General features: G+C 38.9%; 1 protein-coding gene across 2 annotated transcripts; it reads left to right on the top strand.

Annotated features, from left to right (window-relative positions):
- The first annotated feature begins 34,909 nt into the window (after nt 1-34,909).
- Nucleotides 34,910-67,754, top strand: ASPN (asporin). Of its 2 annotated transcripts, none has more exons than XM_053721187.1 (8): nt 34,910-35,127; nt 47,858-48,142; nt 55,626-55,738; nt 60,006-60,219; nt 60,389-60,499; nt 63,993-64,086; nt 64,280-64,418; nt 65,624-67,754. In XM_053721187.1, exons 2-8 carry the CDS (start codon nt 47,881-47,883, stop codon nt 65,819-65,821), a joined length of 1,131 nt encoding a protein of 376 aa, XP_053577162.1. In that variant the 5' UTR covers nt 34,910-35,127; nt 47,858-47,880; the 3' UTR covers nt 65,822-67,754. The 2 variants fall into 2 exon arrangements, with proteins under 2 accessions (XP_053577162.1, XP_053577163.1); XM_053721188.1 differs by lacking the exon at nt 34,910-35,127 and adding an exon at nt 47,327-47,460.
- Nucleotides 67,755-72,089: the final 4,335 nt, after the last annotated feature.

Genomic DNA, 72,089 nt, shown 5'->3' with positions numbered 1-72,089 from the left:
TTCCCTCTTTTTTGGGAACCACAAACAGATTTGAGTAAAACCCCTGTCCCTGTTCCGATCGTGGAACTGGATGGATTACTCCCATTAACAAGAGCTCTTGTACGCAGCGTAGAAACGCCTCTTTCTTTGTCTGGATTGTTGACAATCTTGACAGATGAAATCTCTCTCTTGGAGGAGAGTATTTGAAGTCCAGAAGGTATCCCTGAGATATTATCTCTAGCGCCCAGGGATCCTGGACATCTCTTGCCCAAGCCTGGGCGAAGAGAGAAAGTCTGCCCCCCACTAGATCCGATCCCGGATCGGGGGCCCTCAATTCATGCTGTTTTAGGGGCAGCAGCAGGATTCCTGGCCTGCTTGCCCTTGTTCCAGGACTGGTTAGGTTTCCAGCCTTGTCTGTAGCGAGCAACAGCTCCTTCCTGTTTTGGTGCAGAGGAAGTTGATGCTGCTCCTGCTTTGAAATTACGAAAGGAACGAAAATTAGACTGTCTAGCCTTAACTTTGGCTTTGTCCTGAGGCAGGGCATGGCCTTTACCTCCTGTAATGTCAGCGATAATCTCTTTCAACCCGGGCCCGAATAAGGTCTGCCCTTTGAAAGGTATATTAAGCAATTTAGACTTAGAAGTAACATCAGCTGACCAGGATTTTAGCCACAGCGCCCTGCGTGCCTGAATGGCGAATCCTGAATTCTTCGCAGTAAGTTTAGTAAGATGTACTACGGCCTCCGAAATGAATGAATTAGCTAGTTTAAGGACTCTAAGCCTGTCCGTAATGTCGTCCAGAGTAGCTGAACCAATGTTCTCTTCCAGAGACTCAATCCAGAATGCCGCTGCAGCCGTGATCGGCGCAATGCATGCAAGGGGTTGCAATATAAAACCTTGTTGAACAAACATTTTCTTAAGGTAACCCTCTAACTTTTTATCCATTGGATCTGAAAAAGCACAGCTATCCTCCACCGGGATAGTGGTACGCTTAGCTAAGGTAGAAACTGCTCCCTCCACCTTAGGGACCGTTTGCCATAAGTCCCTTGTGGTGGCGTCTATTGGAAACATTTTTCTAAATATCGGAGGGGGTGAGAACGGCACACCGGGTCTATCCCACTCCTTAGTAACAATTTCAGTAAGTCTCTTAGGTATAGGAAAAACCTCAGTACTCGTCGGTACCGCAAAATATTTATCCAACCTACACATTTTCTCTGGTATTGCAACTGTGTTACAATCATTCAGAGCCGCTAACACCTCCCCTAGTAATACACGGAGGTTTTCCAGTTTAAATTTAAAATTTGAAATATCTGAATCCAGTCTGTTTGGATCAGAACCGTCACCCACAGAATGAAGTTCTCCGTCCTCATGTTCTGCCACCTGTGACGCAGTGTCTGACATGGCCCTAATATTATCAGCGCACTCTGTTCTCACCCCAGAGTGATCACGCTTACCTCTTAGTTCTGGTAATTTAGCCAAAACCTCAGTCATAACAGTAGCCGTATCCTGTAATGTGATTTGTAATGGCCGCCCAGATGTACTCGGCGCTACAATATCACGCACCTCCCTCTGAGCGGGAGATGTAGGTACTGACACGTGAGGCGAGTTAGTCGGCATAACTCTCCCCTCGTTGTTTGGTGAAATTTGTTCAATTTGTACAGATTGACTTTTATTTAAAGTAGCATCAATACAGTTAGTACATAAATTTCTATTGGGCTCCACTTTGGCATTGCAACAAATGACACAGGTATCATCCTCTGAATCAGACATGTTTAACACACTAGCAAATAAACTTGCAACTTGGAAATACAATTCAATTAGAATAATATTAAAACGTACTGTGCCTTTAAGAAGCACAGAAGATCTATGACAGTTGAAAATTAATAAATTGAAACAGTTATAGCCTCAATCCTTGTAAACAACACAACTTTAGCAAAGGTTTAATCCAATTAGCAAAGATAACAAATTCTGAAAGCAGGAAACAAATTACAGAATAAACGTTTTTTATCTCAGTCAAACTACAATTCTCACAGCTCTGCTGAGAGAAATTACCTCCCTCAAAAAGTTTTGAAGACCCCTGAGCTCTGTAGAGATGAACCGGATCATGCAGGGAATACAATGAGTTGCTGACTGAAATATTTGATGCGTAGTAAAAGCGCCAAAAAACGGCCCCTCCCCCTCACACACAGCAGTGAGGGAGAACAGAAACTGTCAGAAAACAGATTAAGCAACTGCCAAGTGGAAAAATAGTGCCCAAACATTTATTCACTCAGTACCTCAGTAAATGAAAACGATTTTACATTCCAGCAAAAACGTTAAACATAATCTCTAGTTATTAAACAGCTTTATGTATTTCTTACAGTGTAATTCTAGTGAAGTACCATTCCCCAGAATACTGAAGTGTAAAGTATACATACATGACATTATATCGGTATGGCAGGATTTTCTCATCAATTCCATTATCAGAAAATAAAAACTGCTACATACCTCTATGCAGATTCATCTGCCCGCTGTCCCCTGATCTGAAGTTTACCTCTCCTCAGATGGCCGAGAAACAGCAATATGATCTTAACTACTCCGGCTAAAATCATAACAAAAACTCTGGTAGATTCTTCTTCAAACTCTGCCAGAGAGATAATAACACACTCCGGTGCTATTTTAAAATAACAAACTCTTGATTGAAGATAAAAACTAAGTATAATCACCATAGTCCTCTCACACATCCTATCTAGTCGTTGGGTGCAAGAGAATGACTGGGAGTGACGTAGAGGGGAGGAGCTATATGCAGCTCTGCTGGGTGAATCCTCTTGCACTTCCTGTTGGGGAGGAGTAATATCCCAGAAGTAATGATGACCCGTGGACTGATCACACTTAACAGAAGAAAAAAGGAGGGGAGGTTAAATACGAGGAAACGTGAAGCCTCTGGAGTACAACATATTGAATGGTACAATTGTTATGTAAGAGTTATTTTGTTATTTTGTATATATGCATCTGTAATCAGCTAAACTCACGGACGTATGGAGTAAGATTTGCTTTAATGCAGAATGTCATGTTTAATTTGTTGTATATTTCCAATGTCTGTATTCATTTAACATTTTCAATAAACAAAAAAAAATTTTGTCCAGATAAGGCGCCACTGCTATACCCCACGGTCTGAGAACCGCTAGAAGGGACCTTAGAACCTTTGTGAAGATCCTGGGTGCTGTGGCCAACCCGAAGGGAAGAGCCACGAACTGAAAATGTTTGTCCAGGAAGGCAAACCTTAGGTACTGGTGATGATCCTTGTGGATAGGAATATGAAGGTATGCATCCTTCAAGTCCACGGTAGTCATATATTGACTTTCCTGGATCATTGGTAAAATTGTTCGGATAGTCTCCATTTTGAACGATGGGACTGAGAAACTTGTTTAGGCACTTGAGATCTAAAATGGGTCTGAAAGTTCCCTCTTTTTGGGTACCCCGAAAAGATTTGAGTAAAACCCCTGTCCCTGTTCCAGTTTTGGAACGGGACGAATTACTCCCAATTACTCCCAAGGTAGAGAGGTCTAAAAGACATTTTAGTGCCCCCAGGGTACTGCAAAATGACTCGACAATGATCCGGTGCACAGAACACCAGTGTAGGCCCCACCGGAGCTAATGCCTGCTGCCTTCTCAGTCAGAGTACACTTCGCGTCTGAGCGCACGAAAATAGGCCCCGCCCATCATGGACGTCGATCATAGCAGTCTGTGTAACCGCATGGGAATCGGTTTGCAAAGTAAGCCATGTGGTCCAATAATAACCTTACTGTAACACTGCAGCCATACTGATTATTTATATGATCAAATAAAAAAAAACGTCAAGCTGCCTCTCCTATTGATTATTGTTACCAGCCCAGCATTATGTCAAATACAACCATAAACACAGGATTTTCAGTAACACCCTTTATGTACAGGTCTACTGCTTACCCCTTTCCTTGCAGGGAAAAATGTCAGCCAATTCTGATCTACCAAGTCTCCTCAGAAGTAAAAGACTGAACATACCTCATTGCTGCTTGTAGCATGAAACTGTTCTCCACACTGAAGATTTCTCTTGCACTACCTTCAGAACTCTGTGGGAACCAACGTGGATCTTAGTTACAACTGCTAAGATCATCCACCTCAGGGCAGAAATCTTCATCTCCAAATCTCCCTGAGTAAAAGAATACTCACCGGTACCATTTAAACTAAAAAACTTCTTGATTGAAGAATCTAATACTAACACCTCACTTTACCTTTCTTCCTATTACTAACACAGGCAAAGAGAATGACTAGGGGCGGAGGGAAGGGAGGAGCTATATATACAGCTCTGCTGTGGTGCTCTGTGCCACTTCCTGTTAGCAGGAGGTTAATATCCCACAAGTAAGGATGAAATCCGTGGACTCGTCGTATCTTGTAGAAGAAATTTCTAGTTTACTCCTATTATCACATTTCTTTGTTCTCTTTGTATCTTTTTTTGAAAATCAGGAATGTAAGCTAAGGAGCCGGCCCATTTTTGGTTCAGCACATGGGTAGTGCTTGCTGATCGATGGCTAAATGTAGCCTTTAACTGTTTTGCGAAACAGAAAAATTGCACAAAACACATCAAAGATACATTACAAAGTATAGTTACACACATTATAACACTATCTAATAAAAATTGGTTAAAAAAATATTGCAAACAAAAGTTATAAGGGCTCAAAGGTATTAGGTGTCAGAAAGAAAGAACAAGGCAGGAAAATGGCTTCAACATTGAGATATATACATATACATGTCTAAATATGTATATGTATGTATATTTATATGTCTATATATGTATACATATTTATTTATGTATTTATTTGTGTATATACAGTGTCCTCTACCAATATTGGTACCCTTGTTAAATATGAGCAAAGAAGGATGTAAAATAAAAGTGTCTTTATTGTTTAAACTTTTGATCTTTTGCTCAAAAAATACACAAAAATACTCCACTCTCATGGATATCAAACAATTGCAAACACATTACAGGTTTATCCTCAAAAAAATTATTCATAAAATATGTGTTCAACCAAATATATTTGTTTTCTCTCCTCTTATCTGAATGCATTTGACAGCTTTTCACAGCTAGGTGGTGTTAGTTCATGTGTGCCATATTAGATAACATTGTGCTCCCGCCTGTGGAGTTATTTATGAGTCAGCACTGATTGGTTAAAATGCAAGTCTGTCAAAAGATTTGAGATAAGGGGGCAGTCTGCAAAAGCTTAGATACGAGGTAATCATAGAGGTAACAAATAACAGAATTTATGTTTACCTGATAAATTACTTTCTCCAACGGTGTGTCCGGTCCACGGCGTCATCCTTACTTGTGGGATATTCTCTTCCCCAACAGGAAATGGCAAAGAGCCCAGCAAAGCTGGTCACATGATCCCTCCTAGGCTCCGCCTACCCCAGTCATTCGACCGACGTTAAGGAGGAATATTTGCATAGGAGAAACCATATGTTACCGTGGTGACTGTAGTTAAAGAAAATAAATCATCAGACCTGATTAAAAAACCAGGGCGGGCCGTGGACCGGACACACCGTTGGAGAAAGTAATTTATCAGGTAAACATAAATTCTTTTTTCTCCAACATCGGTGTGTCCGGTCCACGGCGTCATCCTTACTTGTGGGAACCAATACCAAAGCTTTAGGACACGGATGAAGGGAGGGAGCAAATCAGGTCACCTAAATGGAAGGCACCACGGCTTGCAAAACCTTTCTCCCAAAAATAGCCTCAGAAGAAGCAAAAGTATCAAATTTGTAAAATTTAGAAAAAGTGTGCAGTGAAGACCAAGTCGCTGCCTTACATATCTGATCAACAGAAGCCTCGTTCTTGAAGGCCCATGTGGAAGCCACAGCCCTAGTGGAGTGAGCTGTGATTCTTTCAGGAGGCTGCCGTCCGGCAGTCTCATAAGCCAATCGGATAATGCTTTTAATCCAGAAGGAGAGAGAGGTAGAAGTTGCTTTTTGACCTCTCCGTTTACCAGAATAAACAACAAACAAAGACAAAGTTTGTCTGAAATCCTTAGTAGCTGCTAAGTAAAATTTGAGAGCACGAACTACATCCAAGTTGTGCAACAAACGTTCCTTCTTTGAAACTGGATTAGGACACAAAGAAGGCACAACTATCTCCTGGTTAATGTTTTTGTTAGAAACAACTTTTGGAAGAAAACCAGGTTTAGTACGCAAAACCACCTTATCTGCATGGAACACCAGATAAGGAGAAGAACACTGCAGAGCAGATAATTCTGAAACTCTTCTAGCAGAAGAAATTGCAACCAAAAACAAAACTTTCCAAGATAATAACTTAATATCAACGGAATGTAAGGGTTCAAACGGAACCCCCTGAAGAACTGAAAGAACTAGGTTGAGACTCCAAGGAGGAGTCAAAATTTTGTAAACAGGCTTGATTCTAACCAGAGCCTGAACAAAGGCTAGAACATCTGGCACAGCTGCCAGCTTTTTGTGAAGTAACACAGACAAGGCAGAAATCTGTCCCATCAAGGAACTTGCAGATAATCCTTTTTCCAATCCTTCTCGAAGGAAGGATAGACTCTTAGGAATCTTAACCTTGTCCCAAGGGAATCCTGCAGATTCATACCAACAGATATACCAAATTATGTGGTAATTTTTCTGGTTACAGGCTTTCAGGCCTGAACAAGAGTATTAATAACAGAATCTGAGAACCCTCGCTTTGATAAGAGCAAGCGTTCAATCTCCAAGCAGTCAGCTGGAGTGGGTCGAACGGACCTAGAACAAGAAGGTCTCGTCTCAAAGGTAGCTTCCATGGTGGAGCCGATGACATATTCACCAGATCTGCATACCAAGTCCTGCGTGGCCACGCAGGAGCTATCAAAATCACCGACGCCCTCTCCTGATTGATCCTGGCTACCAGCCTGGGGATGAGAGGAAACGGCGGGAACACATAAGCTAGTTTGAAGGTCCAAGGTGCTACTAGTGCATCCACTAGAGCCGCCTTGGGATCCCTGGATCTGTACCCGTAGTAAGGAACTCTGAAGTTCTGACGAGAGGCCATCAGATCCATGTCTGGAATGCCCCACGGTTGAGTGACTTGGGCAAAGATTTCCGGATGGAGTTCCCACTCCCCCGGATGCAATGTCTGACGACTCAGAAAATCCGCTTCCCAATTTTCCACTCCTGGGATGTGGATAGCAGACAGGTGGCAGGAGTGAGACTCCGCCCATAGAATGATTTTGGTCACTTCTTCCATCGCTAGGGAACTCCTTGTTCCCCCCTGATGGTTGATGTATGAACTTGGCCCTCGCTAGCTGAGGCCAAGCTTTGAGAGCATTGAATATCGCTCTCAGTTCCAGAATATTTATCGGTAGAAGAGATTCTACCCGAGACCAAAGACCCTGAGCTTTCAGGGATCCCCAGACCGCGCCCCAGCCCATCAGACTGGCGTCGGTCGTGACAATGACCCACTCTGGTCTGCGGAAGGTCATCCCTTGTGACAGGTTGTCCAGGGACAGCCACCAACGGAATGAGTCTCTGGTCCTCTGATTTACTTGTATCTTCGGAGACAAGTCTGAATAGTTCCCATTCCACTGACTGAGCATGAACAGTTGTAATGGTCTTAGATGAATGCGCACAAAAGGAACTATGTCCATTGCCGCTACCATCAAACCTATCACTTCCATGCACTGCGCTATGGAAGGAAGAGGAACGGAATGAAGTATCCGACAAGAGTCTAGAAGTTTTGTTTTTCTGGCTTCTGTCAGAAAAATCCTCATTTCTAAGGAGTCTATTATAGTTCCCAAGAAGGGAACCCTCGTTGACGGAGATAGAGAACTCTTTTCCACGTTCACTTTCCATCCGTGAGATCTGAGAAAGGCCAGGACAATGTCCGTGTGAGCCTTTACTTGAGGAAGGGACGACGCTCGAATCAGAATGTCGTCCAAGTAAGGTACTACAGCAATGCCCCTTGGTCTTAGCACCGCCAGAAGGGACCCTAGTACCTATGAGAAAATCCTAGGAGCAGTGGCTAATCCGAAAGAAAACGCCACGAACTGGAAATGCTTGTCCAGGAATGCAAACCTTAGGAACCGATGATGTTCCTTGTGGATAGGAATATGTAGATACGCATCCTTGAAATCCACCTTGGTCATGAATTGACCTTCCTGGATGGAAGGAAGAAGTGTTCGAATGGTTTCCATCTTGAACGATGGAACCTTGAGAAACTTGTTCAAGATCTTGAGATCTAAGATTGGTCTGAACGTTCCCTCTTTTTTGGGAACTATGAACAGATTGGAGTAGAACCCCATCCCTTGTTCTCCTAATGGAACAGGATGAATCACTCCCATTTTTAGCAGGTCTTCTACCCAATGTAAGAATGCCTGTCTTCTTATGTGGTCCGAAGACAACTGAGACCTGTGGAACCTCCCCCTTGGAGGAAGCCCCTTGAACTCCAGAGAATAACCTTGGGAGACTATTTCTAGCGCCCAAGGATCCAGAACATCTCTTGCCCAAGCCTGAGCGAAGAGAGAGAGTCTGCCCCCCACCAGATCCGGTCCCGGATCGGGGGCCCGCATTTCATGCTGTCTTGGTAGCAGTGGCAGGTTTCTATTACCTTCCTGCTTAGAGGACGTAGCCCTTGGGGCTGATCCGTTTCTGCGAAAGGGACGAAACTTAGGTTTATTTTTGGTCTTGAAAAGACCTATCCTGAGGAAGGGCGTGGCCCTTGCCCCCAGTGATATCAGAGATAATCTCTTTCAAGTCAGGGCCAAAGAGTGTTTTCCCCTTGAAAGGAATGTCAAGCAATTTGTTCTTGGAAGACGCATCCGCTGCCCAAGATTTTAACCAAAGCGCTCTGCGCCACAATAGCAAACCCAGAATTTTTTCGCCGCTAACCTAGCCAATTGCAAGGTGGCGTCTAGGGTGAAAGAATTAGCCAATTTAAGAGCACGAATTCTGTCCATAATCTCCTCATAAGAAGAAGAATTACTAATAATCGCCTTTCCTAGCTCATCAAACTAGAAACACGCGGCTGCAGTGACAGGGACAATGCATGCAATTGGTTGTAGAAGGGAACCTTGCTGAACAAACATCTTTTTTAGCAGACCTTCTAATTTTTTATCCATAGGATCTTGGAAAGCACAACTATCTTCTATGGGTATAGTGGCGCGCTTGTGTAGAGTAGAAACCGCCCCCTCGACCTTGGGGACTGTCTGCCATCAGTCCTTTCTGGGGTCGACTATAGGAAAACAATTTTATAAATATGGGGGGAGGTACTAAAGGTATACCGGGCCTGTCCCATTCTTTACTAACAATGTACGCCACCCGCTTGGATATAGGAAAAGCTTCGGGGGGCCCCGGGGCCTCTAAGAACTTTTCCATTTTACATAGTGGTTCTGGAATGACCAGATAATCACAATCATTCAAATTGGATAACACCTCCTTAAGCAGAGCGCGGAGATGTTCCAACTTAAATTTAAAAGTAATCACATCAGGTTCAGCTTGTTGAGAAATGTTTCCTGAATCTGAAATTTCTCCCACAGACAAAACCTCCCTGGCCCCCTCAGACTGGTGTAGGGGCCCTTCAGAAACCATATCATCAGCGTTCTCATGCTCTACAGAATTTTCTAAAACAGAGCAGTCGCGCTTTCGCTGATAAGTGGGCATATTGGCTAAAATGTTTTTGATAGAATTATCCATTACAGCCGTTAAATGTTGCATAGTAAGGAGTATTGGCGCACTAGATGTACTAGGGGCCTCCTGTATGGGCAAGACTGGTGTAGACGAAGGAGGGGATGATGCAGTACCATGCTTACTCCCCTCACTTGAGGAATCATCTTGGGCATCATTTTTACTAAATTTTTTTATGACATAAAATACATATAGTTAAATGAGAAGGAACCTTGGTTTCCCCACAGTCAGAACACAATCTATCTGGTAGTTCAGACATGTTAAACAGGCATAAACTTGATAACAAAGCACAAAAAACGTTTTAAAATAAAACCGTTACTGTCACTTTAAATTTTAAACTAAACACACTTTATTACTGCAATTGCGAAAAAGTATGAAGGAATTGTTCAAAATTCACCAAAATTTCACCACAGTGTCTTAAAGCCTTAAAAGTATTGCACACCAAATTTGGAATCTTTAACCCTTAAAATAACGGAACCGGAGCCGTTTTTATATTTAACCCCTTTACAGTCCCTGGAATCTGCTTTGCTGAGACCCAACCAAGCCCAAAGGGGAATACGATACCAAATGATGCCTTCAGAAAGACTTTTCTATGTATCAGAGCTCCACACACATGCAGCTGCATGCCATGCTGTCTCAAAAACAAGTGCGCCATACCGGCACGAAAATGAGGCTCTGACTATGATTAGGGAAAGCCCCTAAAGAATAAAGTGTCTAAAACAGTGCCTGCCGATATAATCATATCAAAATACCCAGAATAAATGATTCCTCAAGGCTAAATATGTGTTAATAATGAATCGATTTAGCCCAGAAAAAGTCTACAGTCTTAATAAGCCCTTGTGAAGCCCTTATTTACTATCTTAATAAACATGGCTTACCGGATCCCATAGGGAAAATGACAGCTTCCAGCATTACATCGTCTTGTTAGAATGTGTCATACCTCAAGCAGTAAGAGACTGCACACTGTTCCCCCAACTGAAGTTAATTGCTCTCAACAGTCCTGTGTGGAACAGCCATGGATTTTAGTTACGGTGCTAAAATCATTTTCCTCATACAAACAGAAATCTTCATCTCTTTTCTGTTTCTGAGTAAATAGTACATACCAGCACTATTTTAAAATAACAAACTCTTGATTGAATAATAAAAACTACAGTTAAACACTAAAAAACTCTAAGCCATCTCCGTGGAGATGTTGCCTGTACAACGGCAAAGAGAATGACTGGGGTAGGCGGAGCCTAGGAGGGATCATGTGACCAGCTTTGCTGGGCTCTTTGCCATTTCCTGTTGGGGAAGAGAATATCCCACAAGTAAGGATGACGCCGTGGACCGGACACACCTATGTTGGAGAAATATTATTATAACAGTGTTGGTTATGCAAAACTGGGGAATGGTAAATAAAGGGATTATCTATCTTTTTTAAACAATAACATTGTTGGTGTTTCACTGTTTACTGTCCCTGTAAGTGCAATGAAAACTTGCAACAATATTGAAAATGATACACAACTTTTCACAACATGATATAGGTCAAGCCTTATGCATATTTTCCATAATTCATGCATTTGGACACGTTTGGGGCTCAATCAGAAAAGTAGGGAACTTCTGTGAAAGTCAGTTAAAAGCTGAATTATGGTCAATTTTTTCTTTTCTTCAAATACTTAATAATGATGAATGTAGTTTGTATATGGAATATGTTCAACTGTTCAATGTTATACTATAGTTATAATGTAATAGTAGTTATTGGGAGCTTTGATAAATCAGTGCCATTAAACAAAAGGTGTATACTTTTTTCTGTGTGCCATTGTCTTGCCCCTATTTTTCCTTTACTTACTAGCAAGCAGATATAGAACTTTTATAGCTTTATAAGGTACATATTTGTGTGGCTAAGACACTTCTGGGATGTTTCTGAAAATCAATCACAGACAACAGGGCTACTTGAAATGTTAGAAACTAGACCTCCATATTGTTTCCATTTCATTTTAAGTAAAGGTGTTAAAGGGACATTACAGCCAAAATTGGAATCCGTATGGAAGCATTTCAATTTTGAATAGAAGCATTTTTATAATTTACATGCATTAGCAAACATGCTTCTAATGAAAAGCTATACCTGTTAAAAAAAAGTGTATTTAAGTATGCACCGTGCACCAGCATTTTAAACATAGCACTTCCACAGAGAGCCTAAGGTGATTGTACCATATGGCAATGACTCAATTTGTTCATTGCAGACATGATACAAACCCCACTGACTCTCTGAGCAGCTGCACTATTTAAAATGCTGGTGCACTGAGAATATCTAGCTATGCTTCACATGCACGTTCAGAGAAAATGTTTAAACTAAACGAGTGATAGCTTTTACTAGAAGCATTTTCGCCAATACATGTATAATGCAAATATGTTTCTATTCAAAGATGTAATTCATCTATGTACAGTTAAACTTTGACCGGAATGCCCCTATAATCTATCGAAATTAGACTGTTGAAGCCATTGCTCATTTCCTACGCTTCCATTAGAAAATGCTTCACATTACCATAAGTAAATATGTTGCTATTTACCCATGTGTTACTCTTTATAAGCGGGATGACTATACTCGCTTTACCCCTTGTTCACATGCTGTTTATCACACAAAGGGCTCCGTTTTTAAGCGCCGTTGGTGCAGGATTGCATGAGCCAGCCTGCAGCCGATAGTTAAGAAGCAGTGGTCGCAAACCATTGTTTAATAAACCATAGCTCTGAGCTGGTGTATTACGATCACTCCAGACTAGTCCGACCTGAGTGATTGACGGCCGTGTGCGAGCAGTGGGGCGGTGTTACACAAGCAGCTAAATATTGTCAGCATATCCTGCACATTTGCCACAATGCCGGGCGGACAGGTTAAAAGTGTCCTCCTGTATATCAACTAGCAAATACTTTATATCTTTGTATCATTATGAACGCCCATGCTTTTGTAATACAGTTGTAAACTAACTAATGTGAAAAGGATGTACACAAACCAGACAATAACAATAATGTGTACAAAGTGAGAAAAACAGCCTGGAGCACCCGTACATATAACGTGCTGGACAAAGAACAAGTCATTCTACCCACAGACAGCAATTTTGATCTTTTAGAGCAAGCAAAAAATCTTTAAAGTTATCTCATACCAAATATATTTGACTTCTATTTGCTTTTATGGCAGTTATATCAAAGCAAAACCTCTACATCCACACAATTCTCATAACGTGTGTTCTAGAATTATTTCCACAGTTTACTTCCAAACCAAACTTTCCTATTTTACATTCAGAAAGAAGCTTACGTTACACTGCTCTTTTAGCTTAGAACAGTATGTTTTGGGTACTTCCATTTCAGTGAAATGTTATCCCCTTAAAATGTTTCCTTTTTCCTTTATTTATATCTTGGTTACAACCAAAAAAAAAATTGTACAGTTACTGTAGAAAAAAACGGTCAGATCTAAAAAAAAAACATTTTACAGATATAGATAATGTGGGGATAGCTACACACAGAATTAAAAATTGCCTGCTGCAACAAAACATATTGGTTTAAAAAAATCTATAAAAAAATACAATAAACAAAAGACATATGGAAGCAAGTAAAAAGGATGAAAGAAAAGGAACCCTCTGAAAAGCCAAATAATGACTGTATACCTCTTGCAACTCCAACAAAACTTGGCATAACGTTAAAAAAAATGTTAGTCCTTGAATATTATTATTTCCTACTGTGAATCATTGAGAGACACTAATGTACCCCCCCCCCCCCCCCCGGTCACATCTTTATTGCTCATAAACAATAATGTCATCTGATGATGAAGAATGATGAAGAATATTTGGGCTTTGATGCCAGATATCCTGGTCTGCCATCCAAAATCCATCACACATTCCCAGTGGACAGGAACTATAAAACCATGTAGGTCTAACTCCATAATACCATGTTCTGCCAACTTAGGTGGTTGGAAAATACATTATTTTTGTTCTGTATGTTTTTTTATGAACTTATATTTCCTGAAAGAAGAAAAACAGAAGCTTTTACGATATTTTGATAATTATTACTCATTCAGCACATGAGGAACACCAAGTCATGACCTTTTTCATCAGAGGCACAGACATAACAAACACAAGAAGGAACATAGGAGTTTCAAATATTTTCTTCTTATAATGAATTTGATGGATGGAAATCGCAAGTCAAGACTTTCTGAAAATAACAATCAACAGTTATGCAACTTACTGCAAATGTTTCCAATAAAGGTTGTGGTTTATTATCCCTTTAAAACTATCAAAAGTATTATATACTGATCACACAAATGGTAGCCACCAATTAGCAAGCACTATCCAGGGTGCTGAACCAAAAATGAGCTGGCCTCTAACCTTACATTCCCTATTTTTTCAAATAAAGATAGCAAGAGAATGAATTAAAAATTATAATAGGTGTAAATTAGAAAGTTGCAAAAAAGTTGCAAGAAAATCAATGCTCTATCCTCTGCCTCCAAATAAGCTTTGTGAACCAGAAGTTTCAACCAAAATGCTAAAGAAATGGCAAAGGCTTTCTGACATTTTCTAGAACCAGAAAAAAATAACAAATAGACTAGAAGTCTGTCTGAAATCCTTAGTAGCATCAACATCATATTTCAAAGCTCTTACCACATCCAAAGAAAGATCTTACAAGAGTATTCTTAGGATTAGGACACAAGAAAGGAACAATAATTTCCCTATTAATGTTGTTAGAATTCCCAACTTTAGACAGAAATTTGAAAGAAGTCTGCAACAGATTGTTTCATTATGATCTTTGAGATCACTCTTGGAAGAAGAACCAGAGGGGGGAAAATTTAAGCAGGCTGGTAAGACCAGGAAACTGCTAGAGCATCATTTCCACCTGATGATCCCTGGACCTGGATAGGTACCTGGGAAGTTTCTTGTTCAGACGAGAGGCCATCAGATCTATCTCTGGAGACCTCCACATATGTACAATTTGATAGAATACATCTGGGTGGAGAGACCACTCCCCTGGATGTAGAGATTGCAGGCTGAGATAATCTGCTTCCCAATTGTCTATACCTGGGATATGAATCACCGTGATTAGACAGGAATTGGATTCCGCCCAAGAAAGTATGCGTAATACTTCTTTCATAGCTAGGGAACTGTGAGTTCCCCCTTGATGATTGACAAATGCCACTGTAGTGATATTGTCTGTCTGAAAACGAATATAAGGTTCCCTCTTCAATAGAGGCCAAGCCTGAAGAGCTCTGAAGAGAGCACGGAGTTCCAAAATATTGATTGGTAACCTCTCCTCTTAAGGATTCCAAACTCATTGTGCTGTCAGAGACCTCCAGACAGCTCCCCAACCTGTAAGACTTACATCTGTGGTGATTCCAGACCAGATAGGACAAGCAAAAGAGGCCCCTTGAATAATAAAGTGGTGGTTTAACCACCAAGTCAGAGAGAGTTGAGTGTTGGGATTTAGGAATATCAGTTGTGATATCCAAGTGTAATCCTTGCAACATGTGAAAACGAGCAAAGGGGATTGCGTCCGATGCTGCAATCAAGAGACTTAAAAACTGCCATGCACTTAGCCAATGAAAGGAATGATAGAGACTCAATGTTTAGACAAGCTGAAACCAATCTCAATCGTATCTTTTCTGTTAAGGATAGAGTCATGGACACTGAATCTATCTGGAAACCTAAAAAGATGACCTTTGTCTGAGGAATCAAGAAAATCTTTGATACATTGATCCTCCAACCATGTCTTCAAAGAAAAGACAATAGCTGTGTCGTTTGGGATTCTACTAAATGAAAAGATTGAGCTAATACCAAGATGTTGTCCAAATAAGGAAATAACGCAATACCCTGCTTTCTGATTACAGATAGAAGGGCACCAAGAACCTTTGAGAATATTCTCTGAGCTGTTGCAAGGCCAAATGTAAGAGCGACAAATTGGTAATGCTTTTCTAGAAATGAGAATCTCAGAAATTGAAATGATCTGGGTGGATTGGGTTGTGAAGGTAAGCATCCTGTAAGTCTATTGTGGACATAAATTGACCTTGCTGAACATAAAGCAGAATAGTCCTTATAGTCACCATCTTGAAAGTTGGAACTCTTACAAATGATTTAAAGTTTTCAGATCCAAAATTAGTCTGAATGAATTTTCCTTCTTTGGGACAATGAAAAGATTTGAATAAAAACCCAACCCTGTTCCTGAAGAGGAACTGGGAGAATTACCCCCAAGAGTTCTAGATCTGAAACACATTTCAGAAATGCTTGGGCTTTTACTGGGTTTGTTGGTACATGGGTGAGAAAAAATCTATCCATGGGAGGCCTTATTCTGAATCCAATTCGATATCCCTGAGAAATTATATTTCAATGATTTTAAACAGTCTGCCCAAAATTCTTGAAATAGCTTTAGTCCCCCCCCCCACCACCACCACCACCACCACACACACCAGAAGAACTGGATTGGGGGCCGCACCTTCATGCAGACTTAGGGGTCAGATTCGGTTTCTTACATTTTTTGTCTTAGGGAAGAAAAACTCCCATTCCCCCAGTAAAAGTGGAAATAATAGAAACCAATTGAGAACCAAAAAGGTTTTTACCTTGAAAAGAGAGAGACAGTAATCTTGTTTTAGACACCATGTCAGCATTCCAAGATTTAAGCCATACTGCTCTTCTAGTCAGTATAGCTAAAGACATAGGGAGATATTTATCAAAGCGTCAATCTCTGTGCATTTGCAGGCGTCAATATGCTCGCCAGACATCGCTGCCGCGGATCCACATACAATGCCCTTATTTCTAAAAAAAAATTCAAAAACACGCGCATCAAGTACAGCGCGATGAGCATTGTGCTGTTGTTAACTAACAGTCATCGATGTCGCGGTTATTCTGTTTTTTCCCAACTTTATTTATACCATTTCATTACTGTCCATGAACAAGCACATTTCTCTAAAGCTTATCTTTTATTTTTCATCTGTTAATGTCCAAGAAATAGCTAGATTTATACCTCAGCAAACAATATCTCATAGCAAGTTATTTTTATATTTATTTGTTATATGATACTTTCACATAAATTAATGTGTATTTGTATTTCTAGAAGTCATGATATGCTTTTATCTCATGTTTTTTTTTTTTATAATTGATTATTAATGCTAGAATTTGTACATATATCTTTGCACATACTTGTATATATATATATATATATATATATATATATTTATACAGTATATATAACATAATTTATGCTTACCTGATAAATTCCTTTCTTCTGTTGTGTGATCAGTCCACGGGTCATCATTACTTCTGGGATATAACTCCTCCCCAACAGGAAATGCAAGAGGATTCACCCAGCAGAGCTGCATATAGCTCCTCCCCTCTACGTCAGTCCCAGTCATTCGACCAAGAAACAACGAGAAAGGAGTAACCAAGGGTGAAGTGGTGACTGGAGTATAATTTAAAAGATATTTACCTGCCTTAAAACAGGGCGGGCCGTGGACTGATCACACAACAGAAGAAAGGAATTTATCAGGTAAGCATAAATTATGTTTTCTTCTGTTATGTGTGATCAGTCCACGGGTCATCATTACTTCTGGGATACCAATACCAAAGCAAAAGTACACGGATGACGGGAGGGATAGGCAGGCTCATTATACAGAAGGAACCACTGCCTGAAGAACCTTTCTCCCAAAAATAGCCTCCGAAGAAGCAAAAGTGTCAAATTTGTAAAATTTGGAAAAAGTATGAAGCGAAGACCAAGTTGCAGCCTTGCAAATCTGTTCAACAGAGGCCTCATTCTTAAAGGCCCAAGTGGAAGCCACAGCTCTAGTGGAGTGAGCTGTAATTCTTTCAGGAGGCTGCTGTCCAGCAGTCTCATAGGCTAAACGTATTATGCTACGAAGCCAAAAAGAGAGAGAGGTAGCAGAAGCTTTTTGACCTCTCCTCTGTCCAGAGTAAACGACAAACAAGGAAGAAGTTTGGCGAAAATCTTTAGTTGCCTGCAAGTAGAACTTGAGGGCACGAACTACATCCAGATTGTGTAAAAGACGTTCCTTCTTTGAAGAAGGATTTGGACACAAGGATGGGACAACAATCTCTTGATTGATGTTCCTGTTAGTGACTACCTTAGGTAAGAACCCAGGTTTAGTACGCAGAACTACCTTGTCTGAGTGAAAAATCAGATAAGGGGAATCACAATGTAAGGCTGATAACTCAGAGACTCTTCGAGCCGAGGAAATAGCCATTAAAAACAGAACTTTCCAAGATAACATTTTTATATCAATGGAATGAAGGGGTTCAAACGGAACACCCTGTAAAACGTTAAGAACTAAGTTTAAACTCCATGGTGGAGCAACAGCTTTAAACACAGGCTTGATCCTAGCTAAAGCCTGACAAAAGGACTGGACGTCTGGATTTTCTGACAGACGTCTGTGTAACAAGATGGACAGAGCTGAAATCTGTCCCTTTAATGAACTAGCTGATAAACCCTTTTCTAAACCTTCTTGTAGAAAAGACAATATCCTAGCGATCCTAACCTTACTCCAGGAGTAACCTTTGGATTCGCACCAGTATAGGTATTTCCGCCATATTTTATGGTAAATCCTTCTGGTAACAGGCTTCCTAGCCTGAATCAGGGTATCAATAACCGACTCAGAAAAACCACGTTTTGATAAAATCAAGCGTTCAATTTCCAAGCAGTCAGCTTCAGAGAAGTTAGATTTTGATGTTTGAATGGACCCTGTATCAGAAGGTCCTGTCTCAGAGGTAGAGACCAAGGCGGACAGGATGACATGTCCACTAGATCTGCATACCAAGTCCTGCGTGGCCAAGCAGGTGCTATTAGAATTACTGATGCTCTCTCCTGTTTGATTTTGGCAATCAATCGAGGAAGCAGCGGGAAGGGTGGAAACACATAAGCCATCCTGAAGTTCCAAGGTGCTGTCAAAGCATCTATCAGAACTGCTCCCGGATCCCTGGATCTGGACCCGTAGCGAGGAAGTTTGGCGTTCTGGCGAGACGCCATGAGATCTATCTCTGGTTTGCCCCAACGTCGAAGTATTTGGGCAAAGACCTCCGGATGAAGTTCCCACTCCCCCGGATGAAGAGTCTGGCGACTCAAGAAATCCGCCTCCCAGTTCTCCACTCCCGGGATGTGGATTGCTGACAGGTGGCAAGAGTGAGACTCTGCCCAGCGAATTATCTTTGATACTTCCATCATTGCTAGGGAGCTTCTTGTCCCTCCCTGATGGTTGATGTAAGCTACAGTCGTGATGTTGTCCGACTGAAACCTGATGAACCCCCGAGTTATTAACTGGGGCCAAGCCAGAAGGGCATTGAGAACTGCTCTCAATTCCAGAATGTTTATTGGAAGGAGACTCTCCTCCTGATTCCATAGTCCCTGAGCCTTCAGAGAATTCCAGACAGCGCCCCAACCTAGTAGGCTGGCGTCTGTTGTTACAATTGTCCAGTCTGGCCTGCTGAATGGCATTCCCCTGGACAGGTGTGGCCGATGAAGCCACCATAGAAGAGAATTTCTGGTCTCTTGATTCAGATTCAGAGTAGGGGACAAATCTGAGTAATCCCCATTCCACTGACTTAGCATGCATAGTTGCAGCGGTCTGAGGTGTAGGCGTGCAAAAGGTACTATGTCCATTGCCGCTACCATTAAGCCGATCACCTCCATGCATTGAGCTACTGACGGGTGTTGAATGGAATGAAGGACGCGGCATGCATTTTGAAGTTTTGTTAACCTGTCTTCTGTCAGGTAAATCTTCATTTCTACAGAATCTATAAGAGTCCCCAAGAATGGAAGTCTTGTGAGAGGAAAGAGAGAACTCTTCTTTTCGTTCACTTTCCATCCATGCGACCTTAGAAATGCCAGAACTAACTCTGTATGAGACTTGGCAGTTTGAAAGCTTGAAGCTTGTATTAGAATGTCGTCTAGGTACGGAGCTACCGAAATCCCTCGCGGTCTTAGTACCGCTAGAAGGGCACCCAGAACCTTTGTGAAGATTCTTGGAGCCGTAGCCAATCCGAATGGAAGAGCTACAAACTGGTAGTGCCTGTCTAAGAAGGCAAACCTTAGATACCGGTGATGATCTTTGTGGATCGGTATGTGAAGGTAAGCATCCTTTAAATCCACTGTGGTCATGTACTGACCCTCTTGGATCATGGGTAAAATTGTCCGAATAGTTTCCATCTTGAACGATGGAACTCTTAGGAATTTGTTTAGAGTCTTTAAATCTAAGATTGGCCTGAAAGTTCCCTCTTTTTTGGGAACCACAAACAGGTTTGAGTAGAACCCTTGTCCTTGTTCCGACCACGGAACCGGATGGATCACTCCCATTGTTAACAGATCTTGTACGCAGCGTAGAAACGCTTCTTTCTTTATCTGGTTTGTTGACAACCTTGACAGATGAAATCTCCCTCTTGGGGGAGATAATTTGAAGTCTAGAAGGTATCCCTGAGATATGATCTCTAGTGCCCAGGGATCCTGAACATCTCTTGCCCAGGCCTGGGCGAAGAGAGAGAGTCTGCCCCCTACTAGATCCGGTCCCGGATCGGGGGCTCTCGGTTCATGCTGTCTTTGGGGCAGCAGCAGGTTTCCTGGCCTGCTTGCTTTTGTTCCAGGACTGGTTAGGCTTCCAGCCTTGCCTGTAACGAGCAACAGCTCCTTCCTGTTTTGGTGCAGTGGAGGTTGATGCTGCTCCTGTTTTGAAATTCCGAAAGGGACGAAAATTAGACTGTCTAGCCTTAGCTTTGGCCTTGTCTTGAGGTAGGGCGTGGCCCTTACCTCCCGTAATGTCAGCGATAATTTCTTTCAAACCGGGCCCGAATAAGGACTGCCCCTTGAAAGGTATATTAAGTAATTTGGACTTAGAAGTAACATCAGCTGACCAGGATTTTAGCCACAGTGCCCTGCGTGCCTGTATGGCGAATCCTGAGTTCTTAGCCGTAAGTTTGGTTAAATGTACTACGGCCTCCGAAATGAAAGAATTAGCTAGTTTAAGGACTCTAAGCCTGTCCGTAATGTCGTCTAGCGTAGAGGAACTAAGGTTCTCTTCAAGCGACTCAATCCAAAATGCTGCCGCAGCCGTAATCGGCGCGATACATGCAAGGGGTTGTAATATAAAACCTTGTTGAACAAACATTTTCTTAAGGTAACCCTCTAATTTTTTATCCATTGGATCTGAGAAAGCACAGCTATCCTCCACCGGGATAGTGGTACGCTTAGCTAAAGTAGAAACTGCTCCCTCCACCTTGGGGACCGTTTGCCATAAGTCCCGAGTGGTGACGTCTATTGGAAACATCTTTCTAAATATTGGAGGGGGTGAGAACGGCACACCGGGTCTATCCCACTCCTTAGTAACAATTTCAGTTAGTCTCTTAGGTATAGGAAAAACGTCAGTACTCGCCGGTACCGCAAAGTATTTATCCAACCTACACAGTTTCTCTGGTATTGCAACAGTGTTACAATCGTTGAGAGCTGCTAAGACCTCCCCTAGTAGTACACGGAGGTTCTCCAATTTAAATTTAAAATTTGAAATATCTGAGTCCAATCTGTTTGGATCAGAACCGTCACCCACAGAATGAAGCTCTCCGTCCTCATGCTCTGCGAGCTGTGACGCAGTATCAGACATGGCCCTAGCATTGTCAGCGCACTCTGTTCTCACCCCAGAGTGATCACGCTTGCCTCTTAGTTCAGGTAATTTAGACAAAACTTCAGTCATAACAGTAGCCATATCTTGTAATGTTATCTGTAATGGCCGCCCAGATGTACTAGGCGCCAAAATATCACGCACCTCCCGGGCGGGAGATGCAGGTACTGTCGCGTGAGGCGAGTTAGTCGGCATAACTCTCCCCTCGCTGTTTGGTGAAATTTGTTCACATTGTACAGATTGACTTTTATTTAAAGTAGCATCAATACAGTTAGTACATAAATTTCTATTGGGCTCCACCTTGGCATTGGAACAAATGACACAGATATCTTCCTCTGAGTCAGACATGTTTAACACACTAGCAAAAAACTTACAACTTGGTTATAATCTTTTTTAGCAAAAAACGTACTGTGCCTCAAAGAGGTACTAACGATTAAATGACAGTTGAAATAATGAACTGAAAAACAGTTATTGCATCAAATTTTGAAACAACACAACTTTTAGCAAAGGTTTGTTCCCATTAGTAAAAAACAACACTAATTAAATTTGTACATAAGAAAAACAAAACAACGTTTTTTATACACAGTCACTATAAGAATTCTCACAGCTCTGCTGAGAGAATTTACCTCCCTTCAAAGAAGTTTGAAGACCCCTGAGATCTGTCAGAGATGAACCGGATCATGCAGGACATATAAAAGTAGCTGACTGGAATTTTTTGATGCGTAGCAAAGAGCGCCAAAAACGGCCCCTCCCTCTCCCACACAGCAGTGAAGAGAAAACGAAACTGTCACAATTAAAGCAAAAAACTGCCAAGTGGAAAATAATGCCCAAACATTTATTCACACAGTACCTCAGCAATGTAAACGATTCTACATTCCAGCAAAAACGTTTAACATGAGAATAGTTATTAAAAGGATTAGTGACCTTAACACAGTAGTTCCGGTGAAATACCATCCCCAGAATACTGAAGTGTATACATACATGTCATTTTAACGGTATGGCAGGCTTTTCTCATCAATTCCATTCAGAAAATAAAAACTGCCACATACCTCAATGCAGATTCATCTGCCCGCTGTCCCCTGATCTGAAGCCTTTACCTCCCTCAGATGGTCGAGAACAGCAATATGATCTTAACGACTCCGGTTAAAATCATAGTAAAAAATCTCTGTCAGATTCTTCCTCAAACTCTGCCAGAGAAGTAATAACACGCTCCGGTGCTATTTTAAAATAACAAACTTTTGATTGAAGTCATAAAAACTAAGTATAATCACCATAGTCCTCTCACACATCCTATCTAGTCGTTGGGTGCAAGAGAATGACTGGGACTGACGTAGAGGGGAGGAGCTATATGCAGCTCTGCTGGGTGAATCCTCTTGCATTTCCTGTTGGGGAGGAGTTATATCCCAGAAGTAATGATGACCCGTGGACTGATCACACATAACAGAAGAAATATATATATATATATATATATATATTCAATGGAGTTTAAGTCTGGGCTCTGACTAGACCATCCAAGGACATTGTATACAAAGAAAATCTAGCTTGCCTGGAGCGCTGTCAGTGGTCTCTTCCTCCTTGAATCCTCCGATCCCTTTCGGCATACGGCGTACAGCACAATGGAGAGTGGGCGGGAGCTTTCTCCCTTTGGGTCCAATGCCAGTGCAGCTAACAAGCGTGTCTGCTTCACACGCAAATAGAAACATAGGAATCTAAACAAAGAAGCGCACTGAACTACATTGGAGTAAGTTAAAAGTCCAATCTTTAATCCAAAAAAGATAAAAACATTCAGAGGTCAGAACTGTAAAATTTAAAGTATCAGGTATATGAACAGGAGCCCAACGCAAACGCGTTTCATGCAATTACGCACTTGGTCACTGCTTTGAAGCAGTGACCAAGTGCGTAAGCGCACAAATTGCGTCAGCGTTGTGCTCCTGTTCATCTACCTGATTCTTTAAATTTTACAGTTCTGACCTCTGCATGTTTTTATCTTTTTTGGATTAAAGATTGGACTTTTATCTTACTCCAATGCAGTTCAATGCGCTTCTTTGTTTGAATTCCCATCCAAGGACATTCACCTTTTTCTCCTTCAACCACTGTGTGGTAATTTTTGCTGTGTGCTTTGGGTCATTGTCATGTTGGATGGTAAACCATCTTCCCATTGACAACTTCCTGGCAGTGGGCAGCAGATTTTCTCAAAAATTTGATGGTATTTTGCCCCATTCATTATTCCTTCTATCCTCACAAGTGCTCCAGTACCTGCTGCAGAGAAACACCCCCAAAACAGGATATTACCAACTCCATGCTTTACTGAAGGTAGGGTGTTATTTGGATGGTGAGCTGTATTGGATTTCCTCCAGATATATCGTTTGGTGTTGAGGCCAAATAATTACATTTTAGTCTCATCTGACCATAACACCTTTTTTCCATGTGACCTCAGAATCTCCTAGGTGTCAAATGACAAGGCTCAGTCGTGACTGCGTATGGCCTTTTTTGAGGAGTGGCTTTTTTCTTGCAACCCTCCCATACAAGCCACATTTGTGGAGAATTTGTGATTTTGTTGTCACATGCACACAATGACCACTCTTTGTCATAAATTCTTGCAACTGCTTCAGAGTTGCTGTGTGTCTCTTGGTAGCCTCTCTGACCAGTTTCCTCCTGGTTCTTTCATCCAGTTTGGAGCGATGTCCTGATCCAGAGAGGGTCTGTGTTGTACCAAATACCTTCCACTTCTTAATAACAGATTTCACTGTGCTTCTAGGCATTGATAAAGCCTTTGATATTTTCTTGCATCCATCTCCTGACTTGTGCTTGTCAACAACATTATCCTAGAGATCATTTGACAGTGCCTTGCCACCCATAGTTGATTGTTTGCTTCAGTTGCACTACCAGGGACTGAGATGCTCCAGGGAAGCTCTTTTCATGCTGAGCTAATCAATATACCCACCGCTGATCACAGTTGAAGGTCAAATCGCATTGTGTGTGCCATTGAGAAGGTGATTAGCTACACCTGATTGAGTTTACAAGTAATTTTAGGAGGGGGTGATCCTTTTTGCAACTCAGTGATTCTGTTTTTGAATTGTCTTTATTTTTGCCTCACATGTTGGTGCTATATCTTTCACTTTGATGTTATAAATTGCACTGAGTAGTTACAACTGGATAAACAAAAACTGTCTGTCTTTATTTCAGGATGAAAAGCAACACAATTTTATAATTTTCAAGGGGGGTGATTCTTTTCAATACCCACTGTAAATGAAATGAAAACATAAATTGAACTATAACTATGTTTTATAATACAATTACAGTACAACTCCAAAAATCCGGACCCCAGAAATCCGGACAACCTGAGAATCCGGACTCTGGAGTGATTACAACTTCCGGGTGTTGGTTTGTCACTGAGCATGCGCAAATTGGCATTCAGAGCTGCAACAAGCAATGAGCAGTGAGAAATCTGAGCTCCACAACTGCGCACTACAGTTTGCCATACATGACTGGTACCTGTGCAGGTATTTACCATCTTTACACTGCACAGTACCGTTATACCTGTATACTGTACTGTAGTACTGTATTGTACAGTAATGTACTGTACCAATGTTTACTAAATTGGATAAGGGGTCTAAACAGAAGCAGAGGAAAAACACTCTGTAATCACTGGGCACAGCAGAAGCTCCATCCACAAGCGGTTCACCGGGTGCAGCAGATGCTAGTGCTCCGTGAACAAGCAGTTCAGCATGTGCCGAAGAAATACCTGTAACGGAAAGGAATGTACATATGCAGGTGCAGTACTCTATTTTAATAAACAAGGTGATCTGTACAGTATTTATTTATAATAAAAAAACATTAGCACGTCTTCTTTTTAATTTACAGGTATTTTATCAGCAATGTCCGAGAATCCGGAAAATCTGAAAATACGGACCAGGCAAATCCCCAAGCAGTCCGGATTTTCGGAGTTGTACTGTACATTGATTTGTCCTCCTAATGACCTGCATAATACTTTTTGGTTTTGCTGGAGATATATTGAACGTCTTAATAACACTTTATGAATGACTATATTGAGTGTGAAGAGTACATGCAAGAAGATTATTGAAAATTCTTGTTAGCTCTTACTAAACATAAGCACCAGTGAGAGGTACACACCTTGACAACCTTGTCTGAAGTGCAAGTTTACATATACTGATAATCATACAGATTGAGTAATTTACCTAGGTTCTCGCCAGTAGCTTACAGACCTCAGAGTCTATTCTTAGCAGATTATTTTAAGAGACAAATAAATAGTGGTGAAGCCAACTACAAAAAGTGTGTACATGATAGCACTCATCACCATAAATACCACTATAGAAGAAAATTAGTTTGTTTCCAGATGGAAAAGCAAATGCATTATTATTGGTTGTAAAGTGGGGGGGGACATGCGAGTTAAAAACAAAACTTTATCAGTTAACATTAAAATGGAAAAAAGAGGGGGGGATTAGGAGCGCCACTCAAGAGCCCCAAGGCAGAACATAGAGTGATCTGAGATGTCATCGCAGAAAATGCAGCATATCTGCAGAAAGAACAGGAACTGTTAGCACTTTATCTTTTCAGTGCTGCTCCACATTAGGCTGTTCTTTTTAAACAGAGCTGTTCTCTGGCTGCATTGTATAAGTTTTCCTTAACACAGTGCACCCAGAGCAAAGTGCTGTTTGAAGTAGTGCTGCAAAGCAGCAGTGCATTGATTGTTTGGCTCTCAGATTTTTGCAAGCTCGTTCCCTAGCTTTTCAGTCTGCAAAGCTGTATTTCTCTGACTGTAAGATGTTCGTATGAGAAATGCACCTTTTTTTATTACTACATTTTTATGGTAGACTAAGAGAAAATGAAAAAAATTAATTCAAGAGACATTTTACAATAACTTTTTTGTCTGCAGCTAATTTGCAATGCAATTTTCAACTACTGCACTAGATTATAAAACTTATATTAAATATTGCTTTATTCTCCAGTTAACCAACACATTGCAATTGATCTGATGCTTTAGTGTAACTGACACATTTACAATTTTATTTAATTTAAAAATGACCTGCAAAAAAATTTTCACTAAAAAAATCTCATCGCAGAAAGTGAAAAAAAGTTCTACCTCTGGGCTCAAGAGAGGCTAAAGTGTGCTAAGAAAGAAGTACTAGGAGAGTGTGACCAGATTTACAGGTATACAATGTGCTAACAGGATCGAAAAGAGGCCACACAGAGGTAGCTTAATTGTGCTATGAGGTGCTTGAATAAAGCACTAGTGTGTGGATGTACACAGAAATAACAATATGTAGGTGAGGAGCCACACAGTAGAGGCTTGTGTGCTTGGGATAAAATATTATGAAAAAAATTACCAATAAAATAGTGTACATAAATTATACAAATAAAGTCATATTTTATCCGTAAAGAAACATTAAAAATAAAGATTAAAAAACATGAGCTGTATAGGCAATACAAAAGATAAACAATAAAATCTGAGCTCAGATACACATAAAAGACCGCAGGGGGCCCTGAGGTCTTAACAGAGGCCAAGAAAATATGTGTACATATGCCAAAAAAGAGATCCAAGGGGAAAGAAAAATTGTCCCAAATGTGTATATAATAAATGAGTGTCCGATGGAAATCCAGATGCGAGGATAGGGTGAAAAGTGCGTTGGGTCCGGAGGTTACTAGGAACACCTGCAGATACCTGTAAAAAAGAAAACGAACAGATCCACAAAACCAAAAAATCTAACAGGGCTAAAAAAGAAAAGTGCTCAACATATGTGTACAGAAACTCGGCTGGTATGTCACAAAATGTCAACATGTTTCAGCCTTCAGCAAGGCCTTTCACAAGACAGTCTTTTCTATATTTAGACACATTTTTGCCTTGAATTTTTTTCCCCTTAGATCTTTTTTGGCATATGTACATATATTTTCTTAGCCTCTGTTAAGACCTCAGGGCCTCCTGCGGTCTTTTATGTGTATCTGAGCTCAGATTTTATTGTTTATCTTATATATCAGCTCTTTTACATGTAAAAAAAATACAAACACCCCCAACAGTAAAACCCACCACCCAACCAACCCCCCAAATAAAAACCCTAACTCTAAAAAAAAAACTAAGCTACCCATTGCCCTGAAAAGGGCATTTGTATGGGCATTGCCCTTAAAAGGGCATTTAGCTCTTTTACTGCCCAGACCCTAATCTAAAAATAAAACCCACCCAAAAAAACTTTAAAAAAACCTGACACTAACCCCCGACAATCCACTTACAGTTCTTGAAGTTCTGCTTGAAGGATCCATCCATCCGGCAAAGTCCTCATCCAGGCGGCAAGAAATCTTCATCCAGATGGCATCTTCTATCTTCATCCATCCGGCGCGGAGCTGGTCTATCCTGAAGACATCCAGCGCGGAGCATCCTCTTCATAAAGTCTCTGCCGTACACTGGAACTTCAATGCAAGTGATGCCATCAAAGTGTGCGTCCATTGAATTATTTTTGGCTGAAAGATTTCAATCAGCCAATGGGAATTCGAGCTGCTAAAATCCTATTGGCTGTTCAGCCAATAGGATTTGAGCAGCTCTCATTCTATTGGCTGTTCCAATCAGCCAATAGGATTTGAGCTCTCATTCTATTGGCTGATTGGAACAGCCAATAGAATGAGAGCTGCTCAAATCCTATTGGCTGATTTGAACAGCCAATAGGATTTTAGCAGCTCTAATTCCTATTGGCTGATTGAAATCTTTCAGCCAATAGGAATGCAGGGGACGCCATCTTTGATGGCGTCACTTGCATTGAAGTTCCAGTGTACAGCGGCGACAGTATGAAGAGGATGCTCCGCACCGGATGCCTTCAGGATGGATCCACTCCACGCCGGATGGATAAAGACTTCTTGCCGCCTGGATGAGGACTTCACCGGCTGGATGGATCCTTCAAGCAGGACTTCAAGAACTGTAAGTGGATCGTCGGGCATTAGTGTTAGGTTTTTTTAAGGGTTTTTTGGGTGGGTTTTATTTTTAGATTAGGGTCTGGGCAGCAAAAGAGCTAAATGCCCTTTTAAGGGCAATGCCCATACAAATGCCCTTTTCAGGGCAATGGGTAGCTTAGGTTTTTTTTAGAGTTAGGGTTTTTATTTGGGGGGTTGGGTGGGTCGTGGGTTTTACTGGTGGGGGGGTGTTTGTATTTTTTTAGTTTGTTGTAGGCTAGTTTTTTTTTTTCTATTTGTTTTGGGGGGAGGCTTTTTATTTTGATAGGGCGATTAGGTGTAATTCTTTTTTTATTTTTGATAATATGGTTTGTTATTTTTCTTAATTTAGTGTTTGTTTGTTTTTGTAACTTAGTGGGTTTTTTTGTAATTTAGTACTTTTAATAAGGTTTAATAGTATATTTAAATAATTTTAGTAAAGTTAGGGTTTTTTAATATGTATTTATTTTATTTAATTGGTAGTTTAATGTAATTGTAGTATAATAGTTAGGTCAGGTTAATTAATAGTTTAAATTAGTTTCTTTTAATTCTACAGGTAAGTTTTGATTTATATTAAGATAGGGATCTTGTAATTTTAATTTAAAGTTAGGGGGTTGTTAGTTTTAGGGGTTACTAGCTTAAATTAGGTTTTTGCAATGTGGGGGTCTGATGGTTTAGGGGTTAATAGGTTTAGTTAGTGGTGGTGATGTGGGAGGCCAGAGGTTTAGGGGTTAATACATTTATTTAGGTTGCTGCGATGTCAGGAAGCGAAGGGTTAGGGGTTAATAACTTTATTTAGGTTGCGGTGATGTCGGGGAGCGGCGGGATAGGGGTTAATAACTTTATTTAGGTTGCGGCAGTTGCAGGGAGCGGCAGGATAGGGTTTAAACATTTTAGTATAGTGGTGGCGTTTAGTGACGTTATAAATAAAGTTGGGAAAAACAAGAATAGCAGAGTCATTGATGACTGCTAGTTAACAACAGTCCGATGCTCATCGCCCCGTACTTGGTGCGTGTGTTTTTGACAGCTTTTTTTTATAAATATGGAGATCATATTGAGATCCTCGGCCGCGATGTTTGGCGATGTTAGGCGAGCGTATTGATGCCGGCGAATGCAGCATAGTTGACAGCTTGATACATATCCCCCAAAGTAACGTATTTGTTTCAAATCGTTTGCTAATGCTCTGGATTTCTACGTTACTGGGCACTATGCATGAATATATAGCTATGATATTAGTATCTGGCTATTAGTTAAAGAGAGAATCGAAAATTATACAATTGCTCAGATGTCTCAGCGGACATGTTATGTTTCTAAAGGTGTTAGTAAAAATATTGAGTCTATAATAGACCAGTTAAACAAGACGCCAATGGCGAAAGCAGCTGTTAATTTCAAAATAAAATTAACCAATTGAATATTCTGCTTCCTGGCAGTATAAGTTAGGATTGGCTAAAGTGAGAGCCAAATTGATTATAAGACACGTCAATAACTAGGTTATGTCACGAAGTTTAGAACAACATCTAATAAGTATTGCAAAAAAGGTGCATAAATGCCCACAACATTGAGTCATTTGCCTAGGTTCTCGCCAGTAGCTAACAGACCTCAGAGTCCATTCTTAACAGATTCTTTTAAGAGACAGCCTAATGCAACAAATTTAAACTGTAATTTGTTTTAGCATATATCTAATTTATTAAGTATTTAGGGGTTTAACACATAGGAAAAGTGCTGCTTAGGACCATTACAGCTCCTAAGCAGGTCACATCTGGACATCTGCATAGCTACAGGCAAATGCTGCAATGTTTGTGGCTTCTGAGCTGAACTTTACCCACACATAACCCATTTACAGGGAATAAGCACATAGGGCCAGCTTACGAGTGTAGTGCATTGCATTAGGGGTATTATAGATTTAGGGGACAATAGTGGCTTAGAGGTTTTAGCCTATTATGGCAGTTTAGGGGCTAACAGTGGTTAGTAGGTTTTAGCGTGGGGTTTGTGATAGCATATGGTTTTTTAGCAGTTAGGGTTTTCTTCTAACTAGAGTTATGGCGGTTTAGGGTTAATACTGGTCAGTGGGTTTTAGATTCATGAGTTTGTGGTGTTTTAGGGTAATACAGGTTAGGTTTTTTTTTAGCTGTGGAGGGTTGCAATGAGGAATTGTGCTGGTTTAAGGAGTTTAATGTGATGAAGGATGTATGGTTTATTCTAACATAGTTGGGTAGACTTAAGCACTTTACACCAGCTTTTCAAAATCGACATTACAAGTTGATTATTGCATGTACTCGCTACGTATCCAGGTAAATGTAGCTACAGTAAAACATACAAAGGGAATATTGTGTTTCATTGTGCAACACTTACATATTGTACTGTATCCGTCTCACCTACATATTGTACTGTCTCCGTCTCACCTACATATTGTACTGTCTCCGTCTCACCTACATATTGTACTGTATCTGTCTCACCAACATATTGTACTGTATCTGTCTCACCTACAGATTGTACTGTATCCATCTCACCCATATATTGTACAGTATCAGTCTCACCTATATAGTGGACTGCATTAATCTCACCTATATATTGTAGAGTATCCATCTCACCTATATTTTGTACTACATACATCTCACCTATATATTGTACTGCATCCATGTCACCTATACATTGTTCTGCATACAGCTTACCTTTACACTGTACTGCATCCATCTCACCTATATATTGTACTGTGTCCATCTCACCTATACATTGTACAGCATCAGTCATACCTACATACTGTACTGCATCCATCCCACCTATATATTGTACTGCATAAATCTCACTTATATTTTGTACTGCATCCATCTCACCTATATTTTGTAATGCATCCTTCTCACCTATATATTATACTGCATCTATCTCACCTATATATCGCACTGCATCCATCACACCTATATATTGTACTGTACCCATCTCACCTATATATTGCACTGCATCCATCTCACCTATATATTGTACTGCACCCATCTCACATAGATATTGTACTGCACCCATCTCACATAGATATTGTACTGCACCCATCTCACCTATATATTGTACTGCACCCATCTCACCTATATATTGTACAGCATCCATCATACTTACATACTGTACTACATCCATCTCACCTATATATTGTACTGCATCAATCTCACCTATATTTTGAACTGCATCTATCTCACCTAAATATTTTGCTGCATCCATATTACCTATATATTGTAATGCATCCATCTCACCTATATATTGTACAACATACATCTCACCTATACACTGTACTGAACCCATCTCACCTATATATTGTACATACAGTACTGCTTCCATCCCACCTATATACTCTACTGCATCTATCTCACCTATATATTGTACTGCATACATCTCACCTATACACTGTACTGCACCCATCTCACCTATATATTGTACTGCATCCATCTCACCTATACATTGTAATTCATCCATCTCACCTATACAGGGAGTGCAGAATTATTAAGCAAGTTGTATTTTTGAGGATTAATTTTATTATTGAACAACAACCATGTTCTCAATGAACCCAAAAAACTCATTAATATCAAAACTGAATAGTTTTGGAAGTAGTTTTTAGTTTGTTTTTAGTTATAGCTATTTTAGGGGGATATCTGTGTGTGCAGGTGACTATTACTGTGCATAATTATTAGGCAACTTAACAAAAAACAAATATATACCCATTTCAATTATTTATTTTTACCAGTGAAACCAATATAACATCTCAACATTCACAAATATACATTTCTGACATTCAAAAACAAAACAAAAACAAATCAGTGACCAATATAGCCACCTTTCTTTGCAAGGACACTCAAAAGCCTGCCATCCATGGATTCTGTCAGTGTTTTGATCTGTTCACCATCAACATTGCGTGCCGCAGCAACCACAGCCTCCCAGACACTGTTCAGAGAGGTGTACTGTTTTCCCTCCTTGTAAATCTCACATTTGATGATGGACCACAGGTTCTCAATGGGGTTCAGATCAGGTGAACAAGGAGGCCATGTCATTAGATTTTCTTCTTTTATACCCTTTCTTGCCAGCCATGCTGTGGAGTACTTGGACGCGTGTGATGGAGCATTGTCCTGCATGAAAATCATGTTTTTCTTGAAGGATGCAGACTTCTTCCTGTACCACTGCTTGAAGGTGTCTTCAAGAAACTGGCAGTAGGACTGGGAGTTGAGCTTGACTCCATCCTTAACCCGAAAAGGCCCCACAAGCTCATCTTTGATGATACCAGCCCAAACCAGTACTCCACCTCCACCTTGCTGGCGTCTGAGTCGGACTGGAGCTCTCTGCCCTTTACCAATCCAGCCACAAGCCCATCCATCTGGCCCATCAAGACTCACTCTCATTTCATCAGTCCATAAAACCTTAGAAAAATCAGTCTTGAGATATTTCTTGGCCCAGTCTTGACGTTTCAGCTTGTGTGTCTTGTTCAGTGGTGGTCGTCTTTCAGCCTTTCTTACCTTGGCCATGTCTCTGAGTATTGCACACCTTGTGCTTTTGGGCACTCCAGTGATGTTGCAGCTCTGAAATATGGCCAAACTGGTGGCAAGTGGCATCTTGGCAGCTGCACGCTTGACTTTTCTCAGTTCATGGGCAGTTATTTTGCGCCTTGGTTTTTCCACACGCTTCTTGCGACTCTGTTGACTATTTTGAATGAAACGCTTGATTGTTCGATGATCACGCTTCAGAAGCTTTGCAATTTTAAGAGTGCTGCATCCCTCTGCAAGATATCTCACTATTTTTGACTTTTCTGAGCCTGTAAAGTCCTTCTTTTGACCCATTTTGCCAAAGGAAAGGAAGTTGCCTAATAATTATGCACACCTGATATAGGGTGTTGATGTCATTAGACCACACCCCTTCTCATTACAGAGATGCACATCACCTAATATGCTTAATTGGTAGTAGGCTTTCAAGCCTATACAGCTTGGAGTAAGACAACATGCATAAAGAGGATGATGTGGTCAAAATACTCATTTGCCTAATAATTCTGCACTCCCTGTATATTGTAATTCATCTATCTCACCTATTTATTGTAATACATCTCCATCTAACCTATATATTCTACTGCATCCATCACACCTATATATTGTATTGCATCCATCACACCCACATACTGTACTGCATCCATAACACCTATATATTGTACTGCATAAATCTCACCTATATTTTGTACTGCATCCATCTCACCTAAATATTGTACTGCATCCATCACATCTATCTATTGTACTGCATCCATCTCACCTATATTTTGTACTGCATTCTTCTTACCTATATATTGTACTGCATCCATCTCACCTATATATTGTACTGCATCCATCACATCTATCTATTGTACTGCACCCATCTCACCTATATTTTGTACTGCATCCTTCTCACCTATATATTGTACTGCATCCATCTCACCTATATATTGTACTGCATCCATCACATCTATCTATTGTACTGCACCCATCTCACCTATATTTTGTACTGCATCCTTCTCACCTATATATTGTACTGCATCCATCTCACCTATATATTGTACTGCATCCATCACATCTATCTACTGTACTGCACCCATCTCACCTATATATTGTACTGCGTCCATGTCACCTATACATTGTTCTGCATACATCTCACCTATACACTGTACTGCATCCATCGCACCTATATATTGTACTGCATCCATATCACCTATATATTGAAAAGTCATACCTACATACTGTACTGCATTCATCCCACCTATATATTGTACTGCACCCATCACACCTATCTCTGCATCCACATCACCTATATATTGTACTGCACCCATCTCACCTATATATTGTACTGCATCAATCACACCTATATATTGTACTGCATTGATCACACTTACATATTGTACTGTATCAATTTCACCTAAATATTGTACTGCATTAGAAAGTTGCTTAAAATTGCTGCTCTATCTGAATCATGAAAGCAATAATTTGGGTTTAGTGGCCCTTTAATTACTTATATATCATATGAATCTATTGTATCTTTAATCATAGTCTTTTTAAACCACCCTATGCTTTCAGAAAAGCATATTCTCAATCCTCTTACATATCATTCCTCTTGTAAACCCTTATAGTCTTGCTTATTCCCCCAATATCATCTACTAATGTCATCAGCCTTTACATATACAATAAGCACCGCAAGGGTGCTATAACTTTTATTTACATACATGATAGAGGTACAATAAGCAACAAATGATATCCTAATCATTTTAAATGAACATTTCTGGGGCTTACATGGTGTAACACTAAGTAAAAATCTTAATTTGTGGTCTACATTTTTAGACTGACTCCTGGATTAACATTTTAAGCCATGTGTTAATGATCAACAGCATATTCCTGACAGTGCTGCTATAATATAGTATTAGATATAAATGTTTAGCTGTATTTGATACAGGCAAAAGAGTGTCCTAATATTTCCATCTATTCCCATTTTTGATTAAGTAAAAATAACAAAATAAAAATGACCCTGTGATGTTACCTGTGATATGAGAGCAATCTATGAATAGGCTCACTGTGCAGTTAATGGCAAAATGCCATCCTCCATTTAACTTTTGCTTTGACAAAGTCTTGTAGTGGACGTCTAGAGTTAAGTTGAAATTTTGGCTTTGGTACAGCCAGTGATGAAAAACACATGAGTGGTAACAAGTCTTCTTAATATCTGTCTTCAGTACTAAAATGGGATAATCTGAAGAAGCCGTTTACTCAAGTATCATCCCATGTGCCAAATGGATCATGTATTTTAGAATGTTCTCTTGATTACAGCACTGACACATTTTCTTATGTGTTCTATAAAATAAGCTACTGGATGTATCACTCTCAGGTGGATTACAATTAAGAAGATTTCTCAAATAAATTAAACAAGGTATGTGTCCTGTTTTTAACATTTGGTCAGGTCATAGAGAGGGAACATAGGTACATACGACCACACACAGTGAGGCAAACACATAAACACATCATTAGTAAATGCCTGTACTTTGTGTAGTTGCAACTAGGAATTACACATTTTATAAAAGGGAAAGACATCAATCATTATAAAATATTGGGAAACAATAATCTGTAAAACATATGCTATTATTTATACTATTGTTGTATATCATCAGGAAAATGGATCATACATTTTTAAAAAAAACTCTCTTTTTAAAGACCAAACTTTAAGTTTACTAAAGATTTGTACTTTCCTGGTATCCATTCTAGCATTGTTGTGCATGTGCAAAGCCTAGAAAGCGCGCTTTACGTCTGCTATAATAACCACAGTATCTGAGCTCTCCAATCATTTTGTCCTGAACACAGATTTAAAGAAACATAAAACTCTTAATTATTTGATATATTTAAACAGTATTTTGAATACATTTTTTAAAATAGATGATCCTGTGCTGAATAAATCTACTTTAATCGGGGAGGCTAGTAACTGTTTACCAGCACAGCTGTGAAAAATGTCCTAATCAGTCATTAAAGGGACAGTAAAGTCAAAATTTAAACTTTCATGATTCAGATAGTGCATGGAATTTTAATCAGCTTTGCTTCATTCTCTTGGTATCTTTTATTGAAGAGTAAAACTGGGTAGGCTCATAAGAGCTCAGGAGTGTGCACGGCTATGGCAGCAGTGTTCTGCAACATTATTTGTAGCTTTGTTATACAATGTTGCAAAACACTGCTGCCAGAGTACTAAAGACACATGCACACTCCTGAGCGCTTATGAGTCTACCTAGATTTACTCTTCAATAAAAGATACCAAGAGAATAAGGCAAATTTGATCATAGAAGTGAATTGGAAAGTTGTTTAAAATTGCCGCTCTGTCTGAATCATGAATGTGTAATTTTGACTTTACTGTCCCTTTAATTAATATGAGTTATGAACAAATGTGTATTTTCCTGCTAGCTTCAATACATCGCTAAATAGCTTTTGAATTGTTTCATGCAGAAAACCTGTTTAAATGTGAAGTTCTTTCAAATGCATCATAGAAATGATTTGCTTTCCAGGGACACTTGCCTCCTATCATCTTACACAAGCGCATATTCCCTAATATCATTTATTACTGTCACTGAGGTTGCTGCAAGTAAAAATAAAATCACTGACCCTGGTTCCCAGGCATTCCCAAAATAAAGTGCTGTCTAGATGAGTCATATAGCAACTATAATGGAGATCAAAAGTGACCTTTATTTGCCTTGGGTATAAAAAAAAGCCTTAAACAAATGAAACGGGGGTATCAGTTTGCCTCAAAATAGTTTGCTAAACTTATATAGCGACAAAAATGTTGTATTCTGTATCATGATGCCCGAAATGAAATGCACAGCTAAATAAGAATCAGCTTAGCTGTTTGCTTTGACACTTGTCACTGTAATATGCATTGCTGGTCATCTGATTACATGCAGAATGGTGCACAGTAACTTCTATAACTATTATTTGTCACTACAAAAGGGTTCAGATAAATCCACACAACACCTTTGCTTTAAAAGAAAAGTATGTCTTTAATTAAACATTAGCCATTCACTTCACAGCCTTTTAAATAATTACACAGCAATGTTTTGGATTAATGATCTACAAAAGTGTAGTTGAGAAAGTTGTCATCTGATCATACTTACAGTAGGTAATGTGCAAAGTCAAAAATAGAAATTTAAAAATAAAAGAATCAAAATACCACTGGAACCAGAAACAAATTAGATGTATTAGCAGAAACGCGTAGCCTTGAAGCCAAAGCAGTGAAGGAACACTAACATGTTGTACTTACACCAGTAATGAGCTATAACTGCTGTCAGCTCCTGTACAGAAACATAAGGGTGCACAGTTGTAATAAAAATATATTAGACAATATGAGCGCAACGAAAGGCAAATGCAGGCTGGAACTTGCAGAGAGGGGTGTGTATCAGAAACCACTTAAAATGGAAAAGAATAATTGCAAATAACCAGAATACAAAATAAATATATAAAAACACACACACATTAAGACTGCAAATATGGGGGCTTTTCCTATTGCAGTGCAGGGACACACCCCTTGTAAAATCATTTCAGTTTGCTTACTTGGTCTCCTATGCTGTTGACCATTAGAGGCAAGGTACAAATGAGTTTGTATACCATGTTGTATGTAGCAGGGTTAGCAAAACTATAAGATATTTAATAAAGCAGTATAGACTCCAGCCTCTGTGGAGAGAGTGGGGAAAAAAGCAAAATTTGCATAGGTAAATTACTGGCAAATGTACAATACAGTTTTTACTACTGTAAGCATTTTATAGTGGTTTTCTTTTGGAGTTTAGCACTTATTGCAGTCATTATTTAGGTAATACTTGTTCATGTCTGTGTTACTTTAATATTTTCTCTGTATCTGTACTGTGCTTGTGCAACGTTAGCTGTTCACTTTACCTAACAATACATTTGAACCATATTATTGAGATAAAGTGTATTGAAAACACTGAAATGTGTTATATGCAATACCCTAGTATAGGAATAGCCTCTCAGGTTCCGGTGTCCTCTTCTTTAGGGAACAGGCTCCATAGAATAGCTTTTAGTAAAGACAAGCTGCCCTCTATTTCTCACTCCCCATGCTGTAGAATCACTGACAGATCCCTTCTTAGCCTTTCCAAGTAACGTCTCTATAGTTCTTTCAGTTATCTATAGAGCATGGAGAGATGAGTGAGCTACAGAGGAGGGCTCTATATAACAGGCATTGGGGACACTGGAGAGGCGAGCTCTGTCTCAGTGACTACAGCGAGTGTGTATGGTTGTGATAGATAATATGCCAAGAATGAGCAATTCCCCTAGATTTACGTCACTGGTTCCTAAGCTAATGTATTATTCACTACAGGCCAGTTATCTATTATTTTGTAAAAAGCTGCAGCAAGCAACGGAAATGTAAAGGGACATTATAGTGTGAAAATGACATGCTCTAATTCATTAGGGCATGTAACTTTAGCACTACCAACACTGCAACGCCCACCATGGGGTTAAACACATCGTTAAAGTACCACTTCAGAGCCGCTGGTCCCAGTGGCCCTTTCAGTAGGTGGGTCGTGCAACTGCTGATGCTGATTGGGTTACCAGTCATTTCCATTCGGGGCCAGAAGTTCTCCGTAGCTCCTGAATGTACTCTAAGTATGTGTTTAACCGCTTTGAGCGTGAGCAATATATAGACTTGCAGGATCGATAATGCTAAAATTACATACTGTAACAAATTAGAGCACGTCAATTTTGCACTACAATGTCAATTTGTAAGGACCATTAAAGGGACATGAAACACTAATCTAAATTTTATTCTCAGACTAATATTTTCTTTGAATGGATCATTCTATCTAGCATTTATTTAGTGTTTAATGTCTCTTTAACCCTTTGAGTGCTAAGCACTTTCCCACCTGGGTGCTAAGCTAATTTGAGTTTGTTTTTGTCTTTTTAAATATATATTTTTTTAACTTTTTTAATTTGTTTTTCAGATCCCCAAGATTTATACCGTTGAAAAGGTTAGGCGATTACCTTTCCAATGGTGGGTCTTGGGGGTCTGTAGCTGCTTAGATGCCTGAGAAACAGGGTTCTAAGCAGCATGCCCCCTTTCCCTATACCTGTCGTGATTTTTAAAAAAAGTTGTGCGGTGACGTCATTACGCGTGACATCACCACACAAAACGTAAAGCCACGGCGATGCCTGTCACTATGCAGGCTGATCGCCGGGGTAGGAGCGCATGGGAGCCCCCAGATCTCCCTCAAGGTGGGAGAGTGCTAGCGATGGCTCTGAGCCGTCGTTAGCATCTGACTGAGACAATTTGCGATGGCTCAGACCCGTCGTTATCACTCAAGGGGTTAAGTCACATATTCAACAAGTGCATAATAAAAAGACAATGCAATAGCACTTAGTCTAAATTTTAAATGAGCATTGGATTTTCTTCTGAAAATTTCAAAATTTACTACAGTTTGGTAGCTCCCTGTATCATGTGACAGCTATCAGCCAATCACAGACTCATATATATATATATATATATATATATATATATATATATATATGCACTGTGAATTCTTGCACATTCTCAATAGAAAGTGGTGCCTCAGAAAGTGTAAAAAGACTGTGTGCAATTTGATAATGAAAGTTAACAACAAAAGTCTCTTAAAACTGCTGCTGTATCTGAATCATGAAAGTTTAGCATTAAAGGGACAGTCTAGTTTAATGATTCAGATAGGGCAGCAATTTGAAAAACGTTTCAATTTACTTTTATCATCAAATTTGCTTTTGCTCTCTTGGTATTCTTTGTTGAAAGCTAAACCTAGGTAGGCTCATATTCCAATTTCTAAGCCCATAAAGGTTGCCCCTAATCTCAGTGCATTTTGACAGTTTTTCCCATCTATACAGTGCTAGTTCATGTGTGTCATTTAGATAACATTGTGCTCACTTCCATGAAGTTATTTATGAGTCAGCACTGATTGGCTAAAATACTAAAAAGTCTGTCAAAAGAACTGAGAAAAGGAGGCAGTCTGCAAAGGCTTAGATACAGGGTAAGCACAGAGGTAAAAGGTATTTTAATATAACTGTTATGCAAAACTGGGGTATGGGTAATAAAGCGATTTTTTGTCTTTTAAAACAATACACATTTTCAAGTAGATTGTCCATTTAACTTAAGTGTCCCTTTAAGTCTAGAGCGGCTGTTCAATAATAGGGCTGTGTATATGAGATCAACTATGCATGTGTGTGCCTGTGTAGGATTGGAACCGTGTATGTGAGTCTGCGCTGATAGGTGCATATCAGGCAATCATTTCAGACACTTGATTTGTAGGTAAGAAGGTAGGGGGTTCAATATCCAGAGAGACTTATAGCCTCACCTAACGCAGCACATAAATATAGGAAACATGAGACACATGAACGTTGTTCTTTAATGATGTATAAACTGTAGCTGAAATATCTCTTTTTTTGTTTAGGGTTATTAGGGAATGGAAGTCGAGATCATAGACAGCTGATTATAAATGGTAACAGACAGAACAGAGTCAAAGCCAAGGAAATCAGGCTCTAAAAACAAACAGTAAATCAACAAAGGATACATATTAAGAGAAAATAAAAAATAACAGAGCAATTAAAATAAAAAATGTTCTTTTTTTCACAGATATAAAGAAACCACATTTAAAATATTTAAAATATGCTTTTGAAAAGCTCAATAAGAAATGCCAACACTCCAGGTGTAAGTAGCATTCTCAGAATTCACACAAACTAAACAAATATTCCGCAAGATCCAACAGAAGAGAAGAAAAATGCAAATGTTTGATCATAATTGGTGCCAAAAAATAACACTTCCTAAACTGAATCTGTACATAAGCAGCATAAGCAGAAATTTTAGTAAGGTGACCAGATTTCCCAGAACCACAATTTGTAACCCCTCATAATAAAAAAAAAAAAAAACTATTGATTTATTACAAGCTGTAAACAGAAATGAAGACCTGCATATAGCTCAAAATGACCTCTGCTTATTTAGGGGGCGATTTATCAAGCCTTTTTGGCAGGCATCGTCTGTCTATGAATGCAGGTTCTCACAAGAGAACCTGCATGCCATATTTAACAAGCAGCGGTCATCAGACCGCTGCTTCCCTACCCTTTTGCCAACTCTTAGGTGGCAAATTTCAATCTCCACGATCTAGTCCGACCGGGGAGATTGACAGCTCCTGCCCGCATGTGATTGGCTGTGCGCGGGCAGGGGAATTCAGCACGCCAGAGGCGAGCTGTGGTGGACAGGGGTAGGTATGTGCGCCCCTGTCTGCCTCAGCTTGATAAATCGCCCCCTTATCGTTAGAGGGCCCAAACATAAGAGCTACTTATTTAGCAAGAGAAATTACTGTTCCCTTTAAGGCAGGGGTCAGCAACCTTGGGCGCCAATATATTTTGGAACTACATTTCCCATGATGCTCAGACAGCATGATAAAGAGTGTCTCAGCATCATGGGAAATGTAGTTCCAAAACATCTGGGGGCCCAAGGTTGCTGACCCCTGCACACCCGAAGGAATAGTGATTTCTCGTGCTAAATAAGTAGCTCCCGTTTTGGGCCCTCTCACACTAAATAATAATTTTGTGTCATCATGAGGTAAATAAGTAATGCAGCACTCTGCAACGCAAATTTGAGACTATCCAGGACAACGGAAAAGCTGGGATGTCTGGTTACTTTGGTTTTAGATCATATGCAGAAGTGGCATCTGAAAGCAAGCCTCTGTTTTGGTTAAGTGTTTAAACAAATTCAAGCATAGCTAATCTGAAAAAGGCATTGTCCAATAGCTAATGTCAGAGAATGAGTTTCTCACCTATCCCAAGGGTTGCAGCATTACAAATGTTCTGCTTTCTGCACAATCTCACAGGTGTTTATTGCACATCGGGTTTAGTGCTTGTATTACAAGTTGAAAGTAAATGCGAACACGTGAGGGCAATCACAATTTATGTCACAATGAATGCCGCTCTTGTTTGCGAAACAAAAAAGTATCATAAACACATCAAAAATACATTACAATATCAGGGTCGGCTTTTTTTTTTTTTTTTTTTAAATTTTTAAAAGTGACGGAACGTCCAGGGTCCCAAATGTAGCATAAACCATTTGCAGCCACTGGACCCTGGAGATCCTCCACTGGAGGGCCCAGCTAATATCTTTACTCTCCTCTATTTACAACCAGATAACAAATAAAGTTGCATTTCCCTGCTGGTGCTCTCACAGTTAACCTAGGGCTTGCAATGCCCCTCCTCCTGCTAGCCCACTTACCACAGAGCTGAAGTGAGATGATGACATCATCAGACCTCTGCAGGAAGTGCTGGGAGAAGCTAACAGTCTGTGAGAGGGAAGGCAGAAGTAATTTTGTGAAAACACAGCCGTATAAACAATGTGTGTGTGAGAGTAGTATCCCTTCCCTATTGTGCTTTATATCCTGGCAGCGACAGAAAAAGAAGCAAATTGGGAATTCCTTGGTTTCCCCACTGCAGGTCACACAAAACAAGTGTGCATTGTGCCTGCTTTATCTGCAGTGATCAGTGTAAAATGTGTGTCAGATTATAGGTGCTCAAATACACACACTTCAAATGTAGCTGTGAGACAATGAGTGAAATAGCCTTATGTTTATTATTTACATGTTTCAAAACATCTCCTATTTGTCCCCAAGGTTGTTTTATTATATATATATATATATATATATATATATATATATATATATATATATATATATATATATATATATATACAGTATATATATATATATATATATATATACACACACACATACATACATACACACAATACACACGCTATGTGTGTATATATATATATATATATATATATATTTTGTTTGTGTGTATATATATATATATATATATATATATATATATATGTGTGTGTATATACATATATACCGTGTGTATGTGTGTGTGTGTGTGTGTGTGTGTGTGTGTGTGTGTGTATGTGTCCACTGGCTGTGTCATATGTGGGAGACATTCCTGAGATATGACAAATGTAACCCCTGCACTGCCATAAATCTGGTAAATGTAACCCCTGGACTGCCACAGTAGGTCTGCTCTTATTTTGACTCTCATACATGCTTTTTAAATGCGTGCCCCCTCGTGAAAAAAAGGCCCCCCATTTAATTCGTTCTGGAGCCGACCCTGTACAATATACAGTTACATTAGTAATTTCATATGCACAGGAAGGAGGAGGGGGGGAGTGTCTGCTATTTTTGCTATAGAAGCACTTTCAGTGGGTGTTCCAGCTACCTTTGCAACAGAGCTAACCTGGGAGCTTCTAAGTAAGTTTTTAAACGGTTTTATACTGGATTTTTATATCAGTATCGGTTCATATTATTCTTTATAGTAGTGTCTATTACATGCAGTTATATAAAATTGGTGTAAACTGTCCCTTTAAGATGTATGTATGTATGTAAGTATGTATGTGTTTCATAGGTTACAAGTTAAAGATAAAGGAAGAAATACCATGCACAGCCAAGTCACTACCAGCTAACTGCTACTCTGTGAGTTCTACGTTTTAAAGTTTATTAATAAATGGTATTACTTATTTATCTCTAACACTTGTAACCTTGTTTTGGAGTTTACCTTTATCTTCTTATTTGTTAACTTAACCGCTATCTCTACATATCTGCGGTAGTTGAGGTCTCTGGTTTGATAGTGGCTACGGCGTGGAGGGACGAGGCGCCTACTCCAACCATACAAGGTACTGTTTCAATTTGGGAACTTGGAAATATTTGGGAACTGGGACAAATAAATTGCTTGAAAATTAACTTATTAAATGGCTTCCCAAAACATAGAAAAATGACATAAATCCCTTTTAAACTGCAAAGCTAGACATTACACAACTTCTTCAGTAATCCCAGTTAAGTAGAAAAACATTATAGTGCAGAAAGCATAACATTTCAGCAAGTTCTCCTGTTAAACGGCTTCTGTTTTTTTCATATATTGCTGCCACTTCACTAAAACCACGCTCACTTGGTACACTTTACAGATAAGGGTTAAAAGTAAGGTAAATAAATAAATATATATATATATATATATATATATACACACAGGTAGCCCTCAGTTTACGCCGGGGTTAGGTTCCAGGAGGAATGGTTGTAAATCGAAACCGTTGTAAATCGAAACCCAGTTTATAATGTAAGTCAATGGGAAGTGAGGGGGTTAGGTTCCAGGCCCCTCCCAAAATTGTCATAAGTAACACCTAATACTTTATTTTTAAAGCTTTGAAATGAAGACTTTAAATGCTAAACCGCATTATAAACCTAATAATATATATTGTATCATCATCAAACTAAGTTTAATGAACAAAAACATTTGCTAACAGCACCTATTTAAATAATCACACAACAGACTGCATCATCATCATACTAAGTTTAATGAACAAAAACAATGTTTTACTTGCATTTTTCTGCAATCAGTTCTTTGCATTGTTTGCATGTTAGATAATATTGGGTCTGCAAATATTCTATGCATTTCAATCTGCAGTGATTAATAAGCAGTTAGGCATCCTCACCTCAAGCTGCTGGACAGGAAGATAATAGGGAAGAGGCTGCTAAATCTTGTTGTTCGATAGCTAATGTCTGCTCTGTGTACACAGATCAATTTCAGGCTGTTAAGTTCCATAAATTTGCTGCAAAACAAGCGGACAGCTCCACCTACTGGCAATTTTAATTAGTGCACTTTCCTTTCCAAAGCTTTTCAATAGCAGTCACATGACTGAAAAAAAAGGTTGTTATTCTGAAACGGCGCAAATTGAACCGGCGTAAACCGAGGGCCACCTGTATGTATGTATATATATATATATATATATATATATATATATATATATAGATACTGCCACTTGACAGAGAAAGAAAGGACATGCTGCAATATCAGTGCTAGATTTATTTATTTGCTTTAATTTTTAATATGCTCATATATTTACTGGATTGCAAATACCTTCCCTGGTACTTAGGAGTGGACTACAAGTTTCTTTATTATATCACTTATGGCCAGTTTTATACATGTGTAACAGCGCCACCTAATGGTCAGATCATTGTTATCCACTGCAAGAGAATATTGATACTAGTCTCCTATACTACATAGCTTTCTACTCAAGGTTTGTTGTTGTGGATATTTAATTGATGTGCCTCAACTATAATTTTTTTAATTTTTTTTTCTAAGCCCATAAAAGGGGAAAATAAAATATTTAAATTTAAAAAATCGTCAAATATAGCAGCTTTAGTGAAGTGTTTTGCAAATGTGTAAAATTTATCAGAATGCAACAAATAATGTTCTATTTGTGACAGCAATTAGCAAGCAGATTGGTTTTATGTATTGCTGACCCCTATGAGCAAATCAAAAGTAATTTTGCTCTGCGTACTTCAGGGAAACTATGAAGCTTTAAGTGAACTTAAAGATCACATTTTCAATTTCACAAATCATATATGTTTGTTTATGCCAGTCCAGCTAACTGGCATAAACTCTGTTATCAGTCCTATTTATTATTAGATGCTATGCTAAATCCATCTTATATGTGCTATAGATAGTGTGATGATTTGTGTCACTTAAAACTACATAGTTTCCCTGAAGTACTCCGAGCTAAATTTCTTTTGACTTGCTCCATATTGGTAATATCGATAAGTTTCTGGCCAATACGTATTATTTCAGAAATTTCAAATATTGTCCCTAATAATCGTCCACTTTGATATATCGGTCTATCCCTAATAGATATATATTGTAAAAAAAAAACCATATTATATATATATATATATATATATATATATATATATATATATATATATATGTAGAAATGTGTATTTAAGAATGAATTCTGCTATGTGAAGAACATTGGAATGTGAAATATTCATATGTTCATGTCGGGTTAGCACACTTAAGAATATGCGATCAGGTTTATGCGCGAATAAGGTATTAGTCGTCCCCGCCCCCCCCCCCACACACACATTTTTTTGTACTGGAGTATTGCTTTGTCTATGGTAATTAATCTCAACTCAAATCATTGTACGCTAAGTACTTGTGATCAGGTAGGCAAATCTGGCCTGTTAGGGGACGCTTGGGAACTGGAGTTAAGAAATGTTGTACCAAGTCCAGCTGCTGTAACCAATTATTCATGCAGAGCAAAAATTCATATAACACCCCAAAATCTTTGTAGAATAATGAGATACCTTAATCCAAAAAGTTAATATATTATGCACATTTCTTTTAAAAGCAGAAAACCCCCTCTAAATGGATACTTGTGGTTATGTGTGGTTCCTATGAGTTTGGGTTGTATTGTGTGTTTGTGGTCTATATTTAAAACCATCAGTGGTAAAATGAGTCATTCTTACAGAGTTTGTGGATTTGCAAAATCAATATACGGCGCCGGCATAACTTACATTTCTGTCTACAGATGTAATATTAACTGCATTTCCTGTGTGTGTTTAGCAGTAAATATTATATGCTGACTGCAAAAATCTCAACCACACACATAGAAAATACACAAAGTGTGATGTGAATGACACACGTAAAAATAATACAATAGCACAGTTAAAACCATAAAATCTAGTGAACAAATGCATTATACATCTCAAATGCAGGTAAAGAAATATATATATTAATCATTTAGCATAAAAGGAAAACATTATTTCTACTCATTTGCTGATGCATTTGCTGACGTGTGGATATTTCAGGTTGTTGGAAAAGCAGTGTCATGCATGTTTAGTTCACATGTTGATAAACAATATTGTTTCCTTATTCAACTCAAGAATAAAAAAAAAAAAGGCAAACATAAATATATAGATGTAGAAAAAGAGGCTATTCGAGCACAAAGGTTCATACTTTGTATATTTATGTGTATCTTTTACAAATTACATTGCACTTTGTATTTGTTCTATGTAACCCCTTTGATTAGCATGAAAAGCTATATTCATTATGCAGATAGCAGCTTGCAGGTGCATGATGAGCCCTTTTTGTCATGCAGGGGGGGATCGCCGTAAAAACTTTTTTAGCAATCCCCCACACTAGCTGGGGATCATTGGTGGCATACTGGGCAGCAGTCCCAGGCTTCATGGGAGTGCGGGTGAAGTCACACCACGTGCGTATGTTGTGACGTCACAAAGTGGCTGAACCAAAGAACCAAGTAGCTGCAAGGGAGCTGGATGAGGGGTAGGCTATTCAAACCCTTCAATCTCAGCTCTCTTAGCAGATACAAACCTCCAATTTTATTATAGATCATCTCATCAGAGCAGAGAGCTTTATGGGAGGCATCTCTCATCTCTCGGGGACTTCCAGCTTAGGCCCTTTTTTTTTTTTCTTAAGCTTTCAGTGAGTTCAGCCCCTGTGAAGTCTGCACTACAATTTCTCTCCAATCAGGAGAATCTTATATCATCCGACCTAAATGAGTAAGATGCACAGAATAACAAACTCATTCAAAAGATTTAAATAGACAGTCTAGTCAAAAATAAACTTTCATGATTCATATATGGTATGTGATTTTAAACAACTTTCCAACTTACTTTTATCATCAATTTTTCTTTGTTCTCTTGGTATTCTTAGCTTAAAGTTAAACCTAGAAGGCTCATATGCTAATTTCTTAGCCCTTGAAGGCCGCCTCTTATCTGAATGCATTTTGTCATTTGTTCATGTGTGCCATTGTCCTCACACCCGTGGAGTTACCTAGGAGTCAGCACTGATTGGCTAAAATGCAAGTCTGTCAAAAGAACTGAGATAAGGGATCTGTCAGAAGAGGCTTAGATACAAGGTAATCACAGAGGTAAAAAGTATATTGATATAACTGTTGGTTATGCAAAATTGAGGAATGGGTAATAAAGGGATTAGCTATCTTTTTAAACAATAAATATTCAGGTGTAGACTGTCCCTTTAATTGACCATTCAGATCTTAGTGAAGGGTCACACATATATATATGGTGCCACAGATATGCATACTGCATCATTAATCGACTTTGCATGCAAAACATAATGCTAAGTACAATGCAGAACTGAAATTTAGGGTTATTTGTTATAAAAAATTAAACTGCTTTAAAAGTCACTTTATGTATAAATTCCCTTATTTCGCCGCAGATTCTCTGTCCATGTAAGTGTGATTTCTAGGCACTGGCTCTTCTATAGCTAACACTTTTTCCGTTTTGTCCCCCTAGGATTTCTTTTCTGAGACGACAACATGAAGGAATATGTGCTTTTCTACTTCCTGGCTCTGTGCTCTGCTAAACCATTTGTATTACCTCCAAAGTATATGGCTCTCAGTGACCTCATGCTGAAAGATATGGAAGATGATGACGATGAAGATGATGATAACAACAACTCACTATTCCCATTTGAAAGGGAAGTTCCTCTTCGACCTACTCCACCACCGTTTGATATGTTTCCAACTTGCCCGTTCGGATGCCAGTGTTACCTAAGAGTGGTTCAGTGTTCCGACCTTGGTAATAATATAAAAATGAGAGTATTCTGTCTATTAACAAGAGATTAATCTACACCCTCATTATGATGGAGCTAAACTAGATGCTAAGCCAGTAATAATATTTAGAAGCAACACAATGGTATGTGTGTATAGATATATAGAGAAAAACCAAAAAGTTGCAAGGGGTAAAATTCTAGGAGCCGGTGGCTCCCTGGTTCCTGGGTTTGTTAAGCCGTTTGCTAAGAGATGACATAATGAGAAAATGTCTAAATAAAATAAAATTTTTGAGAAATATTAACTCCCTTGAAATAACTGTATTAATGTACCAGGCTCTAAAGCGCAGGCACTGGATGCTATTTCAAATTATATTACTACTGTTTCTTATGTGGGCATAGAGGTCAGACATGCAACAATCTAATTCCAAATGGTGTTCCTGATACCTTCTAAGCACAAAACAAAATATGCAAAAACTGTCCAAACCCAGGTATGAGACTTGGAAGGAGCACGTTTACATTTTGTAACCCCAAAAATGAATCTGAAATTGAAAGTAATGGGTATGTAGCCCATTCATTTTTTACTATAGCAGTACAGTAATGCACTGTTGGGAAAAATGTTGTAATTTTCTCTGGCAGTCAAGAAACCCAAAACAATTTCTTTTGTGATTCAGACAGAGCATACAATAAAAAGGATATTTATGCTTATCTGATAATAATTTTTTTTTTTTTACGATATGCCGAGTCCACGGGTTTCATCCTTACTTGTGGGATTTATCCTCCTGCTAACAGGAAGTGGCAAAGAGCACCACAGCAGAGCTGTTACATAGCTCCTCCCATAACTCCTCCCCCCAGTCATTCGACCAAAGGTATAGGAAGAGCTAAAAGGTGCAGAGGTGACTGAAGTTTTTAAAAATAAAATAAATCCTGTCTTAAAATGACAGGGCGGGCCGTGGACTCGGCATATCGTAAAAGAAATCAATTTATCAGGTAAGCATAAATTTCCTTTTCTTTTACAAGATATGCCGAGTCCACGGGTTTCATCCTTACTTGTGGGATACCAATACCAAAGCTTTAGGACACGGATGAAAGGAAGGGACAAGACAGGAACCTAAACGGAAGGCACCACTGCTTGAAGAACCTTTCTCCCAAAAATAGCCTCAGAAGAAGCAAAAGTATCAAATTTAGAAAATTTGGAAAAAGTATGAAGGGAGGACCAAGTCGCAGCCTTACAAATCTGTTCAACAGAAGCATCATTTTTGCCCATGTGGAAGCCACAGCTCTAGTAGAATGAGCCATAATTTTTTCAGGAGGCTGCTGTCCAGCAGTCTCATATGCTAGGCGGATGATGCTTTTCAGCCAAAAATAGAGAGGTAGCCGTAGCTTTTTGACCCCTACGCTTTCCAGAATAAGCAACAAAAAGAGAGGATGTTTGTCTGAAATCCTTGGCCGCTTGTAAGTAAAACTTCAAAGCACGGACCACATCCAAGTTATGTAATAGACGTTCCTTCTAAGAAGAAGGATTAGGACACAAGGAAGGAACAACAATTTCCTGATTAATATTCTTATTTGAAACAACCTTAGGAAGGAATCCAGGTTTAGTATGCAAAACCACCTTATCAGAATGGAATATAAGATAAGGCGAATCACATTGTAAAGCAGAAAGCTCAGAAACTCTTCGAGCAGAAGAGATAGCAACTAAAAATAAAACCTTCCAAGATAACAGCTTAATATCTATGGAATGCATGGGTTCAAATGGAACCCCTTGAAGAACATTAAGAGCTAAATTCAGACTCCATGGTGGAGCAACAGGTTGAAACACAGGCTTGATTCTGATTAAAGCCTGACAAAAAGACTGAATGTCTGGGATATCCGCCAGACGCTTGTGTAATAAAATTGACAAAGCAGAAATTTGTCCTTTTAAAGAACTAGCAGATAATCCCTTTTCCAATCCTTCTTGGAGAAAGGACAAGATCCTAGGAATCCTAATCTTACTCCATGAGTAACCCTTGGATTCACACCAATAAAGATATTTACGCCATATCTTATGGTAAATCTTTCTAGTGACAGGCTTGCGAGCCTGAATCAGAGTATAAATGACCGACTCAGAGAAACCCCGCTTAGATAGGCTCAAGTGTTCAATCTCCAGGCAGTCAGCTGCAGAGAATTTAGATTTGGATGTTGGAACGGACCTTGAATGAGAAGGTCATGTCTCAATGGCAGTTTCCATGGTGGCAGAGACGACATGTCCACTAGATCCGCATACCAAGTCCTGCGTGGCCACGCAGGCGCTATTAGAATTACTGAAGCTCTCTCCTGTTTGATTCTTGCAATCACACAAGGCAGGAGAGGAAATGGTGGAAACACATAAGCCAGGTTGAACGACCAAGGTACTGCTAGAGCATCTATCAGTACAGCCTGGGGATCCTTTGACCTGGACCCGTAGCGTGGAAGTTTGGCATTCTGTCGAGATGCCATCAAATCCAATTCCGGTGTGCTCCATTGATGAATCAACGATGCAAACACCTCCGGATGGAGTTCCCACTCCCCTGGATGAAAAGTCTGACGACTTAGAAAATCCGCCTCCCAGTTCTCTACTTCTGGGATATAGATTGCTGATAGATGGCAAGAGTGAATCTCTGCCCATCGGATTACCTTTGATACCTCTATCATCGCAAGAGAACTTCTTGTTCCCCCCTGATGATTGATATATGCTACAGTTGTGACATTGTCCAACTGGAATCTTATGAACTTGGTCAGTGCCAACTGAGGCCACGCCTGAAACGCATTGAATATTGCTCTCAGTTCCAGAATATTGATTGGCAACTGAGACTCCGTCACTTTAACCCATGATGGTCTGCGGAAGCACATTCCCTGGGACAGATGATCCTGTGACAACCACCAAAGAAGAGAGTCTCTGTTCTCTTGATCCAGATTTATCTGAGGAGATAAATTTGCATAATCCCCATTCCACTGTCTGAACATGCACAGATGCAGTGGCCTGAGATGAAAGCGAGCAAATGGAACGATGTCCATCGCTGCTACCATTAACCCAATGACCTCCATACAGTGCGCCACCGATGGCCGAGGAATGGACTGAAGAGCTCGGCAAGTATTTAGAATCTTTGATTTTCTGACCTCCGTCAGAAATATTTTCATGTCTACTGAGTCTATCAGAGTTCCCAAGAATGGAACTCTTGTTTGTAGAAGTGAACTCTTTTCTATATTCACTTTCCAACTGTGAGTTCTTAGAAATGACAACACGATGTCCGTGTGAGATTTGGTCAGATGATAAGTTGACGCCTGAACCAAAATATCGTCCAGATAGGGCACCACTGCTATGCCCCGCGGCCTGAGAACCGCTAGAAGGGACCCTAGCACCTTTGTGAAGATTCTGGGAGCTGTGGCCAACCCGAAGGGAAGGGCTACAAACTGATAATGCTTGTCCAGAAAGGCAAACCTTAGAAACTGATGATGATCCTTGTGGATAGGAATGTGAAGGTACGCATCCTTTAGGTCCACGGTGGTCATGTATTGACCCTCCCGGATCATTGGTAAGATTGTTCGTATAGTCTCCATCTTGAACGATGGGACCCTGAGAAATTTGTTTAGACACTTTAAATCCAAAATAGGTCTGAAAGTTCCCTCTTTTTTGGGAACCACGAAAAGATTTGAGTAAAAAACCTGTCCCTGTTCCAGTTTTGGAACTGGACAAATTACTTCCATGGAATAGAGGTCTTTTACACAGTGTAAGAACACCTCTCTTTTTGTCTGGTCTACAGACAAACGTGAAGAAATGAAATCTCCCTCTTGGGGGAAAATTTTTGAATTCCAGTTGATACCCCTGGGTCACAATTTCTAATGCCCAGGATCCTGCACATCCCTTGCCCAAGCCTGGGCAAAGAGAGAAAGTCTGCCCCCTACTAGATCCGGTCCCGGATCGGGGGCTGCCCCTTCCTGCTGTCTTGGTAGCAGCAGCAGGCTTTTTGGCTTGTTTACCCTTATTCCAGGTCTGATTAGGTCTCCAGACAGACTTGGATTGAGCAAAATTTCCTTCCTGCTTATTGGTGGAAGGGGAAGCAGAGGGTACTCCTCTGAAATTTTGAAAGGAACAAAAATTATTTTGTTTACCCCTCATCCTAAGAGGTTTGTCTTGAGGTAGGGCGTGGCCTTTACCTCCAGTAATGTCAGCAATGATTTCCTTCAATTCAGGGCCGAACAGGGTCTTACCCTTGAAAGGAATAGTTAACAGGTTAGACTTTGATGATACATCAGCAGACCACGATTTTAACCATAGCGCTCTGCGCACCAATATGGCAAAGCCTGCATTTTTTGCTGCTAATTTAGTAATCTGAACAACAGCATCTGTGATAAAAGAATTAGCTACTTTGAGAGCTTTAATTCTGTCCAAAATGTTGTCTAGGGGCGTCTCTACTTTCAGAGACTCCTCAAGGGCGTCAAACAAGAAAGCCGCCGCCGTAGTTACTGGAACAATGCAGGCAGCAGGTTGTAACAAGAAACCCTGGTTAATAAATAATTTCTTTAGAAGACCCTCTAATTTTTTATCCATGGGGTCTTTGAAAGCACAACTGTCCTCAATAGGTACAGTTGTACTCTTAGCTAGAGTAGATATTGCTCCCTCCACCTTAAGGACCATTTGCCAAGAGTCCTTAATGGAGTCTGATATGGGAAACATTTTCTTAAAATTAGGAGGGGGAGAGAACGGTATGCCTGGTCTATCCCATTCCTTTCTAAAAATTTCCGAAATTCTTTTGGGAACCGTAAAAACATCAGTGTAAGTCGGAACTTCTAGATATTTATCCATCTTACACAATTTTTCGGGAGGAATTGTAATAGGTTCACAATCATCCAGAGTCGCTAGGACCTCCCTGAGTAACAGGCGAAGGTGTTCAAGTTTAAATTTAAAGGACGCTAAGTCCGTATCTGTCTGAGGTAACATATTCCCTGAATCTGAAATTTCTCCCTCAGACAATAATTCCCTAACCCCCAATTCAGAGCATTGTGAGGGTACATTGGAAATGGCTACTAAAGCATCAGAGGGTTCAGTATTTACGTTAATACCTGGCCTACTGCGTTTACCCTGCAAACCTGGCAGTTTAGATAATACCTCAGTGAGAGTAGTTGACATAACTGCAGCCATATCTTGCAAAGTAAAAGAATTAGACGCACTAGATGTACTAGGTGTCACTTGTGTGGGTGTTAAAGGTTTGGACACTTGAGGAAAATTACATGGCATATCCTGATTCTCTTCAGACTGAGAATCATCCTTAGACATACTTTCATTTCCTAAAATATGTTCCTTAATATAAGCCATCCTTTTGTTTAGATATATAATAAAAAATTAGTAATATATCCCAGTGCCTTAATTATATGCTGCCTTTAAGTTGCATAAGTATTAGAAAACAAACACCCAGGAGTACAGTAACACCCTTTTGCATATAGGACTACTGCTTACCCTGTTCCCACTATGAGGAACACAATCAGCCAGTTCTGATATAGTAAATCTCCTCAGAAGTAAAAGGGCTGAAAAATACCTCAAATGCTGCTTGCTGCATGAGATTATTCTCCACACTGAAGAATTTTCCCATATTACCTTCTGATCTGTGGGAACCATAATTGATCATAGTAACTGCTGCTAAAATCATCAAATTCAGGGGGAAATCTTCTTCCATATCCCCCCTGAGCCAAATAGTACTCACCGGTACCATTTAAAATAAAAAACATCTTGATTGAAGAAAATAAAACTATCATTTTATCACCACTATCACTTTACCCTTCCTATTACTAGCATAGGCAAAGAGAATGACTGGGGGGAGGAGTTAGGGGAGGGGCTATGTAACAGCTCTGCTGTGGTGCTCTTTGCATCTTCCTGTTAGCAGGAGGATAAATCCCACAAGTAAGGATGAAACCCGTGGACTCGGCATATCTTGTAAAAGAAAATAAAAGTTTCCAAATTACTTTTGTCATCAATTTTGCTTTGTTTTCTTGGTATTCTTTGTTGAAGAGCATACCTTGTTAGGTAGCCTGCATATATCTGGAGCACTATACTGTAGCAAACACTGCTGCCATCTAGCTTATCAACAAAGGACACCAAGAGAGTGAAGAAAATGTGATAATAAAAGTCAATTAGAAAAACTTTTACTTGTATGCTTTATCTAAATCATGAAAAAAATATTTTGGGTTTCATGTCCCTTTAACTGCTATTACAAATCCCCAATAAGCTGCCTTTTAGACAAGACATTTAGGTTGACATTTAGTTTGAGGCATTAAATACAGAAGGGTGAAATAATGAGAAGAGTTTAATTGTTACATTACCAATGGCACGATATTTAGCGCTCCCGAATTAACTTCGCTAAAAGTAAGCTTTTCTTGCGCGCCTTGGGTAGTGTGCGTATTACAAATTAAAGGTAAAAAGTTTTCGCACAAACGCTAACCCGATGCACACAAAAATCCGAACTTCAAATATCGAAAATGCATTAACATATTCCCACAAAGACTTCAATGGAGAGTGAAAAGTGTAAAAAAAAAACACCCGTTTAACCAAGTGATACTTAGAACATATTTCCCTATGTGAAGAACATTGGGATGTTCAACACTTCATTAAATATGTATATTGCATACTTGACTGCAAAGGGCTGCAATGCACATACATATTTAGGCATGTGTATGTATCTATCTATATATCTCTATATTCAAGCCCTTTGTAGCCTTTTTATGTTCTAACACCTGAGCCCTTTTAACTTTTTTGGCAATATCTTTTTTTAATTTTTAATTTTTATTAAATAGTGATATTATGAGAGTAAATGTACTTTTAAATGTATTTTTGATGTGTTTTTGATGTATTTTGTGGAAGTTGACTCACGTAACAGTTAACCAGAGCTCTGACATCACATTTTAAATTCAATTGTGCTCAACCAAACGTATTTACTTTCAACTTGTAATACGTGCGCTACTTCCGACGTGTGCAAAGACCCACAATAAAACACTTATCGCTCCCGCGCACTAGTTAGTACACCACTCGTAATCTAGCCCTAAATAGGCACATAACCCGGGCGTTCCTCAGATTTTGCACATCTGCTGTAAATGGTGATCTGTTAAGAGCTTGGAATACCGGCACAACATGGTTATACCCTGTAAAACAGTTATGGGGGTCTATTTATGAAGCAGCGGATGCTGCCTCCGACCCATGTGCGGCGGACATGATACTCTATATCGGATCATGTCCTTCCGCACATTAATAAATGGACCCCATGGAATCACCTTGAGTCCTTGAATGTTACTGTATTCAGACAGTTTTATGTATAGCACGTGTCACAACAAAAGTATGTTGCTGGGAAATAAGGGGCAATATTAAACAGCTGTGTTTAAGGTTTATATCACATTATTTCATTTTCTGATATTACAGAATGTTTTTATTCAGCCCAAGACCAATGCAGTATCATCTGTCAGCCTGAATAATTGCAACAATAATACTGTTTTTAAAATCAACAGGTCTGTCTTCCATACCAAATAAAATCCCTCCTGACACCCGTCTATTAGATCTACAGAATAACAAAATAAAAGAAATTAAGGAAAAGGATCTACAAGGCCTCACATCTCTTTATGTATGTACTGAAAATGTAAACCTATATAGCCTGAGTGCATGTGAGTAAGTGTATGCATGAGTACATATGGTGCACGAGCACATGTGTATGCATGAGTACATGTGTATGCATGAATACCTGTGAGTACACGTGTATGCATGAATACCTGTGAGTACATGTGTATGCATGAGTACCTGTGAGTACATGTATATGCACGAGCACATGAGAGTACATACGTATGCATGAGTACATGTGTGTACAGTCCTGGCCAAAAGTTTTGAGAATGACACAAATATTAATTTCACAAAGTCTGCTGCTTCAGTGTTTTTAGATCTTTTTGTCAGATGTTACTATGGTATACTGAGGTATAATTACAAGCATTTCATAACTGTCAAAGGCTTTTATTGACAATTACATTAAGTTTATGCAAAGATTCAATATTTGCAGTGTTGATCCTTCTTTTTCAAGGCCTCTGCAATTTGCCCTGGCATGCTGTCAATCAACTTCTGGGCCACATCCTGACTGATGGCAGCCCATTCTTGCTTAATTAATGCTTGGAGTTTGTTAGAATATGTGGATGGTTGGGAGAAGTTGCTCTTGGAGGATGTTTTTGTACCATTCTTTATTAATGGCTGTGTTCTTAGGCAAAATTGTGAGTGAGCCCACTCCCTTGGCTAAGAAGTAACTCCACACATGAATGGTCTCAGGATGCTTTACTGTTGACACAGGACTGATAGTAGCACTCACCTTTTCTTCTTTGGACAAGGTTTTTTCCAGATGCCCCAAACAATCGGAAAGGGGATTCATCAGAGAAAATGACTTTACCCCAGTCCTCAGCAGTCCAATCCCTGTACCTTTTGCAGAATATCAATCTGTCCCTGATGTTTTTCCTGGAGAGAAGTGACTTCTTTGCTGCCCTTCTTGACACCAGGCCATCCTCCAAAAGTCTTTGCCTCACTGTGCTTGCAGATGCACTGACCCCTGCCTGCTGCCATTCCTGAGCAAGCTCTGCACTGGTGGTGCGCTGATCCCACAACTGAATCAACTTTAGGAGACGGTCCTGGCGCTTGCTGGACTTTCTTGGGCTCCCTGAAGCCTTCTTCACAACAGCGGAACCTCTGTTTTATTTGGGGATTAAGTTCATTTTCATGGCAAAGAGGGACTTTGCAATTAATTGCAATTGATATGATCACTCTTCATAAAATTCTTGAGTATATGCAAATTGCCATAAAAAAAAACTGAGGCAGCAGACTTTGTAAAAATTAATATTTGTGTCATTCTCAAAACTTTTGACCAGGACTGTACATGTCTATGCATTAATACATGTGTATGCATAACTTAGTACATGTGAGTCCATGTGTATGTATGAGTACATGCATTTGCATGAGTACATGTGTATGTATAAGTACATGTGTATGTATAAGTACATGTGAGTACATGTGTATGTATAAGTACATGTGAGTACATGTGTATGTATAAGTACATGTGTATGTATAAGTACATGTGAGTACATGTGTATGTATAAGTACATGTGAGTACATGTGTATGTACAAGTATATGTGTATGTATAAGTACATCTGTATGTATAAGTACATGTGAGTACATGTGTATGTATAAGTACATGTGAGTACATGTGTATGTATAAGTACATGTGAGTACATGTGTATTATAAGTACATGTGAGTACATGTGTATGTATAAGTACATGTGAGTACATGTGTATTATAAGTACATGTGAGTACATGTGTATTATAAGTACATGTGAGTACATGTGTATGTATAAGTACATGTGTATGTATAAGTACATGTGAGTACATGTGTATGTACACGTATATGTATAAGTACATGTGAGTACAAGTACATGTGAGTGCATGTGTATGTATAAGTACATGTGAGTACATGTGTATGTATAAGTACATGTGAGTACATGTGTATGTATAAGTACATGTGTATGTATAAGTACATGTGAGTACATGTGTATGTATAAGTACATGTGAGTACATGTATAAGTACATGTGTATGTATAAGTACATGTGTATGTATAAGTACATGTGAGTACATGTGTATGTATAAGTACATGTGAGTACATGTGTATGTATAAGTACATGTGTATGTATAAGTACATGTGAGTACATGTGTATGTATAAGTACATGTGAGTACATGTGTATGTATAAGTACATGTGAGTTCATGTGTATGTATAAGTACATGTGAGTTCATGTGTATGTATAAGTACATGTGAGTTAATGTGTATGTATAAGTACCTGTGAGTACATGTGTATGTATAAGTACATGTGAGTACATGTGTATGCATAAGTACATGTGAGTACATGTGTATGCATAAGTACATGTGAGTCCATGTGTATGTATAAGTACATGTGAGTACATGTATAAGTACATGTGTATGTATAAGTACATGTGAGTACATATGTATGTATAAGTACATGTGTATGTATAAGTACATGTGAGTTCATGTGTATGTATAAGTACCTGTGAGTACATGTGTATGTATAAGTACATGTGAGTACATGTGTATGCATAAGTACATGTGAGTACATGTGTATGTATAAGTACATCTGAGTCCATGTGTATGTATAAGTACAGGTGAGTACATGTATAAGTACATGTGTATGTATAAGTACATGTGAGTACATATGTATGTATAAGTATATGTGTATGTATAAGTACATGTGAGTACATGTGTATGTATAAGTACATGTGAGTACATGTATATGCATAAGTACATGTGAGTACATGTGTATGTATAAGTACATGTGAGTCCATGTGTATGCATAAGTACATGTGAGTACATGTGTATGTATAAGTACATGTGTATGTATAAGTACATGTGAGTATATGTGTATGTATAAGTACAGGTGAGTTCATGTGTATGTATAAGTACATGTGAGTCCATGTGTATGCATAAGTACATGTGAGTACATGTGTATGTATAAGTACATGTGTATGTATAAGTACATGTGAGTATATGTGTATGTATAAGTACAGGTGAGTTCATGTGTATGTATAAGTACATGTGTATGTATAAGTACATGTGAGTACATGTGTATGTATAAGTACCTGTGAGTTCATGTGTATGTATAAGTACATGTGAGTTCATGTGTATGTATAAGTACATGTGTATGTATAAGTACATGCTAGTACATGTGTATGTATAAGTACATGTGAGTACATGTGTATGTATAAGTACAGGTGAGTTCATGTGTATGTATAAGTACATGTGAGTTCATGTGTATGTATAAGTACAGGTGAGTTCATGTGTATGAATAAGTACATGTGTATGTATAAGTACATGTGAGTTCATGTGTATGCATAAGTACATGTGAGTTCATGTGTATGTATAAGTACATGTGAGTTCATGTGTATGTATAAGTACATGTGAGTTCATGTGTATGTATAAGTTCATGTGAGTTCATGTGTATGTATAAGTGCATGTGAGTTCATGTGTATGCATAAGTACATGTGAGTTCATGTGTATGCATAAGTACATGTGAGTACATGTGTATGCATAAGTACATGTGAGTTCATGTGTATGTATGCGTACATGTGAGTACATGTGAATGTATAAGTACATGTGTATGTATAAGTACATGTGAGTACATGTGTATGTATAAGTTCATGTGTATGTATGCGTACATGTGAGTAAATGTGTATGTATGCGTACATGTGAGTTCATGTGTATGTATAAGTACATGTGTATGTACAAGTACATGTGTATGTATAAGTACCTGTGAGTACATGTGTATGTATAAGTACATGTGAGTACATGTGTATGTATAAGTGCATGTGAGTTCATGTGTATGTATAAGTACCTGTGAGTACATGTGTATGTATACGTACCTGTGAGTACATGTGTATGTATAAGTACATGTGAGTACATGTGTATTTATAAGTACCTGTGAGTACATGTGTATGTATAAGTACATGTGAGTTCATGCGTATGTATAAGTACATGTGAGTACATGTGTATGTATAAGTACATGTGAGTACATGTGTATGTATAAGTACCTGTGAGTACATGTGTATGTATAAGTACCTGTGAGTACATGTGTATGTATAAGTACATGTGAGTTCATGTGTATGTAAAAGTACATGTGTATGTATAAGTACCTGTGAGTACATGTGTATGTATAAGTACATGTGAGTTCATGTGTATGTATAAGTACATGTGAGTTCATGTGTATGTATAAGTACATGTGAGTTCATGTGTAGGCATTTGTGTGAATACACTTTTGTTAAACTACGCTAATAATATAAATGTTCTATATTCAGGCATTGTTTCTAAACAACAATAAGCTGTACAAAGTCCATCCTAAAGCCTTCCAGTCTACAAAGAAATTACGAAGGTTGTACTTTTCACATAACCAGCTCACAGAGATCCCAGCCAATCTCCCCAAGTCCTTAGCAGAACTAAGAATTCATGACAACAAAGTAAAGAAAGTACAAAAGGATGCTTTTAAAGGCATGCGCGACTTACATGTTTTAGGTAGGTACTAAGGTGCCAATTTGATTATTTAGAAACATCTAAAAAACATCAATTTGAGTTGCATGCTTTAACCAAACAAGTGTACAACCATAAAGAATATTATTTATGTTACTAATACAACAAACTATAACAATAATGGTAATATTGATATTAATAATTCATTTAACAGAAATGAGTGCAAATCCCCTTGAAAATGAAGGCATTGAACCTGGAGCATTTGAGGGGTTGACCGTGTTCCACGTAAGGATTGCAGAGGCCAAACTTACCTCTATCCCTAAAGGTTTGTAAACGTCTGCACCAAGCTCAAAGCCAAGCCACTGACGTAAATGGCTATAAAAGGGATTTGCAACATTTTGTCTTGTAACCTTCCACATATTTAAGACACTGCACGTCTTCTGTTGTACTGTTAAAGGGACACTAAACCCAATTTTTTTCTTTAATGATTCAGATAGGGCAGCAATTTTAAGCAACTTCTTATGTACTCCTATTATAATATTTTTTATTTTTTATTTGTTCTCTTGCTATCTTTACTTAAAAAGCAGGATTGTAAAGCTTAGGAGCTGCACCATTTTTGGTTCAGAACCGGGTTCTGCTTGCTTATTGGTGGCTAAAAGTAGCCACGAATAAGCAAGCGCTATCCAGGGTGCTGAACCTAAAATGGGCCGTCTCCTAAGCTTTACATTCCTGCTTTTTAAGTAAAGATAGCAAGAGAACGAAGACAAATTGATAATAGGAGTAAAATTAGAAAGTTGCTTAAAATTGCTGCTCTATCTGAATCATGAAAGAAAAAAATTGAGTTTAGCGTCCCTTTAAATAAAAATATATGAACAATTTGAGTCATGCTATTTCTAATTAACAATGACAAACATTTCACACTCTGTATCAATATTTTATAATATAATTGTGTAGCAAATTGTATCAGTTTTACATTTAAACCATATTAAAGGGATATGAAACCCAAATATTTTATTTCATAATTCAGATAGAGCAGCAATTTTAAATAACTTTCTAATTTACTTCTGTTATGAATTTTTCTTCATTCTCTTGGTATCTTTTGTTGAAAAGCAGGGAAGTAAGCTTAAGAGCCGGGCCATTTCTGGAGCACTATATGGCAGCAGTTTTGCAGGAATGTCATCCATTAGCAAGAGCACTAGATGGCAGCACTATTTCCTGTCATGTAGTACTAATATTATACATTAGCAAGAGCACTAGATGGCAGCACTATTTCCTGTCATGTAGTACTAATGTTATACATTAGCAAGAGCACTAGAGGGCAGCACTACTTCCTGTCACGTAGTACTAATGTTATCCATATGCAAGAGCACTAGAGGGCAGCACTATTTCCTGTCATGTAGTACTAATGTTATACATTAGCAAGAGCACTAGATGGCAGCACTATTTTCTGTCATGTAGTACTAATGTTATACATTAACAAGAGCACTAGATGGCAGCACTATTTTCTGTCATGTAGTACTAATGTTATACATTAGCAAGAGCACTAGATGGCAGCACTATTTCCTGTCATGTAGTACTAATGTTATACATTAGCAAGAGCACTAGATGGCAGCACTATTTCCTGTCATGTAGTACTAATGTTATACATCAGCAAGAGCACTAGAGGGCAGCACTATTTCTTGTCATGTAGTACTAATGTTATACATTAGCAAGAGCACTAGATGGCAGCACTATTTTCTGTCATGTAGTACTAATGTTATACATTAGCAAGAGCACTAGATGGCAGCACTATTTCCTGTCATGTAGTACTACTGTTATACATTAGCAAGAGCACTAGAGGGCAGCACTATTTCCTGTCATGTAGTACTAATGTTATACATTAGCAAGAGCACTAGATGGCAGCACTATTTCCTGTCATGTAGTACTAATGTTATACATTAGCAAGAGCACTAGATGGCAGCACTATTTCCTGTCATGTAGTACTAATGTTATACATTAGCAAGAGCACTAGATGGCAGCACTATTTCCTGTCATGTAGTACTAATGTTATACATTAGCAAGAGCACTAGATGGCAGCACTATTTCCTGTCATGTAGTACTAATGTTATACATTAGCAATAACACTAGATGGCAGCACTATTTCCTGTCATGTAGTACTAATGTTATACAATAGCAAGAGCACTAGATGGCAGCACTATTTCCTGTCATGTAGTACTAATGTTATAGATTAGCAAGAGCACTAGATGGCAGCACTATTTCCTGTCATGTAGTACTAATGTTATACATTAGCAAGAGCACTAGATGGCAGCACTATTTCCTGTCATGTAGTACTAATGTTATCCATTAGCAAGAGCACTAGAGGGCAGCACTATTTCATGTCATGTAGTACTAATGTTATCCATTAGCAAGAGCACTAGATGGCAGCACTATTTTGTGTCATGTAGTACTAATGTTATACATTAGCAAGAGCACTAGATGGCAGCACTATTTCCTGTCAGGTAGTGCTAATGTTATACATTAGCAAGATCACTAGATGGCAGCACTATTTCCTGTCATGTAGTACTAATATTATACATTAGCAAGAGCACAAGATGGCAGCACTATTTCCTGTCATGTAGTACTAATGTTATACATTAGCAAGAGCACTAGATGGCAGCACTATTTCCTGTCAGGTAGTGCTAATGTTATACATTAGCAAGATCACTAGATGGTAGCACTATTTCCTGTCATGTAGTACTAATATTATACATTAGCAAGAGCACTAGATGGCAGCACTATTTCCTGTCATGTAGTACTAATGTTATACATTAGCTAGAGCACTATATGGCAGCACTATTTCCTGTCATGTAGTACTAATGTTATACATTAGCAAGAGCACTAGATGGCAGCACTATTTCCTATCATGTAGTACTAATGTTATACAATAGCAAGAGCACCAGATGGCAGCACTACATCCTGTCATGTAGTACTAATGTTATACATTAGCAAGAGCACTAGATGGCAGCACTATTTCCTGTCATGTAGTAATAATGTTATACATTAGCTAGAGCACTATATGGCAGCACTATTTCCTGTCATGTAGTACTAATGTTATACATTAGCAAGAGCACTAGATGGCAGCACTATTTCCTATCATGTAGTACTAATGTTATACAATAGCAAGAGCACCAGATGGCAGCACTACTTCCTGTCATGTAGTACTAATGTTATACATTAGCAAGAGCACTAGATGGCAGCACTATTTCCTGTCATGTAGTAATAATGTTATACATTAGCAAGAGCACTAGAGGGCAGCCCTATTTCCTGTAATGTAGTACTAATGTTATACATTAGCAAGAGCACTAGATGGCAGCACTATTTCCTGTCATGTAGTACTAATGTTATACATTAGCAAGAGCATTAGAGGGCAGCCCTATTTCCTGTAATGTAGTACTAATGTTATCCATTAGCAAGAGCACTAGATGGCAGCACTATTTCCTGTAATGTAGTGTTCCAGATGCTACCTAGGTATCTCTTTAACAGAGAATATCATGGGAACGAAGAAAATTTGATAATAGAAGCAAATTGGGAACTTTTTTAAAATGTTCTGTCGGAATCCCTTTGATGCCGTAATTCATATCCCTTTAAGGCCCTAATGGAGAATCATAAACTAGTAGCACATCTTTGTTAATTTATGAGTTTAGTACATTGCAGAGAAATATTATTTATTGTTTTGATTGCTATATTATTTTTATTAGAGGGAATAAAAAGATAACAAATACGGATATTATTAAGTTAGCATTAATATGTATTCTTTGTGTGTGTTCTCCTCGGTCTAGGTTTACCTTCTTCTATTTATGAGCTGCATCTAGATCACAACAAAATTTCAGCTGTAGAACTCGAGGACTTTATACGCTACAAAGATCTTCAGAGGTATTATCATTTGTATTACAGTTGGCACAAACATTACAGATGCAATGCAAAGGCAAAAATAATACTTTAAAAATACATTCAAAAGTGTTTAGTTCAAGAAAAATATTAAATGCCTATAAATACGTACTCTGATTGTGCTGTATAGTGCAGACTTGAACTACTGGGAAAACTTTACATTTTGTGTTTTTTTTAGACTTGGTTTAGGACATAACAAAATAAAGGAAGTTGAAAATGGAACTCTTTCTAACATCCCAAACATAAGAGAAATTCATTTAGAGAACAATAAGTTGAAGAGAGTCCCAGCTGGTATTCCTGACTTAAAATACCTACAGGTAGGTCAAGAAATCCTTTGTTGCAAGAAATAAACAGTCAACATATAAAGCAAAATCATCTGCGTATGTTTTTATGCTTTTCCAGATAACTGTTCTGCTTTTATGTGGACCAATCATTGCAAGATGCAGTATTAGTTACTATTTAAATGCTTTAATCCTGGTTATATATCACAGATGTCATTTTGCTGTAACAAAAATAACTCCTTCATTACTTACCTAAATGATCTCTGTGCAGTACATTAATTGCTGGGTGCACCTACTAATGTTACTATTGAGTTAGGTCCCATCCAGCCACCACTAATGACATACTTAGAGGTAGATTTATCATACCCCTATAGCGAATCATGTCCACCCTGCATTGCTAAATGCTGACTGCATACGCTGTCAGCATTTAACATTGCACAAGCATTTCTGGTGAACTGCTTGTGCAGTGCCGCCCCCTGCACATTTGCAGCCTAACGGCCGCTAGCAATAATTGTCAATTATACCGATCATATCTGATAGGGATGATTGCAATCACGAGTAAAGGAGCGGTGGTCTTAAGACCGCTGATTCTAAAATCCTGTTTCTGGCGAGCCAGAAGGTTTGCGCGGAATAAGCAGCATTCATGATTGTGAACCATCATATCGCAGAATAATTTTGCAATGAAAACTGCTTTATTTTGTCAGATTAGTATATTGTTTTATGTTTTTTCACTTTACTGATTTACCTGTCCCCAGAACAAAATAATCCCTGCTAATATTCAGATATAGCACAAACTCTGTTTGCATGTGTGCAGTTGAGAGAGACTGGGGAAGCTGACCCTTATCTCTTCCCTTAAGGTGGTTTAGTAACTAATGCAAAGAATGCCTCTTTCATGATTGTTGATGCAAAACTGATAATCCACCTTTTACAAACATGTGACTGCTGAGAATCTTAGGGGGGAGGTTTAAGTAAACCAGATCTCGCATAAATTGCCTAAAAGTATTAACCCAAACCTCCCTGGTAGAAAGTGCAACAAGCACAATTTTTAGATCTATTTTAAAACAAAGGGCAGCAAAATAAATATTAAATTTATATTGCAATAATCTTTTACGTGCAATAATAAAACATTTTATATTTTGTCAAGTTTAATCGTCCTTTAATTTTTCTAGAAAATAGAATTTATGGAGTGAATAATTCATGTTTACTCTTCAAAAGTGTTAATTCTTATTTCTACCTACTAGGTTCTATTTCTTCATTCAAATAATATTGCGAAAGTAGACGTGAATGATTTCTGCCCTTCTGCAACCAAATTAAAGAAGTCTCTCTACAGTGGTATCAGCCTATTTGGAAACCCAGTAAAATACTGGGAAGTTCAACCAGCGACATTTCGATGCACACTCGGCAGAAACAGTGTGCACCTTGGTAACTTTCGGAAGTAGAAATACGAAATGAATGTGCAGCAATATCGACCAATTTATTCTTGACTTATTTCACTCAATAGGTGGGAAAGGACTCTGTTGGATCTTTGCATTATAAATATTAAGCTTAATGAAGAGACATTATAGTGAGGCAAGATGTTTACAAACATTTTTGCATGATGCCCTTTTTTAACGTACTTTGTGAATACTTGAATCTTGGTTTGTAGAAAGCACGTCACTCTCTCATAGCTGCATTGCTAAATATTTCTTTTTTATAGATCACAGCCAATATTTTTATTGGCCATCTTGTGGCAGATTAACTGTCTGCTTTTTAACAATTGGTGCTAAAAAAAGAAAAAATAACTCTTTATCCTAAGGTATAGCTTGTTCACATTTTTTGTTTTAGTAGTAAACATATTTTATATAGTAAATGGCTAATTAATTCAGCATAATGTGTGAATAGATAACGCCATAATAGCAATCTGTACAACTGGACTTCTTAACAAAACTGTTGCAAGTTTATATTAAAGGGATATGGAAGACACCAATAAAGTTTAATTCAGGGGTCAACCAATCTGCAGGCTCCTGGGTTTGTCGAGCCCTGGTTTAATGTATCACTTCCAGTCCAGTTTTATATATATTTTTTAATAAGCCATCATTTTCTGCAATCTGTATGAGTATGTCCCCCTCCCTTAATAACATTTGAGTTATTATATCCCATGGGAGCCTTGTCTTGCCTTCTTGTTGCCATAAAGGAGAGATTCCCCTGTGGCATTTTTAGATGAAGGAACATCACTGATAGCAAGACTTTATTCACATCCTCACAACGTTGCAATGCTGCAAAACCATAAAACAGCATGTCAGGACTCCCACCCCATTCTCAAGCTAGTCGACTATCCTTATAACATTCTGCAGATAGGAGTATGCTAACTGAAAACTTCACTAGAATAGCTTGTGTGAAGTAGAATATATTCTGATGTGGGGACAAGATAGAAGCCTAACAAAAAGAGAGAAATGCATTTTAACTATTTACTGTACAAATATGGCAAACTACATTTTTTTTAAATAAAAGGTCAGTAGCTGTTATAGACAGGACAGGTTATGCTTCATTAAACTTTATCTATCAATGCTATGCCCCTCTAGAACTTCAATATAAATTACATCATACTTATACATCTTTAAAAATGTAGTTGCTGAAATTTTATAAGTATCTAAAAACAGAAAGAGTCTATTTAAAGATATTACCATCTGTATATTTACATTGAAAAACAGGACTCTACTTTGGTGTAATTTAGTGGGTGAGGAAAGATTTAAAAAAAAAAAAAAGAAACTAAAAGTCCTTTCTTATAAATAGTAGTATTATTTTTATTATTTTTGCTGAAAAAGAAGTGAAATGTGTACTTTTGTACAGTACAAAAGTGCATCTGCGTATAAAAGATGTCATGCTTCAATCCTATTAAGAGCTGAAAAAATTAAATATTGCAAGTCAAAAAATAGCACAAAGTAGATACCGGTCAGCAGAATAAAAAAAAGTTACTAGTTATATTTTTTAATGAGCAGCATAAGTATATGTGTGTCTGTTTCTGTTTTGTATCTATTCACGCACTTTTGTAAGTTTTATTTGGTTCTATTTGAAATCATATCACCAAAACGGTAAACAAGCTTGAATTAGCAAAAAAAACAACTGTAGTGAAATACTATTTAAACTATAATGTATTACCTTTTAAGTGGAAAAAGAAAATGCTACAAATGTCTGAACGTTTGCTATAGAAAATGACAAAGGGCCCGGGAGGGAAGCAATTAAATAATCATATCTCTGCTCTTTAACGCCTTCATACATGCTGTATTGTTAAAACAATAATCTTGTTACTGTATATTTGTTTTCATACTAATATTAAATTAAATGGTACTGATATGCTGTCTTTTTAATAATAAAGTTATTTTTAAAACGATACTTCTTACTGTTTTACGAGTAATTCACTTGGTTGAAACACTTGCAGGATTCTTCACCATGAAGTAAACTTAGCACCTTTGTAAAAGTGAAGCCACGTATATAAATGGTACATGCTGTGCTTAGGGCCCAACATGGGTCCCCAGCTCAGGCTAAGGGGCCGATTTATCAATGTCTGGCGGACAGCGGATCATGTCCACCAGACATCGCTGAATGCCGACAGCATACAATGTCAGCATTTAACATTGCACAAGCAGTTCTGGTGAGCTGCTTGTGGAATGCCGCCCCATGCAGATAGGCCGCTAGCAGGGGGTGTCAATCAACCCGTTTGTACACGATCGTGCGGATTGCAGACCGCAGCCTCAGAGGAGGCGTATGAGTTAAGAGGCAGCGGTCTTAAGACCGCTGCTTCTTAAATCCTATTTCCGGCAAGCCTGAAGGCTCGTGCGGAAAAAGGTTTTTTTGGCCCAATTCAGGCCATGATAAATCGGCCCCTAAGCCTTTGATGAGAAAAAACAATGTATGATGTTTGGCTTTTTATTCTAACCCATTACAATTTACCTGAATAGCTGCCGTTTAAATGAGTGAAATGGACAGAAAATTATTAAACTTTCTTCAGACTAATGTAAAGTTTGCTTTAATACAAATCATACTTCTCTGAACTACAAAAGGTGCACAAACCTCACATTTTTATTTCATGATTCAGAGTTAGCAATAAAAAAAATCTTTCTAATTGACTTCAATTATCAAGTTTTTTCCTGTATTCTCTTGGTATCTTTAGTTTTAAAGCAGGGGCATAAGCTCAGGAGCGTGCACATGTCTGGAGCATTATATAAGACAGCAGTTTTGCTAGAATGTTATCCATATGCAAAAGCACTATTTCTTGCCATATTAGTACTCCAGGCTCCTTTTTAGGTATCACTTTAACAAAGAGTTCCATGGGAATGAACAAAATGTGATAATCAAAGTAAAATGGAAACTTTCTGTTAAAAAGTGTAGGCTCTGAGTCACAGAACATTTTTGGGTTTGATATCCCTTTAAATTATATCGGAAATTCTCTTTTAGTGCATCACTTGGTGAGTGTTTATATATTCCTGCCCGGTATAAGCTCCCACAGCAAACAGTACACAAACCATGAGCACACTCCTCTGGCTGCCCGGTATAAGCTCCCACAGCAAACAGTACACAAACCATGAGCACACTCCTCTGGCTGCCCGGTATAAGCTCCCACAGCAAACAGTACACAAACCATGAGCACACTCCTCTGGCATGATGTGACAAAACTATATAGCCTCCATTCTATATTAACTACACCATTCATCTCCAACAACTGTCCACTGCAATCTATATACTGTTCCTACAGGTAAAATCAGCAGTCCATTTTATCCTTGATGTGTTCAACAACACACAGCATTGCCACTGCCATTATATACAACGGTTCCTTTCAATTATTATTGTTATTAAGATTATTGGTTATTTGTAGAGCGCCAACAGATTCCGCAGCGCTATAAACATATGCGGAATACAAGGAAACATTTATAGGGATCAGACGGGTAGAGGGCCCTGCCAAGAGTCGCACTGCTGTAGTCAGCTCTTAAGAAGGTGATCTACAAACAGCTGGACTCTTAGGCTTACATGCTAAAGGGGTTCAGGGGATAGCGATGGTGGGGAGGAACTGGTATAAAGTAAGGTTAGTGTAGGTTGTATGCATCCCTGAACAGTAGAGTCTTTAGGGAGCGCTTGAAGCTGTTAAAACTAGGGGAGAGTCTTGTGGAGCGAGGCAGAGAGTTCCACAAGATGGGAGCCAGTCTTGTAAGCGAGAGTGTAAGGAAGTAACAAGAGAGGAGGAGAGTAGGAGGTTGTGAGCAGAGCAAAGGGGACGGGAGGGAGAGTATCTGGAGACAAGGTCTGAGATATGGGGGGGAGCAGTGCAGTTGAGGGCTTTGTATGTCAGAGTGAGAATTTTGTGTTTGATCCTAGAGGCAAGAGGAAGCCAGTGAAGGGATTGGCAGAGAGGTGCAGCAGATGAAGAGCGACTTGTAAGGAAGATGAGTCTGGCATAAGCATTCATTATGGATTGTAAAGGAGCTATGCGGCAGCTGGGGAGACCAGAGAGGATGGAGTGCAGTAATCGAGGTGGGAAAGGAGGAGAGAGTGGAATAAAATCTTAGTTGTGTCTTGTGTAAAAATGTCTAATTTTAGAGATGTTTTTAAGGTGGAAGCGGCAGGCTTTAGCCAAGAACTGAATGTGAGGAGTGAAAGATCTGAGTCAAATGCTTTCTGATCCTAAATAAAATCTACACCCCAATAATTTGCACTGCCGTTTATATACTGTTACTACAAGAAAAATCAGTGGTTCTTTTCAATTTATTTTTGATCCTGTATATAATTCAAAACACCCCCTGTCATAGTTGAAAGCAGCCTCATAGTCTCTCATCAGCGACATGCTCAGTTTTTGTTTTAATATTGTCTGATCAATGTACCGTATTTTTCGCACTATAAGACGCACCTGACCATAAGACATACCTAGTTTTTAGAGGAGGAAAACAAGAAAAAAAGTATTCTGAATCAAATGGTGAAGTAAACTATTTAATAAACTATAACAGAATAATAGAACAGTCAACAGTGGAATAAAGAACCATCATCAGTGTCATCAACAAATGAAGAGAGACTTTAAGCTTTAAAGTACTCTTCTAGTCTGTGTACCCCAAGAACTCTGAATCGCTAGAGTCAGAATTTAAGAAGCTGGGATCACAAACATCACTTTCTTCATCTTCAGCTAAGAAATCATCTTCGGTTCCATCCAAAGCATTGCTAATGCCACATTTTTTGAATGACTGTACAACGATTTCCTCCTTCACTGAGTGCCATGATGTTTTCACCCATTCACAAACTTGAGTGATAGAGGGCCTCTTCATTCGTCCAGTAGGTGTCAGATCATGATTACCAGCAGCCATCCATTTGTTCCACTCCTCTCGCATAAAGACCTTAAATGGTTTGTTGATAGAAACGTTGAGAGGTTGCAGCTGGCTGGCAAGACCTCCCGGAATTACAGCTAGATGAGTCTTTACTTCTTTAAAGCACTTTTTTGTAGTTTCGCTAATATGTGCTCTAAACTGGTCAAGCACTAATAAGGCAGGTTTTTTCAGAAGCCCTCCAGGACGTTTGCACCACACATTTTCAACCCATATTCTCATTCCATTTTCGTCCATCCATCCTTTCTCATGAACATGTACAACAACTCCTCTTGGAATCACTTCTTTTGGAAATGTTTTCCTTTTGAAAATTAACATGGGTGGCAATTTGGGGCCGTCTGCACAGCAGGACAACACAACCGTGTAATGTGTTTTCTCATGTCCGGAGGTTTTCACGGTGATAGTTTTGGCACCTTTCAGATCAACAGTCCTATTAGATGGCACATCAAAGGTTAGTGGGACTTCATCCATATTCCCAATCAGGCCAATTTCAAACCCATTTTTCTTCCTAGCATCAATTACAAATTTATGAAAAGACAGAATCTTATTTTCATATTCTTCTGGCATTTTTTGCGCAATTCTAGTTTTGGTGCGCATAGCAAGGCCACATCGCCTCATAAACCTGTAGCACCATGATGGTCATCCAGTAAAATCATGAATGCCATTCTCTACAGCAATGCGTTTGGCTTCATATATTATCAATTCTTTAGAGACTGATAAGCCATTATTCTGGTGATGTGTGATCCATTCTTTCATGGTCACGTCTAACTGTGGCCACTTTGCAGCATGCCCATGAAAAGTGTGCTTACTTTTATTCGCTTTTTGCAGCTGATCCTCCTGTTTTCTCCACTCTCTTATCATTTTTTCAGTTGGAGGTGGCCCAAAATGTCTCTCTGCTGCTCTGTTTCCATGCTCCTTTGCATATTTTACTACCTCTAGTTTAAAAGGAATCTTATATGCTATTCTTTTCTGCTTTATCATCTTTGTACCGTTATGTACGGACAAGGTTTTCTGCAAGAAAGTACAGTGATGAAAAAAACTGTCAGTAACACACACACATTCGCTCCATAAGACCTGTACACACTGTGATTGTGTTTGGTGAATAGCAGTGTTTTATGGAGGCTTTTAAAGTTTGAAATGAAATACCGTAAAGCATCTTGGATTTATATGGTACATACAGTAGATTTTGACTTCTGGACTTTCTGGGATATACGGTAGTGCGCTACGGCGAGGATACATTTTGCCGCCCCCCACCCCGCCATGATTACCGGTACATACCATCCCCATTGCTAGTTAAAGGGATATCAAACACCAATTTTTTCTTTCATGATTCAGACAGAGCATGCAATGTTAAGCAAATTCG

The sequence above is a fragment of the Bombina bombina genome, chromosome 7 (assembly GCF_027579735.1).
Source record: "Bombina bombina isolate aBomBom1 chromosome 7, aBomBom1.pri, whole genome shotgun sequence".
NCBI classification, from domain to species: Eukaryota; Metazoa; Chordata; class Amphibia; order Anura; family Bombinatoridae; genus Bombina; species Bombina bombina.
Note: the sequence above shows the minus strand (reverse complement) of the source record. Positions and strands in the feature narration are given on the sequence as shown.

Excerpts from the sequence above, each read along its gene's own strand:
- ASPN (XM_053721187.1), top strand. The coding sequence starts at position 47,881 with ATGAAGGAATATGTGCTTTTCTACTTCCTGGCTCTGTGCTCTGCTAAA. Across the intron at positions 48,143-55,625 it reads GGTTCAGTGTTCCGACCTTG|GTCTGTCTTCCATACCAAAT; the intron begins GTAATAATATAA and ends TAAAATCAACAG. Across the intron at positions 64,087-64,279 it reads CGCTACAAAGATCTTCAGAG|ACTTGGTTTAGGACATAACA; the intron begins GTATTATCATTT and ends TGTTTTTTTTAG.